Raw genomic sequence first — 72,089 nt, forward strand, 5'->3', positions numbered from 1 at the left:
TCTGGATTGAGGGCAGGAAAGATTCAGCCTCGTGAAACAAATTGAGGATCTGTCTAATACGAGAGGCAGCGGACCTTATCACGGAAACCAAGCAATGCAGGTCATCTATCTGGGCAGCAGTCGTCTTGGCAGATCAAGGGTCTCAACGGGTTTGTTTTTAATGGTTTAATGATTATACAAAAACGGAGGTGGAATAAACGGAATACGGCCAACATTTTGGTATTTCATACGTCAGAAAAACATAAATGTGAAGCTGTTTGAGGCTGTGAACAGTCACTCGCGAACTCGCCTCCTAATGATCGTGATTTGTAAGAGTTAAAATGAAGTAATTTGAAGATAATTTGGAGCGTCCAATCAACAGTAAGCACCTTGCATTACACATGTCACTTACAAAATATGACACATGTTATAAAATATCTAGGGAGCCAAAGTTCAGTGATGCGTTAGACTAACTCGTGTTTGGGTAGGTCTCCTACGACTGACTTCCTCTACATTCACTCCACTCAATTTTCTGGTACCGAACTCATTTCAAGAATCACATATTGTGATCCTATCGCTCAAACAAGCATAATAATGTGAAACACAAGAACAAAAATTACTGTCCCAATTAATTCATCATATAATAATACATCTTGAGTCATCAGCCTAATATGTTGTGACTTTGTTTTCCTAGCACTAAATTGCACTTTCACATAGGAATTCTTTGATACTGGGATGTAAAGGGCAAAGATACAGAAGAAAGTGACCATGGCCTTAACTAAGGTACAGACCAGAATTTTTCTGGTGTGATAATGGGAAACTCCAGAAAGTTATCTTCAGAGCTGCCCAATGAGGTGTTGGAACCCATCATCTCCAGAAAGAAAGCTTTCAGCTACAGGACCTGTACCTTGTCACCAGCTCGCTTACTAGCGTTGGAACGCTTAGATAGGCTGTAATAATAATAATAATAATAATAATAATAATAATAATAATAATAATAATAATAATAATAATAATAATAATAATAATAATAATAATAATATTTGTTTACAATTTACCTTACGTCGCTCCGACACAGACAGTTCTTATAGCGATGATTGGTTATGAAAGGGCTAGGAGTAGGAAGGAAGCGCCGGTGGCCTTAATTTAAGTACATCCCTATATTTGCTTGGTGTGGAAATGGGAAACCACGAAAAACCATTTTCAAGGCTGCCGACGGTCGGATATGAGTCCACCACCTCCAGAGCTCAAGCGCAGAGTTACCGCATGACTAAACTATCTCTCGAGTGCCAGATGAAAGCTAGGTGACCCAAACCGCGTAGCCACTCGGTCGGTATCATGATGACGATGGTAATAATAGTAATGATGCCAGACTGAGTGACTCAGACGGTTGAGTCGCTGGCCTTCTGACCGCATCTTGGCAGGTTCGATCCTGGCTCAGTCCGGTCGTATTTGAAGGTGCTCAAATACGACAACCTCGTGTCGGTAGATTTACTGGCACGTAAAAGAACTCCTGCGGGACTCAATTCTGACACCTCGGCGTCTCCGAAAACCGTTCAAAATTGTGTTAGTGGGATGTAAAGCAAATAATATTATTTATTATTATTATTATTATTATTATTATTATTATTATTATTATTATTGTTGTTGTTATTGTCAACCCAACAATCTTAAATACTCTGATCTTGAGAGAAGTTGGTGTACTGAAATGTGTCACTGACATGAAATTCCCTTTTGGCACAGATTCTTCGCATTTACAGTAAATACCCGAAAACACGCTTTGTACAGGGATTCGACTTGATCAAGGAAAACGAGCGCCTAACCAATCACGCTACTCAGTCTGTTTTTATGGAATCCATAATAAAGTCAGCTACTATAATTGGGTAAAACTAGAGTTAGGAACGATGTCCAGAAAATCGCAATAAGGTACCATAATAGGTAACATTGCAAGGGCCGAAAAAGGAGGTTTTACGTATAAGTTAAGATGTTTCTAAACGATTACGTGAAACAGTTTCGCCTGTGTAACATACAATATTTTATTTCATATTACGTTGACTTTCTTTACTTTTATTTAAATAGTATTAAGACTTTATACTCACTTCTAGAATCAGTCGATAGCGTTATCGACTCACCCACTGCAGACATCTGGCACGGTATCTAAATAACTCTTTTAAATGAAGTGCAAAACGCTTCTGACGGCATGTTTTTATGTTGGTAGAAGTTGAATACGGTAACTACAGTATGATAAAGCTACACTTTCCACATTATTATGAAGATCGCGAACATATTACGAAATTTTACAAAGCATACTATAAAACATTTACCAAGAGCAAATAGTGGAGGAAACCTAGATGCGGGATAACCGCAATGAAAACGGAATTCGAGCGATTTCTAACGAATAAAGTCCTGCTGAGGAGTGGTAAGGGAAGAAAGTTGTGTGAATTCGCCCCTTTGAGGAACTTGTTTATCTATTTGAAGATTCATGAACTCGCTCCCGCGCGAAAGCTGTAGACTTGCTTGAGTAACGCCTCTGTACAGTATACAGCAGTTATGCCGAGTGAGTGAGGGTCTGGTATAAACAGAAGAATGACTATCCACTACAATATTACATAAATGAAAACTTCACTTTTCCTCCTGAAATGTGAGAAAATTAGACAAAATGCTCCTTCTAGATTACAAATAAACTAAATGGATCGTTCTATTTCACCCACATATAACTGAACTAATTGAAGTTGTAAAGATCATTGAGCGTTAGGGTCGAATTCATGTATGATAAGAGCACCACTTAGGACCGAAATCGTGAGACCCCATTCGAACATTAGTAGGTTTCTGACGAATTAGGTCCCACTGGGGGGGGTGGTAAGGAACAGAAGTTGTATGAATTCGCTCCTGTGAGAAACTTGTTTATCAGTGTGAGGCTATATGAACTCACTCCCGCCGAAAGTTGTTGACCTGCTGAGTCACACCACGGAACAGTACAGAGCGCTAATTCCGAGTGAGTGAGGTGTGGTATCAACAGAAGAAGGAATCCTGGGTAATTGAAAGTATAATGGATTGCATGCATTCCCTTTTATATGAATTAATTTAAAATGCATGTCAAATTATCCCACTCGGTGAATTACCTTTTATTAATTGCTGTATATTCCTCGTAACAATCATCACAACACTTGGTACGTCATGGCACCAAACAATTATAATCATTCCAGCAATATCAGTGCTGAAAGTCTCAGGTCTGTCCGAAACGGGAAGAGAAATTTCTTTTATTGGACGGCTGGGGGCGAATTTATGTGTTAAAATACGAATGCGATGGTAATCCTGGCAGCGAATTCATGTATGATAAAGAGTCCTTGGTACTGAATTCATGAGAACCCCTTTAGTGATCATACTGAGTATGTTAAAAGGAGATAAACAAACAACGTTTGACGGAGAGTTACCTCTTTTATTCTGAAAGCCTCAACATCTCCCAGCTGTCAGAAACCTTCAGTTATAGTATTTCACAGTTAATAACGTCCGACTCGTTGGCTGAATGGTCAGCGTACTAGCCTTCGGTTCAGAGGGTCCCGGGTTCGATTCCCGGCCGGATCGGGGATTTTAACCTTCATTGGTTATTTCCATTGGCCCGGGGGCTGGGTGTTTGTACTGTCCCCAACATCCCTGCAACTCACACACCACACATAACACTATCCTCCACCACAACAACACGCAGTTACCTACACATGGCAGATGCCGCCCACCCTCATCGGAGGGTCTGCCTTACAAGGGCTGCACTCGGCTAGAAATAGCCACACGAATTAAAAAAAAGTTAATAACAAAAGGAATGTAAATTAGTTACAAAAAGAACTATGTTTCCAGCAGAGAACTTTATGCAAGTAACAGTAATGTAATGACGAACAGAACGCAATTGTTGTTCCCACACTAACTATTCTAAAATAAACGCAAATAGAACATCCTAAATAAAGCCAACAGTAAACAAAACGTAATGTGCATTACTGACGAATTAATCTTCCATTAATGCTATTTACCACACTGAAATCAGCAAACGAAAATAGACGAAGCGTGGAAATTGTAAACAGTTAAACAAATTCTATTTCTATTTTATCTACCTCGAATTCGCGGATAAATAACTGCCACAAGCAGAAAAAACACCATTACAGGATTACAGTAGCTATTTGTTTTAATCAAAAGGTCAAGATCAACACTAGGGATATTTGTGGTCAAATATTAGGAACAGTGTCGTCTAACTATTCTGATACTGAAATGATGCAAATCGATATACTTATGTTCATTCTGGGTCTAGGGAATAGATGTTCTTATTTGTTAAGTCACAAACCTGAGGCAGGAGGGGGTCCTATTATTGTCTGCTATTAGTTTTAAGCCGCACCGACATAGACAGGCCTTATGGCGACGATGGAATACGACACGAGTAAACTGGGAAGGAAGCGGCCGTGCCTCCCTGAATTAAGGTACAGCAGATGCAGCCCCAGCATTCGCTTGGTGTGAAAATGTACATCAACGAAAAACTATCTTCAGGGCTGCCGACAGTGGGATTCGAACCGCCCACCTCCCAAATGCAATCTCACAATTATGCGACTAAATCGCGTGAACAACTCGCTTGGATGGTTTCTGATCTCACTAATTACGCTGTTTTCTGAAATTGTACGTGTTTGTTTGTCAATATCAGTGACTTACAGAGAATTTCTACTAGACATATTATTAAAACAGAAAACAACAGGTATTATTTTAGTCTCTAAGGATAATAATTTAACACGCCATGAAATTACTTAGCTGACGTTATAACAGAACGCAACCAGCCACAACAGGCTCTTTCACAGCATTGTTCTCTAATTTCGCCTGCCAGCCAGGTAATAAATATAGTAACAGACAGTACACCAACAAAAGGAATAAGGGATTTCAATCAACATCCCACATCGCCTGACACATGGAAATATCAAAATCCTGTAAACAGCGCAATAAACACAATAGCTGCCATGGTAACAAATACATATTTAGGCCATTCCCTGAAAATAATATATCAATAAATACTGCCTATATGGAATATTTATGACGGATAGAAGACGAAAATTTTACAAATAGGAGATGTTATATCAAAGTCTAAATGAAACATTTAAGGTAGAAAATAATGAATCTAAAACATGCAGAATATTTGTTAATATCCTTAATCTCTAAGTTTCAAAATCCTTAGAGATAAGCAACTTCAGCCGAGGGCATAGAATGGGGAGAGAGTCATACTATTTGCAGCATTACTTTATGCAATATCACTATATTTACAGAGAACAGAACATTGAGTTTAATCACTTTGATGAGCCACCCCTTAGCAAGAAAAAAAAAAAAAAGGAAATGCATATTTTTAACTCGAGCAAAGTCATCATCAGCTACCTGCCTTTTGCTTTTATTGGACCCCCATATTACGCAATCGACTATCTATCTTCTATCAATAATAATACAAGGAAGTGTTTGTTTTGGGTATGTTTGTGCGATGTCCAGCCAAAGCCACGACATGGAGAGATCTGAAATTTCCAACATAGGTGGATGGAAGGTGGACCAAATGCACCTCGATGCCGGATTTTTCATATTCGCGTTCGTTGGAAGTTATTAACGAAAAACCGACGGAGAACATGTGTTGGGATATGACAATTCAACGTTTTGTCACCAGGATTAAATGTATAAGATTCACTGTCTCTAGTCAACGTACAAACAAGCCAAGGAGCCATTTCATGTCCATGGCGGATGATGCCACATTCGGTCCCTGGCCAGAGGAACCATATTCAGGCCGTAATATCCGGCACGCAGATCTCTGACATTGGCGTATTCTTAGACGAATCTTTATACATTAATGATTTATTTTACTTTTAATAGTTTTAATTATTTATTTCATACTTACCCCATACACATTTCATTCATTTATTATTATCTTTTAATTGCAACGAGACCACAAACAAACATTTCGAACTGGATGTAGAGGTAAGGTTCTATATTTACCATGTGTCAAAGAGGGAGGTCTAGGTCCCAAGTTGAGAGCCCCTGGGGGTACTCTACCCACAGAGCTTCAGAACTGCATCAGTGATGACCTTGACTACCGGAAAGTGTGTGCTCATTGAGAAAGTGCGAGACCTACGTGTACTGAATGCAAATCATATTTATTGCTAGCAGTTTAGCGTCGCACTTTCCTAGGTAGGTTTTTGGCGATGTGATAGGACAGCCAAGGAATGGAAAGGAAGCACACAATTTTCCTTAAGTCGCACCGACACAGATAGGTCTTATGGCGACATTGGAATAGGAAAGGGCTAGGAATTGGAAGGAAGCGGCCGTGGACTTAATTTCGGTACAGCCCCGAATTTGCCTGGTATGAAAATGGGAAAACAAGGAAAACTATCTTCAGGGATGTCTAGAGTGGGGTTCGAACCCACTATCTCCCGAATGCAAGCGCACAGCTGCGCGACCCTACCCGCACGACCAACTCGCTCGGTGGAAAGAAGCGACCGCTGTCTCACTTAAGTTACATCTCCAGCATTTGCCTGTTATGAAAATGGGAACCCACTCAAAATCATCTTCAGTAGCTGCCGACAGCGAGGCTCGAACCGACTATCTCTCGAATGCAAGCTAACCGTGCGAACCGCGCAGCCAAATCGCTCGGTGAACGCTAATAAATAGGTACTATACATAAACAAACAAAGACAAGAAGTAAAATTCAGTGAAATGGCTCGATTTCAACTAAATAGAAGCAACGCCAATTGGTAAGGAAAGAACAAAGTACGTGAAACATTTAATCTTCACTTTCCGTTGAAGCCATTAGAGAAATAGCCTAACTAATAATGATCGCAGTGTTGAACGAATTATTTCTGATATATCGAGAAAACTCTGCATATATTTCTTTAAAGTCAAGCTGTTACATAGTAATAATAGAGTATGGGGAGGTGCATGGCACTTTTCATCGAAAGTGATGCACGCCCCCACGAAATAAATGAGTGATTTCACAAGACTCATAACTCTAGTCTTTCTATGCTGCGTTCGCAGAACTAAGTGAAAGGAGAGATGAAATATATCACAACCCAACTTGAACTAGCTCTAAAAAGATGGGAGGGAAAAAAAGACGCGAATATGTGGAATCCTTCATGTTCGCATTACATTTGGCCCGGATTGCAGCATGATAACCTCGAGTCTCGCCACTTCCACAGAGAGCAACAAAACACTACACGAAATACATTCTGCTAGAATGATACTGAATACTGGCAAAAGAGTTTTTATTTGTAGCGAATCATATCGTAAAAACAAGTCCATCATAAAGATTTAGCCCGCATGAGGAATGGAAATACTGGCAACACCGCGCTTCACTGCAGAAGAAGACCAGTATGATTTATAGGGACAGTAAATAAATACACACCAGGTGAATAAACTTTCCTAGTCACAAGAGATATTCAATAGTGGGAGTATAAAAAGTATTTAAGGCACAATCCTAGAAATTGCCTCCAGTACCACAACTCACTACAGAACCGAGTGAAGATCATAGCCCCTGGCTCAGACAGAATGGCACATGTGCTTGCGTTTGTGATGGGCTCGGGCACTGGGAAATGGAAACGAATATGGCACATGCATTCATTGGCCTCGAATTAACCCTTTACTGCATGAATGATTTTTCGTTTTCATTTGGTGAAGAAAATTTCAAGCTTCAATGTTCAACTTACGTTCAGTGTTTTAGATTTACTAGCAATTCTTAACTGGGGCTAATAGCTTAACACTCTTTATGTGATGTGGATTGCCATAACGGGGTATATATACTATTTTTCACGATTTCACGCTAAGCTTTTAACATTAAAAGACCGAACATTACTGCCTACTGGCCATGGGTACGTACTGCAGGGCGCAAGTACCAAAAATAAACGGTGGTTGATACGCGTGGATGTTGACGGGGTGGAAGGAGTACCTTTGATTGTAGGGCTGTTTTGTTTTATGTTATGCATATTAAAAGAAAAAAACAAGGCGTCACTGGTATATGTCTTTAATTGACTGAAAGTTATATGTTGCCTGAGGGCAACAGTATGCAGTAAAGGGTTTTAACAGAAGACTTAAACTGAGATCAGCGGCGGCTGGTGGTATCTGAAGCTGGGTGTTGCGCCAGATTTTTATATGAGAAGCTTACAGAAATAACAAGAAAATATCATTGTCGTTAAGTAATGAACTATAGTTGGGCCCACGAGAGTTGGAGTCTGACATTTGAGCGGCGAAAGCAGTAACTACGAAGTATGCTGCGGTGTCATAGTTACCTCCGTCTGTGGCATATCATCCTTTCATGCAGGCTGAATATTTAATCAAATATGTAGGCCTAATGCACTTCATTACACTTTGACCCCTAAGCTCGGGCTAATAATTCCATCATTGAAGACAGAACACGTTTTTGCTGATAAATATGAGATTTCTTAATCACTAACCTGACAATAACCTCAACAAGTACACATGTTAAATAGACAATAAAACTGTATAACTAACCACGATTAACTTACAAAAGAAATGAAGTAACAAAGAAAATAATATTCAGGAAACAAACACGTAAATAATTACAAAAACCAGCAACAACTAACACAGCTAACACAGTACCACTCCGAATAATACCACAAACGCGACTGAGAGCAAGCAACACACGTGGCGATAGCTTCCTTAAATGTGGCATCTCTGTTCTCGTTGTCATAGCAACAGGCCATTTTCGAGCAGCGTTGGTCAACTTTTTCTCGCCGGTGGCGCTAAACGTCAGACTCCAACTCTCATGAGCCCAACTATACATTCCTATTACAAAACTGAGAAAAATCCGGGGATTAAAACACAGAAAATAATAGGCTAATTATACAGTATAACTGCAGTTATTCTTACCTCACTTGAATTGAAAATGTGTCCTGTTTCTTCAATGATTGTAATTTTTTTGTAATATTGTGATGGACTGGTTTGGCGTACCCTAGTTGTGTGGAGGAGAAAATGCCCTTGCGAGAGGAGAGAAATAAGGGGTAAAGTCATATCCACAGAGTGGTGCAATCTAACGGGGACATTTGGAGTTGTAAGTCGATAGGCGGTTTGTTGGTCCTGTGCAACACCCAAGAACCGATACTGGCGAGCGTGCTACCTGATGCTACGTACAGGCTTAGGCTTACCGCTTGAGAGTTGCCGTAGGAAAGCAAATCCCCTGAGTTCGATTCTTCGACGCCGGCGGCGTTTATTGCTCCACTGAATGAATAAAAACCTACAACCTGTTTTCCAGTCATTGATATGGTCGGGGATGTAATGAATGAATCATATATAAGCTATTGGTACGATGGGGTCGCCACTCTCAAAGTGATTTATTTATGACTGATAGATGCTATGAAATGAGAATGGAGAGTGTTGCTGGAATGAAAGATAACAGGGAAAACCGGAGTACCCGGAGAAAAATCTGTCCTGCCTGTCCAGAACAAATCTCACATGGAGTGGCCAGGGTTTGAACCACGGTATGCAGCGGTGAGTGGCCGACGCGCTGCCGTCTGAACCACCGTCTTTTAACGAATGAAAACCTACAAACTATTTTCCAGTCATTGACCGGGTCTGGGATGTAATGAATGAATCATATATAGGCTATTAATACGATGGGGTCGCCACTCCTAAAGTGATATTGCTCCATTACGAAACATTAGTACATCGAACGACCAGAGAGGGTTCATTTTAACATATTTTAGAATATGTGTTACGTTTATTAAACTAGAAAATTAGAAGAAAGACGACAAATGCGGTGTAAAATTGTTGGGAGTTGTGCAACACTTCACCAATACCACGCACCGCCCCTGACTGAGATACGTTAATGCTGAAAGGCTAGTGGTTAAACGTCGTACTAACATATCGAAGGTTTTCGGCGATGCAAGGAAGGGAAAGGGCTAGTACTGGCAAGGTAGTGGCCGTGGCCTTAATTAAGATACAGCCCTATCATATGCCTGGTGTGAAAATAGGCAACCACGGAAAATCATCTTCAGCGCTGCCGACGATGGGATTCGATCCCACTACCTCCCGATTGCTAGCTCACAGTTACGCGACTCTAGCCGCATGGCTAACTCGCTCGTTGGCATTACTTGTACTTATAACCCGGCCGGTGTATTCCTAGACTGAGAACATTCATCCTCCAACCCGAAGTGTTTATGGTGTTACTCTATAAGTTAGCCAATGCAAAATTGTGTAAATTAGGTCAAACGTTTTTGAATATAAACAATGGTTACTGATGAAAATAATTATTTAACATTAACATATTTTCAGTCACTTAATTGAAACTTACTTATTTGTCCATAACTAACCAGCTACATGACAGCAGTTGGTTTAGCGTTCAACTAATAAGTACATGGTTGTGGGATAAAATACTGGCACAGTTGTTCGTCATTTAAGAGGGTTGAAAGGCTAGAGACCCGTGTCAGTAGATTACTTTGTAGGTTAACGAAACCCTATTCAAGGCAAAATTCTGACACTGTGGCAGCTCGTTGAGGAGTAATAGTAGTAGTATACTGTGTGGCACAAGTGGTAGAGCTCAAAATCAGCAGGTTCGATCCCGGCCCAGTCAAGAGCTATTTGAAGATGCTCGGATGCACCAGCCTCATGTCAGCAGATTTATTGACACGTAAAAGAAATTCTGTCGTACAAATTTCCAGCAAATTGGTGTCTGTGGATATCGTTAAAATAGCTTGTGGGACGGAAAATAGTAGTAGTAGTAGTAGTAGTAGTAGTAGTAGTAATAGTAGTAGTAGCAGTAATTAATACATACAAACAGACATACCAGGTGTATGCATAAGTTTTTTTCCGGTTTCACTAAGAGACGGCTACAGCGAACAGTACACAGCGTATGAATTCAACACAAACGTCAGTTTGTTTTTTCGTCTGACATTAACCTACCAACATACACAAGTTGAGTCTGGCAAACACTAGCTTCTGTGTTGTATCGTCCAGTGATCATGTCGACGTTTGTGCCTGGAAAAGAACATTTGCGGCACGCATTGCTTTCCTTATTCAATCAAAAGGAAGAGGCTGTGGAAAGTCATGGTTTGCTGGTAGAAACATATGGTGAACACGCTCCATCGATTAGAACATGTGAGACATGGTTTCGACAATTTAAACGTGGTGATTTTAATGTGGAAGACAATGGGCGCTGTGGTAGACCACAAAAAGTGCGAAGACAAGCAATGAACTCTTGAATCCCTGCGAAACCGTTAATGCACAGCGCTATCACCAACAAATGATTAATTTGAATCACATATTGATATAAAGACGACCGGAATGGGCCAGAAGACATGACAAAGTGATTTTTTTTACACGACAATGCGCCGTCTCACGCAGCAAAACCAGTGAGGGAGATCCTTCCGCACCCGCCGTACTGCCCCGACCTGGCGCCATCTGGCTATCACCTCCTCGCATCAATGGGGCACGCGCTCGCAGAGCAGCACTTCAGTAATTTCGAGGAAGTTGGAAAATGGCTCGATGAATGGTTTCCGCAAAAGACAAGCAGTTTTTCTGGCATGTTATTCATAACTTACCTGTAAGATGGGCGAAGTGTGTAGAAGCCGATGGCCAATATTTCGAATAAACAAAAAAATGAATTTCCCTTCAAAACCACGTGTTTTCTTTACCATTAAAACCGGCAAACACTTATGCATACACCTGGTACATATATATTTTACACTACTGTGCCCTTCAGCGTTCAGTCTGCAAGCCTCTCTGAATGTACTAAACGCCTCCACATTTGTAACTAGCTCAGAGACCACGTTTAGTGCCATACCTTTTATATATAAATCATCGTACACTTAGTTTGACCATTTTCTCCGTTGTCTACCACTAAATCTCTTACCCTCCATGGCCGACTCCATTCTTCTCCTAGGTAGCCTATTCTCCTCCATTTATCGTGCATAAGCCCACCGCTGGAGCCGACTTATGCGTACCGCTTCATCCGGTGAGTTCATTCCCAACTTATACTTCATCTCCTCATTCCGAATACCCTTCTGCCATTGTTTCCCCTTCCATGTACCAGCGATTATTCTCGCTAACTTTTATGTCTGTTACTTCTTGCTTATGAGTATACCGGGCGAGTTGGCCGTACGGTTAGGGGAGCACAGCTATGAGCTCGCATCCAGGAGATAGTGGGTGCGAATCCCACTGTCGGCAGCCCTGAAGATGGTTTTCCATGGTTTCCCATTTTCACACCAGGCAAACGCTGGGGCTGTACCTTAATTACGGCCACGGCCGTTTCTTTCCCATTCCTAGGCCTTTCCTGTCCCATCGTCGCCATAAGACCTATCTGTGTCGGTGGGACGTAAAGCAAATAGAGAGAGAAAGAAAGGGAAAAGCTTATGAGTAAGATATCCTGAGTCCACCCAGCTTTCACTCCCGTAAAGCGAAGTTGGTCTGAAAACAGACCGGTGCAAAGATAGTTTCGTCCGTGATTAATTTTTATTTATTTTGCTTTACGTCGCACCGACACATATAAGTCTTACGGTGACGATGGGATAGGAAAGGGGCTAGGAGCGGCAAGGAAGCGACCGTGGACTTAATTTAGGTATAGCCCCAGCATTTGCCTGATGTGAACATGGAAAACCACGGAAAACCATCTTCAGGGCTGACGACAGTGGGGTTCGAACCCACTATCTCCTTAATACAAACCGATAGCTACAAGACCCAAACCGCGCGTTCATTTGCTCGGTCATCTGGAAAATGGCTGCTTTCTTACAGAATACTGTTAATCGCAACTGCGGGCTCATTGCATTAGCTTTGCTGCACCTTCATTCAGTCTCACTACCATCCTGAAAGAATGCACATCATAAATACTTGAAATGATTTACCTTTGCCAGTTTTGTATTCGCAACATGACATCAATTCTCTTAGAATGTTTTCCCTATTGGCATTACTTTATTCTCAAAGCAAAGCAAAGCAAAGTCACCTCCGGACAGACCATGAAGGCCCTTGGAGGAGTGGAAGGTAAAGGCTTCCACCATTGTTAACCGTGGCACGTGATGGGGTAGAATGGTTAGCTCTACGCCCGGCCGCCTTTGACCCCAGGAATTAACCTGGTACTCATTTTTGGTGTAGGCTGAGTGAACCTCAGGGCCATATGCACCTCCGGAAGTGGAAATCTCGTTTCTTAAATTTTACGACTTTCTGACGGGGATTCGAACCCACATCCTTCCGGGCGAACCGAGCACACCTTTACTGCCTCGGCCAGGCAGCCCCTTCTTTATTCTCGCAAAGGCTAATTTTCATATCAAACTCACTGCACCTACTTTCAAGTTCCAAGGCTTTCAGCACAGCCTGCTTTTAAGACTAACTTGGTAGAATAGGCCAAACTGCTTACTGCATTTCCGCCTAATTCAATCCCTTCCTGCCATTTTATACCTTTCAGCAGATGATCCTTATCAACTATGAAAAACGAAGGTAAAATATTACAGCCTTGTCTAACTCCTGTAAGTACCTTAAACCAAGAACTCATTCTACGATCAACTATAGTTGCAGCCCAATTGTCAACGTACCAGCCGTTGAATGCTTTTAATAATCTACCCTTAATCCCAGAATTCCCCAGCACGACCACAGCATATTTTCCCTCACACCCTCGTTACTCTGTCATACGCCTTCTCTAGATATACGAAACATAAACATAACTGCATATTCCTCTCGTAGCATTTTTCAGTTACCTGGTGCGTACTGAAAATCTGATTCTGACAGCCCCCATGTAGTTGGAAACCACACTGGCTTTCATCCAACTTGCTCTCAACCACTGATTGCACCCTCCCTTCCAAAATGCCAGTGAACACATTGCCTGGTATACTGATCAATGAAATATCGCGATACTAGTTGCAATCCTTCCTGTTCTCTTGCTTATAGATGGATGTAACTACTGCTTTCGTTTAATAAGGAGGTACCTTACCAGCATTCCCCGTTAATCGTATTACTCTATTAAGCCATTTCATCCCTGCCTTCCCGCTATCTTCCACCATTTTAGGTCTAATCCCATCTATTCCTGCTGCTTTATGACAATGGAGTTTATTTACCATCCTTACCATTTCTTCAAGCATAAAATCACTAATATCATTATATATATATATAATTTTACGTTGAGAAGATTTTCCAAATATTCCTTCCAGCTATTCAGTGATTACATTAAAAGATGAATAAGAAATATAATAATTATTAAGAAATTATGAATCTACAGTATACAAATAAAGTTGTAGGGGGTCCGCTGTCTGTAACTTCGTTTGCTTTGCCAATTTTTCAGATATTTATCTGCTTTACGTTAACTCAAGACCGTATCAGTGGTTTTTAGCTTTCGTGTCTGTCTGTTCCACCATCACGGCGGAAACGACTGGATAGATCTCAACCAAACTTCATATTTAGAATATACTCATTCAAGGAAAATTTCAGATTTGCATATCATGTAAAAATCACTGAATATACTGCAGGTTTATAGAAAAACGAGACCAGTTAAATTCCATTTTATCTTATACCATTGATTTTCTGTGAAATCTGTGGACTATATGTGAAGCGTCCCTTCATTTTAAACATTTTTAATGTACCGGTACATAATTTCGCTTACTCACTAAATGACGGAGAAAATTACTATTTTCTGCGGGTTTCATGCTCTGCATTGAGTGACCGACAGACCGACAACGAATCTATCGGTTACCATGGCAACGTCTCTGGCTCTTTGCCAGCACGAAAGTAAGGTAATGCTATTTTCGTCATCATTCCTGTAAAATCGTGGTTGCTCCTTGGGTAGTAGACAAGATAAACGTCCAGCTACCATTCTTCGGGATATTTAAGGAATACCATTGGAGGTTACAATCGTCTTCGAATAGCACTAAGGGGGGTTGTTAATATTTGAACAGTACCGCGGAGTATAACCCATTATTTCACACCGTAAGGTGTTCCCGTCGTTTGCTATAATTTTTACTGTATTTCTCTTCTACTTCCGTTTTCTGCTTTAAGTTCTTGCCTCTGCCTTGGCTCCTTACGCTTAAGTAATAAAACCATACGTCATCTTCGTATCTGTTTAGTAAGGAATCCCTGCGCCTTCTTTATTAAATTCGTAACTCATATCATCACAATTTAGTGAGGGAGATTTCATTGTCTAATACATCCACTTGGTATTTACATATTTGCTCTATCCGGTTGTCCTCAGTTATCCCATTTTAAATTAATGCTGATTTTCTTAACTGTATTCTTTTCCTCCTTGATTTCTCCGTATGTATGTGAGTGCTAATCCCGAGGCCTGGACACTCTTTCCTTTGTAGAAAAACTCCACGCTGTTCAAATGTGTAACATTTTGGCCCCGAAAAATATTGAAATATGGAGGCAGCTTTAATGACGGTGCATACCTTCGTTTCGGAGTAATTGGTGGCTAAACGGTGATTCATATCACAAAACAGATAACAAAATCGCTGATCAATTGAGAGAGACCTACGACTTTGATCCTATGATTTTTTGTCCTTATACGTTAGATAGAGCTGCATTTCTCGATTATAATCAAATCTCTCCAACTCGATTGTGACTGACATTAGGAAATGTGGCCTGTCTTTGTAATGAAAACTCCCCAACACGCTCCTTACATCGGAAACAACGTATTGGTTCCTCCCCGTTGTGTTTCTCCGATAGCGCTAAGAGACATGCAATTTAACTCACTGCGTATACAGTAATTTACGTAGAAATCCGTATACAAGGTAGAATACCATAGCGAAGCACGGGTACATTTGCTAGTTATTATATATATGAATAAGCCCATTAGGACTACGCAAAGTACTTAGAGGTGAACATTTGCCTTCCTTTGTGCCCATATTTCATTTATACTTTTACTGTGAGCTTCCTCTTTGTATTAAGACCAGGTGGTTCCAGTCTTTAGCCTTTCCTCTTGGTCAACTTGCCATTTGTAAATTTTGGATCCGAGGATTACCTGGTTTTGAACATCTGCTAGTATAATTCCTGCCTGTTACAGATCGGTTTTGATTTCAGCAATCCATTTCATTGTATCTGTTTTGACTTTACTCTTATTTTCATAGAATTCGACTATTTGTTTTGTAAGTCTGTCTGGGTGTATTTTTAAGATGTCCATACAATCTTAATGTGCGTTTTCTAGTGTCACTGTGAATATTTGTGTATTATGTGACTTCTTGTCTGCCTCTGAATCGGTATTGTCCGCTGGCGAGTTTTGAGCCTAGAATTTTTCTTACGATTTTGCATTCCTTTCTCTCAACATTTTCAATGTCCACTATTCTGTTCAAAATTAACGATTCTGATCATGAAGACATTTTGATTTAATGCCTGTAATGTAATATCTTAGATTTGTGCGTTTGGAGACAAAATGTTCTTGTAGGTATTTTAGGTCAGTTGATATGTAGTTTCCATCTTTACGCATCTAATTTCATCGGCTTATTATTATTATTATTATTATTATTATTATTATTATTATTATTATATCCAAAGCCGAAATTTAGTGAAAATAAAATTTATCAATACATTTACGGTGGCCAGATAAATTCTGAACTAATCTCGGGTTAGAGACCCAGGATTTTGGAAACAACATTCGTAATGTTCATGCAGTACAACTTGTATTAAAATGTTTTAGCAAACTTAGGTCAAGCGCAGTTAGAAACGGTGCAACAATTTTTAGGAACAATAGTGAGGAAAACCTTTCTGAAGTTATAATAAGATTCATTTGGGACGACCAAATTTCACACTTACGTACTGGAAGAAATAGCTACTGTATTCAGAGCGCGCTGGATCTACGTACTGGACATTACCTCTGTGAATTTCAGATTATCTCTGAAGTCTCTTACATTGAGCTGAAAGCTTCTTGCCATTGGGCGTATTTCTTCTTCCCACAAGGCACACAAACCGATGCAGAACGTTCTGTTCCGAGAATCAAAACAACAGTGTCGATATGGGATATACCAAAGGTTAAGCATTTCCTATTACTGTACTTCAGCCAGTTTCAAAACAGATGGAATGAATGATACAATAGCGCGAATACATTATATTTTTCACTTCATTAACCTGAAAAGTATTTTAATGAATCTATAAATTTCAACAGTTTCCGGAATGCCGTTCCAGTGCGAACCGTTAGAACAAAAACTCTGCTCATTTTGCATTTATACTCTGTATACCTATGTAAGTATTCTCAACCATAATATGGAATATAATGATGTAGGTATCATTTAGGCATGTATGTAGGTTCCGAAAATGGACGTTGAGAGAAACTACAATCAATGCCAATCTACAGTTCAAACCCGTAAGAACATGATGATGTTTGTTGTTTAAAGGTTCCTAACATCGAAGGTAATCGCCCCCCCCCCCCCCCGTAAGAACAACTACGCCCTTGAAATACAATATGACCTCGAACAAAGGGTATTCGTCCGTGGTACGCGGTTGTTCATTTCAACCAGATAAATGTTCGCTTTAAGAATCTGTGGATTCATTAATATCTTGGTTGATACTACTAGTGTATTTCACTTGCCGGGCTCAGTAACTATGACGATAGAGCGCTGGTCTTCTGAGCTCAAGTTGGCGGGTTCGATCCCGAAGGTTCTCAAATACATCAGCCTCATGTCGGTAGATTTAATGACACGCAAAAGAAATCCTGTGATACAAAATTACAACACCTGGGCATCTTCGAAAACCGTAAAAGTAGTTAGTGGAAAATAAAACCAATAACATTACGAATATTAGGCTATATCTTGTACTTTACTTAACATAATGGATCACATTGGGGCGTATAGCCGAGTGACATGTTTGTTAAATTTTCACCAAGGCGTTCGCAGTTCGAATCACGGATAATGAACGTGGAATTTTTTTAACAAGTCTGTCACGTGCTTGTGATTAGGATTCTGCGTAAAAATGGAGGCTCCCTGGCTATGATCACGATAACAACAGTCAAGAAAAAGTAGTCTACATGTTAGTGTTTAAGTCTAGTAGTGTACAATGCACACAGTGTTAACCAGTATCGAATAAACTCAAGGGAAAATGAACTTGATCCTCGTATCACCTTTTCTTTTCCAAGCTTCATACACATGTTTAGAATTAACTTAAGCTTCTTGCTAGTGATTTGTCAGTCTGTTTGGTCATCAGCCCAAAGACTGATTGGATCCTCAGACAGCAATCACTAAATGTAATGCGGTTATAGGCAAAATGCAAAAACTAACAGCGGCACCAAAATGACGCATACTGGGCACAGTGAGGAGTGGTAGTTTGCAAGTGCTTTCCTCACTGAAGTAGTACGACGGTCCCTATGAGTAGCGCCTTCAGTAACATACAGACGACCAAGCAAGTGGCCGCGATGTTTGGGTAACGTAGCTATCAGCTTGCATTCTGGAGATAGTGGGTTCGAATACCACTGTCGGCAGCCCTGAAGATAGTTTTCCGTGGTTTCCCATTTTAATAATGTTATTGTTTTACTACCCACTAACTATATTTTGACGGTTTTTGAAGAAGCCGAGATGCCGGAATTTTTCCCGCTAGTAAATCTACGGGCCAGTAAATCACCCGACACGAGGCTGACGTACTTGTGCACCTTCAAATGCCAAATTGGGGTCAGAAGGGCAGCAGCGCCTCAACCGTCTGAGCCACTCATCCCAGCTGTTTCCCATTTCCACAACAGGCAAATGCTGGAGCTGTACCTTAATTAAGGCCACGGTCGCTTCCTTACCACTTCTAGCACTTTCCTGTCCCACTGTCGCCATAAGACCTACTTGTGTTCGTGCATCGTAAGGCATTTATTTTTTTTTTAATCCGAACGCACTAACCGTGCTCTGAATGCCATTATTAAGCACTACCCGTACACCTCAGCAGCTTCCATATCATTCCAGCCATGGATGCGAGTAGGACTTCTGTGGAAGCGCTGCATATTGAAATGAAATGGCGTATGGCTTTTGGTGCCGGGAGTGTCCCAAACATGTTCGGCTCGCCAGATGCAGGTCTTTTGATTTGACTCCCGTAGGTGACCTGCGCGTCGTGATGAGGATAAAATGATGATGAAGACAACACATACACCCAGCCCTCGTGCCACCGAAGTTAACCAATGATGCTTAAAATTCCCGACTCTACCGAGAATCGAACCCGGGACCCCTGTGACCAAAGGCCAGCACGCTTTAGCTATTGAGCCAGACAGCTGCATTTCGTTTATTTATTTATTTATTTATTGATTGATTGATTGATTGATTGATTTATTTATTTATTTATTTATTGATTTATTGATTGATTGATTGATTGATTGATTTATTTATTTATTTATTTATTTATTTATTTATTTATTTATTTATTTATTTATTTATTTATTTATTTATTTATTTATTTATTTATTTATTTATTTATTTATTTATTTATTTATTTATTTATTTATTTATTTATTTATTTATTTATTTATTTATTTATTTATTTATTTATTTATTTATTTATTTATTTATTTATTTATTTATTTATTTATTTATTTATTTATTTATTTATTTATTTATTTATTTATTTATTTATTTATTTATTTATTTATTTATTTATTTATTTATTTATTTATTTATTTATTTATTTATTTATTTATTTATTTATTTATTTATTTATTTATTTATTTATTTATTTATTTATTTATTTATTTATTTATTTATTTATTTATTTATTTATTTATTTATTTATTTATTTATTTATTTATTTATTTATTTATTTATTTATTTATTTATTTATTTATTTATTTATTTATTTATTTATTTATTTATTTATTTATTTATTTATTTATTTATTTATTTATTTATTTATTTATTTATTTATTTATTTATTTATTTATTTATTTATTTATTTATTTATTTATTTATTTATTTATTTATTTATTTATTTATTTATTTATTTATTTATTTATTTATTTATTTATTTATTTATTTATTTATTTATTTATTTATTTATTTATTTATTTATTTATTTATTTATTTATTTATTTATTTATTTATTTATTTATTTATTTATTTATTTATTTATTTATACAAATTGCTTTATGCCGCGGAGCTGTATTTTGCTCTGGCCTGAGTCAGGACAGACACAAAAGTACTGTATCCATCAAGAAATGGCAACAGGCAGTGCTTTGGATTTAACTTAACATTAAAGCATAACACTTTTTAGACGATGCTGGGATGAGAAAGGGCCAGGCCTTAGAAGGCCATGACCATGGCCTTATTTAAGTTGTATCTCCGATATTTGGTTGGTCTTAAAATAGAAAACCACTAAAAGACATATTCAGGACTGAGGGAGGTGGAGTTCGAACCCATTATCTCACACATGTAAGCTTACAGCTACATAAAACGTTCCGCGAAGCCAACTTGCCCGGTATTACCTTAAGTCATGTGTCCGTTGTAACGACAAAGGCCTAAGTCACAGTGTCCTAACGATCCAATTAGGCTTTAAACTACTGTAAAACACACATGAACACCCACAATAAGATTCCATTTCTGGTCAGGACAGAGTTAGAAATGTTGGGGTATAACGAAGGGTTATGTACAAGTAAGATTAGTGCCTGTCACGAATTTTCCAGTGAAAGAACACAAAAGTAGGACGAACAAAATAGACTGAAGGAGAGTACGTGAATGTACTACTGGGAAATCCAAGAGAATATAATAAAGTTATAATACTGAACAAAACGAGAAGAGTCTGCAGTTTGGGAAATAAATTAGATGGTTCACTGACCGGGAGTGAAGTGATGAGGTAACAATGTTAAAACAGGAGAATACAGTTAACTGTTGGGTCGGTACGCCGAAAGTTTTAACGAAGTCGGATTATAGAAAATGTTGAGAGCAATTATCTCCCAACGCAAGCATTAAAGCTCTCATTTCAGCACTCCCATACACTATCGGCTTCATAAACTGAATGAATACTCTTCCTGTTTTCAAGCAATTGATTTTGCGTAAATCATATTTGATTACGAGATTTTATAATATAATCTAGCTTGAAAGCCAAGAGCTCCAAATGCTGCAAGAAAATCAGATGATATTTCCGACTTCATCATATATTCAGACTAACTTTTTATCCATTAAAATTATACATCATTTGGTAAAACTAGCCATATGTTGGGCGTGAGGCAGTAGCAACAATTTAAAAAAGATATAACAGCTCAACAGGAAACACCGGCTCCATGGATGAGTGATCATCATCTTGTCTTCTGTGCTCGGGGCTTGGGTTCGTTTCCCGGCTGGGTTGAGAGATTCTTATCGTAAACGGATAGTTCCTTTGTTTAGAGGTCTGGGTGTTTGTCTTGTGCAATTCGCGTACGACGCACAACACTGTACATTACAGACGCTGCTTACCATCACCAGAAGACCTGCCTGACAAGGTGTGCACCAGGCTACCAATAGCCGAACGAAAATAAAAATTATTATTGGAGGTAACAATGACGGTGAGAGAAATAATTACAGCTAAGAGGAGTAGCTCATATTGTAAAGCGCTGGGGCCTTCTGAACTCAAGATGGCGGGTTCGATCCTGGCTCAGTCTGATGGTATTTCAAAGTGTTCACATACACCAGCATCGGGTCCGGAGATTTACTAGCATGTAAAATAACTCCGGCCGGCACATTTGCGTCTCTGAAAACAGTTAAAAAAGTTTTTGGGAAGTAACAACCAGTGTTATTATTATTATTATTATTGTTGTTGTTGTTGTTGTTGTTGTTGTTGTTGTTGTTGTTGTTGTTGAGCCTCTGTGACTCAGGCGGCAGCGTGCCGGCCTCTCATCACTGGGTTCCGTGGTTCGAATCCCGGTCACTCCATGTGAGATTTGTGCTGGACAAAGCGGAGGCGGGACAGGTTTTTCTCCGGGTACTCCGATTTTCCCTGTCATGTTCCATTCCAGCAACACTCTCCAATATCATTTCATTTCATCTGTCAGTCATTAATCATTGCCCCAGGGGAGTGAGACAGGCTTCGGCAGTCAGCACAATTCCTATTCTCGCCGCTAGATGGGGTTTTTATTTATTCCATTCCTGACCAGGTCCAACGACTGGAAACAGGCTGTGGATTTTTATTATTATTATTATTATTATTATTATTATTATTATTATTATTATTATTATTATTATTTCGCTTACAATTTGTTTTACGTCACACCGACACAGGTAGTTCTTATGGCGACGATGGGAAAAGAAAGAGCTAGGAGTGGGAAGGAAGCGACCGTGACCTTAATTTGGCATGTGTGAAAATAGGAAACCACGGAAAATCATGTTAAGGGCTGTCGGCAATAGGGTTTGAGCCCACTATCTCCAGAATGCAAGCTGATAGCTACGTGACCCAAACCGCGTGGCCACTTGCTCGGTAACAATTATAACACTTGCGAAAACCTACTAACAACAATTACCGGTACTAATAATGATGTCGGAATACCGTAACGTATTCGAAACGTCAGAAAACTTGTACATCGTCTTTGTGCCTGTCAAAAACCGCTATGTGAAATATTTCCGCTTAGAACTTTGGCCGGTAAGGTTCTGTTCTCCAAGGTTCATGATGATTCATGTGTTGCGGGTCAGTTTTCGGTTTTTACAGGCGCAACGACGATATAATGCGCATAAAGGCAGGGTCCAAATCGGAAGAAGAACGTTGAACTGCAGTAAGAAATACTTTTTACAAAAGAGCATAGTAGGGGACAAGGAAACATATTACAAAAGACCATCACAGGGGACAAAAAACACTTTAACGCTGATTCCTCCATATACAAGAGTCCGTTCAGTTTTTGTGTTGAGAAGTGTACAGGTTGCAGCCGGCCCCATGGCGTAGGGGTAGTATGCCTGCCTCTAACCCGGAGGCCCTGGGTTCGATTCCCGGCCAGGTCAGGGATTTTTACCTGGACCTGAGGGCTGGTTCGAGGTCCACTCAGCCTACGTGATTAGAATTGAGGAGCTATCTGACGGTGAAATAGCGGCTCCGGTCTAGAAAGCCAAGAATAACGGCCGAGAGGATCCGTAGTGCTGACCACACGACACCTCGCAATCTGCAGGCCTTCGGGCTGAGCAACGGTTGCTTGGTAGGCCAAGGCCCTTCAAGGGCTGTAGTGTCATGGGGTTAGTTACAGGTTGCAACACCAGCAATCGCCTAATGCAGCGAACTTTTGCCAAAGCCAAATTTAAATTTGATGTGAAATTCTGTCCGATTAACTATTTTGTTCACATAGGCCATCAAATACCTACATTTAAAAATTCATTTATAAATAAGGTGACAAATAACTATACTCAAACATGAAAATTAAATCGAGAACCCTCCACATGTGTACAAGTCAGATGAATGACTGGCTCGAGGGGAGCGCCGTAATAAAATAATGAGATACTGTAAGTGGCTGTTGAGAGGTGCGTGTGAATCACAAGTAGTCCACCATTTCCTCCGCCAAGTGCGTAGCTTAAACGATTAGCTCGTGAAAGAAGGGGGAAATATGGGTGGTTTGTAAATCATTGAATTAAAGGGTGAATGTGAAAGAGTTCAGTGCAGCCATCCCATGAATATAACAAAGATGCAACATAACTCCACTTTAAAAAGAGCAAAGTAAGAATGCTTGCAGTTTACGTGACTAAACGTTATGATCGTAAGCTTCGAGAACCGCAGCGTTACGTGGGATCTATACAGATGAACATTTCCAGCAGTATCATATGCATGGCTAGAATTTGAAACGTGGCCACGCTGATGAGAACCTGAAGTCGAAGGATTGAAATATCATGCATGCAATCTGTGATCGGTTTATTAAACACACATACTGTATAACATATGCTACCAGAATGTTGGTTGGTGAGTTTAGGGTTCGGATTTCTGTGACGGCATATTTATATGAAGTTACGTTTTTAACTTTTGTACACGATAAGGCAGGGGGAGGGCTTTTGAAGCAATTACAGCTTTGCGAGAGCAATCGCGACTTTTTGATTTGCAGAAAGAAAACGGTGTCGTAATGAGACGTTAACAGGACAGGAATCGTAATGATACTAACGAGGTGATGAGATCTAAAGAAAAAATAGACAGTGTGAATAATAGTTTACCAAATCGAAGGTTGGATCCAATTGAACTGGAAAGTGTGTAGTGCCCGTTAAACAACTGAAGTCTTACTAGAAAGATACTTTACCGAGCTCGATAGCTGCAGTCGCTTAAGTGCGGCCAGTATCCAGTATTCGGGAGATAGTAGGTTCGAATCCCACTGTCGGCAGCCCTGAAGATGGTTTTCCGTGGTTTCCCATTTTTATACCAGGCAAATGCTGGGGCTGTACCTTAATTAAGGCCACGGCCACTTCCTTCCCACTCCTAGCCCTTCCCTATCCCATCGTCGCCATAAGACCTATCTGTGTCGGTGCGACGTATAGCAAGTAGCAGAAAGATACTTTATCTCGAACATCCGTTCTTCATTAAAAATCCTGTACTTGCGTTCCATATCTCTTACTTTCCTTGGTCCAGCGAAACAGTATGTAGCAACTCACAAAAACACCGTAAATTGCGATTGCTTCTTTTAATGAATTTCCCAATGAACAGCACACTGGTGGCCACTGGGATCTATATCAGGTTCTAAAAGCATGAAAATACTCTTTCATAAATCCTCTCAACGTTTACAAAGTAGAGACATACTTTTACTCATTAACTCTCAGAATTTCTAGAGTGTAAGTCGCTTTTTGTTGCTACACCATTAAAGGGCGAGATAGAGGACATCAGCCCAGCATTGCATTAGGCATTCTTGTATACTGACTTGTAATATAGCAGTGAAGGTACGTGATAAAACCTTACTTCTCACCAGGGCGAGTGCGGTTCGAATCGCGGCCAAAGTTCGTATGTGGGTATTTTTGAAGCCTGATGTTAATTCTCAGCGGTTCTAACTCAACGTAAACTATAGCAGATTATTTGTACCTACTATCACGATATCAAATGTCACGTAAAATCGCAAGCTACAAATTTACCTCAATAAAGTTCATTTTTCAGATAACATTTTCGGGACATAACAGTCATCTCATTTCTATAAATAATTCATTATTTCGTGTAATTTCTGGATATCATCACAATCACTTCCCCTTCTTCCACGACATCTTAGTAAATTCAGAAAAGGTACCAAGTCAAATTTTGTGTCCGTCGTTATATCGTTTCTTCTTCTCTCATTCCATTTCGATTCATAAAGTCATTCTGGAGACGCTGAAGTTCATTACTTTCGATGCATTTTTCCTCGAAATCGGCTAGGCATATCGAATAGGTTATGGTAATGAAAGAGACTCTCAAAGAATCCGGTATTTAATTTTGAAAGAGACGTGTAATTTTTCATTTTATTTCATTCCTGCCCAAATTGCATAATGAAAAACAATAATAGTAGCCTACCTACATAAATTAACTTTTAGGTCAAACCACTCGATCGAACTTATTGCCGAGGTTATGGATAGTAGAAACCCATAATGAAATGGTCCACAGTATATCTAATCACTCTACAGCGTGATAAACGGTCATTCCCATATACATCCTTCATACAACGGTAAATGTCCGCTCCGCTAACACTATAACTATAAACCATAAACCGACAAGGGGGAATTCTAGATGAATTCACAGCAAAACCGCTACAAGCTACTTTTCTTCCGCACGTACAAACAGCACACTAACACATTCCGAAGATACAATATTTCTGTCTAATACATGTAGCCATCCACTGACGCAGGCGCAATGTTCTCCTTTTTCAAATAACGACACTCGTACTAAAGGCTCAGTTTCATTTGGGTGACCCTTATACTAAGATTCGGTTATGGTTCCCGTCTCTTGTAACACTCTCAATCCTGAAATCGCGTTGAAATGTGCTCCACCGGGCGAGTTGGCCGTGCGCGTAGAGGCGCGCGGCTGTGAGCTTGCATCCGGCAGATAGTAGGTTCGAATCCCACTATCGGCAGCCCTGAAAATGGTTTTCCGTGGTTTCCCATTTTCACACCAGGCAAATGCTGAGGCTGTACCTTAATTAAGGCCACGGCCGCTTCCTTCCAACTCCTAAGCCTTTCCTATCCCATCGTTGCCATAAGACCTATCTGTGTCGGTGCGACGTAAAGCCCCTAGCAAAAAAAAAAAATGTGCTCCGTTGTAAGATGTACGTTATAGAAAAGCCAGATTGCAGAATGAATTGACAGATTTAGACAACTATAGGATCATGGTCTTCCTTTTATTCCTGCGTGCATACAAATACAGTACAGGGTGATATTTGCACACGTACTAAGGTCTCGCGCACGATAACACGTCACCACACGCTCCCGCGGCAGTTTGCTGCGTTTGAACAATAATGCTAATATCTTCCTTTGTTGCCTCCAACAATGAGCGGGCAGTCGGGTATAACGCAAGTGCTGCGGTCAACACCCACTGAGCGCCTTCCTGTAGTCAAATCATCAACTGCTATGAAAAATGGCATTTAAAATATGATGACAAAATTTCTAACCACATTATAGGAAATGCTGGAAATTGGCCTGCAGGCTTATATTTTAGCGTGAATTGAAATTCCTGTTCATCCTCAGCAAATCAACCGTAGTAATTTTTAGAATTTCATTACGGATTGCGTATTTTAGTTCTGTTGTGTGTGCATTACTTTTATATATCTTAGCATTTAAATTACTCCATAGATCGAAGTCGCAGAGCGTTAAATCAGGACTGCGAGCTGGTCTGTGTTCATTACACTTTTCCCGATAACATCACGGAGTATGGTCATTAAATTACGTGCCATATGATTTGTAGCTTCATCTTGTTGAAAGTACCTAAGTGCCCTTTGCTCTTCAATCCGTTGAGAAGAAAAAAACATTCAGGATCAACTCATTATAACGATAATAATGTATGGTCCCTTCTATTCTCGTTGCATTAATGACACACCGAATCGCAATTTTGGAGGCGTGAAGGGGAGTTTCATGAATTAGTCCTAGATTTTCAAGGGACCATTACCTGTTATTTTGTACATTTACCCCCGTTCAAATAAAATCACGCCTCATCAGATAACAGTAACAATACTGTAACAATAAGCCGCCATTGTTCAACCAATTGCAGTAATGTATTCTAGCGACAGGATCCCTTCGAATTAAACTTTGCTCTTCCGCTACTTTGTGATACTACATATATCACAACCTCGCACTGTGTTTATAAGTGAGAGAGATTATGGTCAGTATTCGATTTATTATTTTGATTATTTCATTTGCATATTTATTCTTAATATTTTAACCTAGAAGGTCTCCATACGTGGTATGAGTAATTTGTTTTGTAAAACGGCTGGGAAAATCATTGCTATCTTTACTTGGCAACTTTGCATGAGTCATTTCGAACTAACGAGAGTCTGACGAGGAGGACTTGTTGTAGTCGGAAAGTTCCGATGAAATGTCGTATGGCTTTTAGTGCTGGGATATCCCAGGACGGGTTCGGCTCGCCAGGTGCAGGTCTTTCTAATTGACTCCTGTAGGCGACCTGCGCGTCGTGATGAGGATGAAATGATGATGAAGACAACACATACACCCAGCCCCCGTGCCATTGGAATTAACCAATTAAGGTTAAAATCCCCGACCTGGCCGACAATCGAACCCGGAACCCTCTGAACCGAAGGCCAGTACGCTGACCGTTCAGCCAACGAGTGGAAAGTTCCGATGACTCATGTGAAACACCTCAGAGTCCGTTTATGGTGTTATTGTCTTGGGGCCAGGAAGAGGTTCAGGGCGTGGTCTTGACAAGAGGATCTACTCGTGATTGGCTGGCCAGGATCAATCAATCAATCAATCAATCAATCAATCAATCAATCAATCAAGCAAGCAATCAATCAATCAGTCGATCAATCAATCAATCAATACTGATCTGCATTTAGGGCAGTCGCCCAGGTGGCCGATTCACTATCCGTTGTTTTCCTAGCCTTTTCTTAAATGATTTCAAAGAAGTTGGAAATTTGTTGAATATCTCCCTTGGTAAGTTATTCCAATCCCTAACTCCCCTTCCTATAAATGAATATTTGCCCCAGTTTGTCCTCTTGAATTCCAACTTTACCTTCATATTGTGATCTTTCCTACTTTTAAAGACGCCCCTCAAACTTATTCGTCTACTAATGTCATTCCACGCCATCTCTCCACTTACAGCTCGGAACATACTTAGTCGAGCAGCTCGTCTTCTTTCTTCCAGTTCTTTCCAGCCCAAACTTTGCAACATTTCTGTAACGCTACTAGGCGTATCATGTGAGAGGAAGGGGGAAGCTGATGTCTATATATGCATGTGATCATACGGCGAGGAGACACTGGGAGACTTACAACTTCTGATACTGGTACACTGGACGGTACTGGACTGGACTTCAAACGTTTGTGCAACGGAGTATTTTACGTTTGTAGAACGTGGCTGACCTACAAACTGTGGAGTGCTTAGGCAATGGGTAGGGTATTTTATCACTTGTGGCGGCCTGGTATTATTAGTAAAAGCTATCTCAGACTTTCCATAATTTATGTTCAGGAATGACAAGCATGTGTTGCTCAAGTGAATGTATCCTTAAAAGAAGTGTTAGAGTCAGTGAACACAGTATTATGAAGTACAGTATCTGTGTGATATATAAGTGCCAATTATGAGAATCTGCAAGTCGTGTTGATACAGAGACAGTGAAGGGTACTTATCTACATGTATGGGTTCTGTAGTTTTTGAGTCTATTCGTTACAAACACGAATAAACTCAAAAACTACAGAACCGATTTTAAAAACTTCTTCACCTATAGAAAGCTACATTGCGAGTGAGTAACATGGGCTGTATTTTATTTTCAAAACAATTCGAAGTGGGGGTCACGGGGGGTGATATATAAAAATAATAGGCTAATATAGGCAAAATATCAAATTTGTCGTATAAGGACGAGACAAAGTTCAATTTAATCCTCTTGACGCAAAGAACAAAACTCGGTAAGCCTTTCGGGCCCGAAAATAGGAATCGGATAAAGTAATGAACTGCCGTAACCATGGTAACGTCAGCTCCGGGATTATACAGCAACGAAATTATCAACAATAAATCACAAAAACTTAACATGTTACAGACATTAAAATTGATGTTTGGAATCCTCTTTAAAAATAAAAGAACACAAATATTCGTTTTCAGAAAATCCACTTAAGATAGGGGGGGGGGGGTGAAAGGAAGTGAGGAAGGGGTTGAATTATTTGTATGAGGATACATATATCTCAAAAAAGAAGATGTCACAGACTTTAAAATTTGTACTTGGAATCTCCTTTAAAAATGAACACACTCTTTTTTGGAAAATCCACTTAAGGGGGTAAAAATAAAAAAGCGGGTGAATTTTTTAAAAAATGAGTATCTTCTTCTTCTATCGCTTTACCCACACCTGTGAGGTTGCGGGTGAGAACTATTACGCACATGTGGATTAAACCCTGTTTTACGGCTGGATGCCCTTCCTGACGGCAACCGTATGTGTGTAGGGACGTAACTTATACTTCTATACTAATATTATAAAGAGGAAAAGTTCGTATACTTGTTTGTAACGTATAGACTCAAACACTACTGAACCGATTTTAAAAATTACTTCACCTGTAGAAAGCTACATTGCTAGTGAGTAATATGGGCTGTAATTTATTTTCAAAACAATTTGAAGGGGGGGGGGGACGAGGGAAGATATAACAATATTAAAATAATAGCCTAATATAGGCGAAATCGAATTTGTCGTACAAGGACGAGACAAAGCTCATTGTAAGCCCCTTGACGCAAAGAACAAAACTCGGTAAACCCTTCGGGTTCGAAAACCATGTTTGAAGGCCCTCAACTAACCGTTATGGAGATATTGGAACCGCACTACCCCTGCTCTAGGAATCGGATAAAGAAACGAACACCGAGCTCGATGGCTGCATCGCTTAAGTGCGGCCAGTATCCAGTATTCAGGAGATAGTAGGTTCGAACCCCACTGTCGGCAGCCCTGAAAATGGTTTTCCGTGGTTTCCCATTTTCACACCAGACAAATGCTGGGGCTGTACCTTAACTAAGGCCACGGCCACTTCCTTCCCACTCCTAGCCCTTTCCTGTCCCATCGTCGCCATAAGACCTATCTGTGTCGGTGCGACGTAAAGCAAATAGCAAAAAAAAAAAAGAAACGAACGGCCGTAACCATGACAACGTCAGCTTCAGTATTCTACAGCAGCGAGATTATGCATGTATGTTTGGGCATAGCTGCCAACCAAAATTGATACACATATGACTTACTATCTGGAAAAAATAAACTGTTGTGTAAGACGCTCATAGCACTCCTTTGGGCGGGGATGGAAAGGGAATGAAGTATAAATGTAATAGCCCCGGAGATCTACGTAGTACAGCGACCAGCGGTTGCCGACGGGCCTCCGTTTTTACGTACTGGCTTAGGTTTCAGCATTTTGCGGAGTCTGTTACCTACAGTTGAAACTATTTTCTATCAAATCATGGAGTAGTAGGATCACTGATGTTATTAGTGCCGATATTTTGGTCAAGTTTTACGATCACTGTAACCATGAAAACATCCTAAACATGCTAAAAAAATGTCCTCAACATTTATACTCAGATTCATTATATGATGTGCGGCATGAGTGACAAGCCCTGAGAATTATAATTTTCGATAATTATAGTAGTTTCTTTTATGCATCGCGTATCTCCTTGATCATTTGTAATAGTTACGAAATGTCGGATCAAACAAATTCATTCAATAATATTTATATTTGTGGTACTATCTAACGGAAGTATACTTACACTAAACCTGCAGCTTTGTGAAGGGAGCAGGTATATCGAGGTGGGAATGAAGGAAAAACATCGTAGCAAAAGACCTTAGAGGTCAACGCTAAATATAAACTAATATTTAGAGCCCCCATGAAGAAAATAAGAATAAGATACACTATAATTCCAAACATGACAAATAATTTCTACGTACTTAAGTAAATACACCAGTGATATAAATATCTAATGAAGTCAGTCACACCGATAGCATGAGTAAGTAAAGCCAGTTTCTGATAACCCGTACGAAGAACGGGTACTTCTGCTAGTTGAGAATATAGTTAGTTAGTTTAGAATCAGTGGAGTTCCTGATAAACCTAGGTGCAGTTCCTACCTATTTAGTCGTTTTCAGAAGGTTAGGTAAAGCCTGACGCAGATGTACCACTACGCAGCATTATGTACACTCCCTGAGGAGAAAGATTTATCATGCTCTATCTAAATTCGATGGATCCATACTGGTGAACTCTGGCGCCCATACTACGGACATTTCGATTCATTATTTTTATTAATTTAATTTATTTCAATTGTTTTGTTAAGTTCTGGAGTAATTTTTTTATTATTCACATATAGTTACAACTTTACATAGTCTAAACTTCAGTTTTCTCGTTGCTTTCTGTGTTTTAAAATACGGTACATCAGCTATTCGCGCAAGTTTCCGAATTTCATCAGGAATTGCTCTAATCTTTCTTGAATTCCCTGAAGCTTTTCATCCGTACTGTTGGTTTCGTAACAGCTTTCTGATTTAACACTGATTCTGCACGTTTGAATTCATTCACAAGTTGGAATTCGCGCACCGAGAATCTCATCACGAAATTCCCCTCTTACGTAGTACTCTATTAGCAGATTCCTGCTTTAAGAATACATAAAAAAAGCCGATACGGGAACACTATCATTATTCCTTATATTAGCTCAGACTGCTGGCATGCAAGCTGGGCCAGTTATCGCCGTGAGTCATCGGGGAGACCTCATTCATCTTTCGGCAACAGGCTGCGGGAATCTACGGATACGAACAGATCACCCTGTACAAGCTCCGGTAATTTTTAAATCAACATACATGCCCCTAACAACACACAGTTGAGAGTCTGACATGGAACAAACTCCAGAAAAAAAAACAAAGATAAGTTACCGAATCCTAGAAAGTGGTGCAGGTTAAGGACACTGACGATAGTGGCAGTTGGGCCCTTAATATAGAGTGCATCACACTAAATCCTGTTACACGCAAGACAGTTGATGGTCAATAAGTAGAGGCATGATTTTTTCGCATTAACAATAATATTTTGAAGCGGTTTTGAAATATCTTAACGAATCATATGATTCTGGTTAAGAAATGAGCGATTTTATTTTCGCGAAGCGACAAGGCCAGTTTAAAGCGAAATTTACTTATTTTGCAATTAAGTGCGAAAATGCAGCGAAATTCTGGGAAAATAACGATCTTGAAATTGTATTCCAATATAATGTTGTGAAAGGAAACAGAATACAGAATAAGGATTTTTTCATTTGGACAGAAGTATCTCTCCATATTAATATTCTAAAAAATCCCTTAATAGTATGGCGATATAGGGTGAAAGCTATAGCCATGTAGGGTGAAAGAGTAATTTGTTACGAAATCTTGATTAGAAATATATTTTAGTTCTAATCAAGATTACATAAGGAATGATGAATGATTGTCAATATTGCCTCTCTTTATTTATCTATTTTTCACATAAATAAACCACAAATCTCGCGAATTAAACTTGTTATGGATAAATTTAGGAAAGGATTAAAGCGAAGTTAAAGCGATGAGGTCAGCCCTATTTCACGAAATCATGTGAAAAATTGTTTCCTTTTCGCGAAATCGAACACAAATTAATGCGAAAAAAATATATATATTTTTTTGCTACTTGCTTTACGTCGCACCGACACAGATAAGTCTTATGGCGACGATGGGACGGGGAAGGCCTAGGAGTGGGAAGGAAGCGGCCGTGGCCTTAATTAAGGTACAGCCCCAGCATTTGCCTGGTGTGAAAATGGGAAACCACGGAAAACCATTTTTAGGGCTGCCGACAGTGGGGTTCGAACCTACTATCTCCCGAATACTGGATACTGGTCGCACTTAATCGACTGCAGCTATCGAGCTCGGTGCGAAAAAAAAAATCATGCCTCTATCAATAAGGTAGTTCAAGACTCTGCAGATCTCTAGCTATGGTCATGTATATCGATCCTTCTTTCCCCCACAGTAGCGGCGATTGAGAATTAAAAGTGCGGGGACAAAGGAAATAATATACAGACAAGAAACAAAACAGTACCCGGGTTTGTGAGATGTAGCGGCCGGAGGGGGGGGGGGGGGGAGATACACATCAGAAATGAAAGAGGAAAGGTACAGAAAGGTAAGATTTTTTATGCTCTCTGAGCGAATTTCGTCAGAGAAGTAAAGGTTGACAGTTTACCAAGTTACTGTAAGTGCGGTAATAATAGTTTTTTGAGATTTTGATTCAATATAAAGCCTGCTGTCATTTCTTGATGGATACAGTACTTTTGCATCCATCTCTTGGCACAGGCCAGAGTAAAGTGTAGCTTCCACCGAAGTCCCAGTCAATATCCATGGCTGTGACAATATGGAAGTTGCTGGGGTATGGGTAGTGCTGAGTAATGACATTCAGAGCATGACTAGTGCATCTGAGTGTTATGAAAGGTGCTGCTCATAGGGTCAGTCGTGCTGCAGTAGTACTTTATGACCCAGTGAGGAAAGCAATGGCAAACTACCTCGCTCCTCATCTTGCCTAGTACGCCTCATTTTGGTGCTGCCATTGGTTTTGGGGGTTTCCTTATAACCGCATAACCTTGCTGGTGCTATTTGAGGATCCAACCAGCCTCTGGGCTGATGACCTAACAGACAGACTATACAATAAAACTTTCACCAAAGGAACAATATTACACATTTATAACAATTAAAAAGACTACAGACTAAGAAACTAACAGACACTAAAGAGATCGCCAGACTGACAAATGCGCGCGGCAAGCGGTTGAACCATACCTCAGTGACCATGACCTTGGCAAATATACATAGAGGCCTACACCCCTGCTAATCTTCCTTGCAGCACAAGCAAAGTCACCACTACTTGCTGTGGCGCTATGCAAATCGGTTAGCCGGGACGAACAACATTTTATGCGTATTTCAACTATTAATTTTGTTAATAATTAAAGAAAATAAAGGAAAGTATTAGCTGATAAGACAACAGGGTTTGTACAAATTGTTTTTTTTTTATAATTCCTAGTTTCAGCTGGCCAAAACGAAATAAAAAATTAATATTGTCTCCAGAAAGTGTCGTGTCTCCCCCCCCCCCCCTCGCACCCCTTAATCGCCGCTACTGTTCCCTCATCTCAAACTTTGTATGTTTTTTAGTCTACCTTCAATATTATATTGTGCGTTGAACGTACTTAACGGTTTCTCATTCAAAAGAAATTATACAGGCTACATAAGAAGTACATATAACTGTGTCCTAACAATAAAGAAAGCAATATCACCATCCTCGGCAGAAAAGGAGATTTGCAAACATTTTCATTTCAAAGCTTTATATTCTAATGGCAGGAATGGCCGTGTGAATGAATCCACATTTAACAAAGTTATTTAATACGTCAAACGCGAACATGAAAGTGGCTTATGACTGCATAATTAGAGGCAACATTTATACCGTGTCTAAATCCTACAAAGCTTGTGTGTTCCCACTCCGTGGTGTCGAATATGCGCAGGACGTATCAAAGAGATAAAGGGGAACTTCAATTGTCCAAGAAGAAAATAACAATATCACTTATGTCAAGGAACTCCTGCAACAAAGGTATATCATTACTACTTCTGTAATGTGTGGCCTTTTACTACCTGCAAATTGTTTCGATGACTAGATATAACAGTCCACCTCTGCGGTGTAGTGGTTAGTGTAATTAGCTGCCACCCCCGGAGGCCCAGGTTCGATTCCCGGCTCTGCCACGAAATTTGAAAAGTGGTACGAGGACTGGAACGGGGTACACTCATCCTCGGAAGGCCAACTGAGTACAGGAGGATTCGATTCCCTCCTCAGCCATCCTCGAAGTGGTTTTCCGTGGTTTCCCACTTCTCCTCCAGGCAAATGCCGGGATAGTACCTAACTTAAGGCCACGGCCGCTTCCTTCTCTCTTCCTTGTCTATCCCTTTCAATTTTCCCATCCCTCGCCAAGGCCCCTGTTCAGCATAGCAGGTAAAGCCGCCTGGGCGAGGTACTGGTCATTCTGCCTAGTTGTATCCCCCGACCCGTTGTCTGACGCTCCAGGACACTGGCCATGAGGCGGTAGAGGTGGGATCCCTCGGTGAGTCGGAGGGGAATACGTCATGTTCAGTCAATGTGGGCGATATTTGAACAGTGAGCTGTGTATGCGAACATAAACTCGAAACTCAGTAACAGACTCTGCACACCAGTCCACTCAGTGGTTCAGTGATCAGTTGCGAGTTATCGCAGTGCACAGCTTTAGTATATACGTAACCACGTTGAAAGGGATACCGCATCTAAGTAACATCCAACATACACGCCCACCAAACCAATCTTAAATTCTTAGGGCAGCCACGAATTACACTCGTAGTAATACAGCAATGAACTCACTACTAGATGACGACTTTTTCGGCAACGGTTTACCGATACATAAAAGTTTTCGGGGACACTGAAATGAGAAAGGGCGAGACATGGGACAGTACAAGTCGTATCAACTGAAATTAAGGCACAGTCCTGGCATTTTTTTCCTGGTTTTAAATGGAAAACCATGGAAAAACGTATTCAGGGTTACCGATGAATGGGTTCGATGATGATGATGATGATGATTGTTGTTTCGGCCCCTAAAGGTACGAAATTAGACGAAACGGTATGACAATTTAAAAATCAATAATCCTCCACTGACCAGAATTCGGAAACGTGAGGACGAAGAATGAATGGATGGATATGAAGTTAAAACAATCAGTGGAGCCGACCCGCAACGCCCCACATTCCCAGAAACTTAGTGTTAAACTATAGTATTACTGACCAAGGGACAGCTTCTAAAGCACAATACTGACTCGATGATGCTTGTAGTCGAAACGGGTCCAAAATCCAGGTCATCAGCCCCTCATAATGGTACTTATCGCCAGGAAAATAGAATCATGCTATGTGTCATGTTGCGGTACTAATCAACAGTAGCGTAGACTCGCGGTATTCCACACAGTATGGTACTATGCACAGGTAATGAAATTCACACATGTAATACAGACCTATGGTGTTTCGCACACTGCGGCGCTACTTACAGGCAACGCAAACCTATGGCGTTCCTCACATAAGTGGACTAAACACAAGGACCCGCACTATCCCGTGGTGTTCCTCACAAAGTGGGTACTAAGCATAGGCAAGGCAGAACCATGGTGACGCTAATCCCATGGTGTTGCTCATATAGGGGTAAGAATCACAGGAACTGTAAAAAGCCGCCAACGCTCTCTATTGCTACTAATCACAAACCTATTTGGTACCTAACATAGTGGTACTACGCGCAAGTATAAGCGACCCATTGTGTTCCCCGCGTGGTGGTACTAATTACAAGTAGTATCATGGTTCTAATTTTATTATCCCTTGTCGCCCCTTTTAGTCACCTCTTACGACAGCCAGGGGATACTGTGGACGTATTCTTCGTCTGCGTCCCCCACCCACAAGGGGTTGTGTGTTTGGTCCGCGAGAGGTGTTTTATTTCTCTCAAGTCCGCCTGCAAACCGGTTAGGACCCCCTATCCGCCACCTTCGACGCGCCACGTGGGAGTATCAACTCTCCCTCCGCTGCGCCAGCGTAGTAAGTTCGTGGGAATGCAAGCTCACGGTTACACGAGCTACATAGTTCAGCCAACAGGTAGGCTACGATGATTAATGAAATAGCCTATATGGTTCTAAGATGTACAAGCGAGGGAAAATCAAAGTCCATAAGAACTACATATTCACCTAATGAGACAGCCATTTTAAAAATGGTTTGTTTCAGTGACATACTAATGACCTGAGGATTTAGAATATACCAGACTTGACATTTCCAACACTCTAGGCAACAACTAGGTAACAGCCAAGTTAGTTGTCCAGCTTCTTTTGGGAATAATTCTGAATTCTGAGATACATTTAATGTAATAAGTCAACATTTACCAACGCTCGGGGAAGAGAAATGCACCAGCCACCCTCGTCAGCAGAAATGTCTCATGAGAGTCGTTAGAAAGCTCCCTCGCGTTCCCTCCTCTTGCACGCCAAAGTGGAAGGATTTGTCTCAAAGTTATTATTCGTTTCAACTGAAAGCTTCACAAACTTTTCTGCACCTATAATAAAATTATACTTCCAAATCTGTGGACTTCAAAAAGCCCGACTACACTTAGCTCCTGCAACAGAAGCGCCATACAAGACAGAAAATAAAACAACACAGTATACCACCATCGGTTGGGTTACACAAAGCGCAAGTACTGAGAAAGACAATACAATTTATCAATATCACGCAAATAAAACAAAATTTCGCTTTGTGAAATACTCGCTTGATAAGCAAATTTTACCCGTTATGTTAAATTATTTATTCTCAAGTGGTCCTTGGCCTACCAAGCGACCGCTGCTCAGTACGACAGCCTCCAGCGTAGACAGCGCCACGAATCATCTCGCCCAGTATTCTTGGCTTTCTACACCGGGATCGTCAGATAGCTCTTCAATCGTTTCCATGCAGGCTGAGTAGACCTCGAAACAGCCCTCATGTGCAAGTAAAAATTCCTGACCTGACAGGGCATTGAACCCGGGGCCTCTGGGTAAGAGGCAAGCTTGCTACCTGTAGACCATGGGGCCGGGTACACATAAATACTGTTTAGTATAACATCTAGCTTGACCAATAAATACGTTAATAACAAAATTACAATCAACATTAAACGTTTGTCCCAACCATACCGAATGTATTATTTTGGATACGAAGTAGGAAAATTCATAAATAATGGTGAGACTACTATTGATCAGAGAAACTGGGATAAACAATGGACCAATATTGTATGATAACACAGCGTAAAAAGGAGGAACAGACAGGTATAGATAGCATCGATGAAAAAATTAAAAACTCAAAAAAATTAAATTATATGATAAAATATCACACATAGAAACATACTTCCTATAACAAAAACACCAAAATCGCTGACTTATTTCACTTATACTGTTTAAAATCCGATCGCTGATCTCATTGCCAGTGGCGCAGTCAGCGAGTCACTGTCCTTTCCTACTCAAGATAGCGAGTTCGATCTTCACTGTATTCAGTGGCATTTGAAATTATATTTAGCTTCAGTAATGTTAAAGAACACTTGTGGGACAAAATTCCGTCATACAAGTGACGCTTAACCATAGCAACTGAATAAATGATAAATCACATATTATTATTATTATTATTATTATTATTATTATTTGCTATGGGCTTTACGTGGCACCGACACAGATAGGTCTTATGGCGACGATGGGATAGGAAAGGCCTAGGAGTTGGAAGGAAGCGGCCGTGGCGTTAATAAAGGTACAGCCCCAGCATTTGCCTGGTGTGAAAATGGGAAACCACGGAAAACCATTTTCAGGGCTGCCGATAGTGGGATTCGAACCTACTATCTCCCGGATGCAAGCTCACAGCCGCGCGCCTCTACGCGCACGGCCAACTCGCCCGGTATTATTATTATTATTATTATTATTATTATTATTATTATTATTATTATTATTATTATTATTATTATTATTATTATTATTATTATTATTATTATTATTATTAATGGTTCATGGTGTCGGTTACTTTAGTCACATCCTAGTTCGTGAAACATGGACGACGACTGCGCGGCCTAATAAAAGGCCCTGACAGTCGGGACCTAGGACATATTCTGAGCCATGGCCCTGCTTGTTCTCGGGCGGCTAGAACTGCACAAGCCACTGGTGGTCCCTAATCCATTTTCTGACGTAAATATGTCTTAATGGCTGAGGGTCATCTGAAAAATTACCGTCAAAAAATGTGTTACATAACAACCGTGCACGTTGTGATGTGAAGTATGGATGGAAGGCAAGGCAATGTTACCTAGCAACCTGACATACACAGATGACCGATGCATTTTGCTGTAAAGTACTGATGATACTGAAAGGCATATTTATGATCATTTGATTTTCCCAAAGAAAATTTGACATCATTTTTGTTAGTGGTTTAACGTCGCACTTACACACTGAAGATTTTCGGCGATGCAAGGATGGGAAAGAACTAAGACTGAGAAGGAAGTGGCCGTGGCCTTAAATAAGATATAGCCCCAGCATTTACCTGGTCTGAAAAATGGGAAACCACGAAAAAACATATTTAGGACAGCCGTCAGTGGGATACGAATCCACCATCTCCGGAATTCGAGCTCACAGCTACGCGACCCTAACTGCACGACCAACTCGCTTGGTGGCGAAGTTGTTGCACTTAAACATCTCTGATACCACTAACCTCAGAGGGTATCAACCTCAGTGTCATGGGAAAAGAAGGACAACGTAATAACCCGTAAAAGGAGAGATTCTCACTGGGACTATGTTTAAGTGGGGTAGCATCTTGCTTCACAGACTTTACAGAGCTCAGAATATTTTAAGCAAGCCTCGGACTTATGGTAGTAACGGAGTACCGCTTCCATTTGACAGACGAGGGACTCCTTGGAAACAACTTGGTGAACGAAATGGAATTCGATGGGGAGCTGTCTATTGTGATGGGGCCTATGACATAAATAAAACAGAACTGTCTGAGTCTCAGCAAAGAGGATGCGTCTGGATGCGTTAGGCGTTATAATATTCGGTAAAGGGAAGGTTACGAGGAAAAGACGGGAGATTCAAAGTGTTCTTAACAGGGATGGGCAGAGTGTGGGATAGGGCGGTTCACCAAGAATACTATTGCACGCAACATAGTTTCACTTAGGCACGTAATTGAGCGAATGATGTGGATAGATTTAACAGTTGGAGGAATAAGGACGAGAACTATCTCAGTCAATTCACCATGTAAGGGCGCAAATGAGGGTAAATTTGACAAGATTTCTAAGTATTATTATTATTATTATTATTATTATTATTATTATTATTATTATTATTATTATTATTATTATTTCCTGCCCGTTTGGCTCTGGTTTGATTCCCGGCTCTGACATGAATTTAGGAAGTTTCAGTGCTTGTGGTAAACGTACTTAGCCACTAGAGGAAGAACAGAGAAGATAAATATCACTTGCACGATGACTCTAGGCTACACGACGCCGAACACACACGTAAATTGCTACGGCGCTACAACTGGCAGTTACTGGACCAACCTGCTCTAACCTGACACCAAATACTATTCATCTTTCTGGACCAATGAAGAAGCGTATAGGTTGAGAGGGAGTATACCTCCATACTTGCATACGTCCTGGAACTTATTAAAACTTCATTTGTTTGGAAACAAGTTAAGTAGATAAACGTACACCATCAAAACTGTGCCGTACGTATAAACAACTGGACTAGAAATCCTACATGCAGCTAACATCTTTGGGAAGCATACGGTAGCCTACTTGAAAAGAACTGCACCACCTCACGTGAGAGCGAGGATACGAAACTTGCATTCCATAATTCAAAACACAATATAACCACCTTCAGATATACTGTGGACATTCGACTGATTTGTTTTATAATAACATCATCTGAATAACGACCATTCAATGTTGACGGAGCTTAAAAGACGCCTGGATATCGAAGTAATGTCTTGCATGAGTCCTGGTACCGAAGACCAACGACAATAGCAAAGCTTTTAGCTTTACGTGACTACTGATACCATAATCATAGCCACGGCACATTCAGTTTTACATGGAATCCGAACCACAGGGATGTGACTTTTCACTTCAAACAACCCATATGCATTGACCTGGTCTAGAACCGCGGCCGTCTTGGTGAGAAGCTGATGACAGTCACTGGACTATTAGGCATGGCGAAGTAATTTTAGAATTTTGCTTTACGTCGGAGGGACACAGGTCTTAAAGGCGACGATGGGATAGGGAAGGACTAGGAGTGGGAAGAAAGTGGCCGTAGACTTAATTAAGGTACAGCTCAGCATTTGTCTGTTGGGAAAATGGGAAACCACGGAACATCTTCAAGGCTGCTGACAGTGAGGTTCGAACCCACTATCTCCCGAATGCAAGCTCACAGCTGCGCACCCCTGACCGCATGGCCAACTCGCTCGGTGGTGAAGTTGTTGCACTTAAACATCTCTGATACCACTAACCTCAGAGAGTATCAATCCCAGTGTCAAGGAAACAGAAGGACAACGTTTGAATAACAATTTTTGATATCGACATGTTGAGTATCGTCTTCTTCTTTTCTTCTCCTCCCCCTAGCCCGTACCGAATTACCTGAGGTCGGCACTAGATATGGATTAATCCAAATTTCATGGCCAGATGCCCTTTCCGACATCAAGCGTATGCCAGGGGATGCATTCACTATAGCGCATTTCTGTGGTGGTAGGTAGTGTGTTGTGTTGTGTTGTGTTGTGTTGTGTTGTGTTGTGTTGTGTTGTGTTGTGTTGTGTTGTGTTGTGTTGTGTTGTGTTGTGTTGTGTTGTGTTGTGTTGTGTTGTGTTGTGTTGTGTTCAGACGAACACAAACACGTAGCCTCCGAGCTAGAAGAATTAACTATACGCAGTTATACTCCCCAGCCCGTCTTGGAATCAAACCTGCGGCCCTCTGAGCCGAGGGCCATTACGCTGACCATCAAGCCAAAGAGCCAGACACCCTACCTGGAACTGAAATCCGAGCTGAGTGGGTGAAGTATTTTCCATTCGGAAGGATGGAACTCTTTCATTTCTCTAAATCCTCTCTACTCTTATCCACGCCCGGGATCCCAGTTAACTTCAGTTCGCCAACTGTAACGGCAACGCTGGCCGAAAGGGAGGAACGAGTTTTGCCTGAGTGATGACGAGGCGAGACATTTGGCCGTCGTTGCAATGAACGCATGTTGGCTTTGGTCCACACTACAGCTTCCACTGTTGCCAAATATGCTACACTACTCCTGTCCAAATCTATTGTATAACTTTCCCTCACAAAGCGCGTGCAAGCATGTAATATCCACCCAGAACGAAGCATAAGTATGAAAATACAAGACTTAGTAGTTCCGCGTAGGTCTAAACCGACAATTCCCTACGTCTTTGCTGCTATCTTTACTCCGGAAATGTTCTTCAGTAATGAATACGTTGGGCACTCTACGGCTAGATCAGGCCATTTCCACACATTTTCGAAAAAGCCACCAGTGGCATTTTGGCAACCTTCTTTTACTAACTTGGCCATTTCTAGCCATATTTAATTTTGGACGTCTTTATAATGATTTTCAATGTAATTACAGATTTTAATATTGCAAGTCTGGGCATTTTGTAAAATAATTCTCATGTTAATGATTTAAAGAACTGAACATACCTGTTCAATAAATAACAACCAAATATTCCGATTGAATTTCTCTCACATGTTCACCTCTCTTGTCTGCATATCACATCTTGATTATTCAACTGAGAAAGAGATTAACGATACCAATTATCCTATCACATGACACACAGCGAATTTAAGAGTGTGTGAACCTTACAAAAATGTTTAAGAAATCCAAAATAGGACACTTGACAACATCGAAATCCTCCGAAAAGTCACATCTAAATGTGAATGATGTCTTAAAAACACGTTAAAAGCCTGTCACCTATTTAACTTTAGGATTTCAAAGTAGTATTGACGAAATTGAAAATCAGAGGAGGAATATAGGTTTTCAGAAGTGGCTAAATAGATCCTTCATGACTGAATTTTGGTTAGAATTTAATCTGTATAAAGGTGCTGCAGTAGACAATTATAGAATTTGTCTCTTTAGCTCTTTGGGCTCTAACTTTGCTTCATTCAAATGCCGAAGTCAAACGTGCGATCATTCAGGTTCATATCGTTAAAAATCAAACAAGAAATAAGAACAGAAGCTTTTAATTAAGCCGTATGAAAAAAGAATCACATGGAATCCCATCATAAGTTCTTCGATTTTCTGTAATAAGTAGAGCAGCTTACACATTTTCATAAAAATCAACGGACACCCTAAGTGCTTCGGGAAGGATGCTGTAGAGGATGGATGAGGATGATGATGTAGGCTATATATATATTTTTAGGAGAGTTCAATATCATTTAAAACAAATTGTTAGTTTAATTTATCTCCTTCTACCTCGGTGTTATACTAATAAAACGTCGCGGGCGCGTGAGAACCTGCACCATGATTTACTCGTATACATACAGCGACTATCTGCAAGTTACTGTATAAATTTTGCCTTTGGTCATTGTTGGCAATAGGTTTTAGCTACGTTTTGTCATCGCGTGTTCGCAAAACTATACATTGGTACGGCACAAGAAATGTATACAATTTCTCTTACCTCGGACACCATACTGTAATACAGTTTTAGTTATGCTAGGGTATTTAAAATAAAATTTGAGCGGTGATTAACGTAATTTGATTCGCCTCTCAGCAACACGATTCAGCATTTCTTCATTTTTGATCCGAAATACCCCTCTCATCTTCAGCATTCTTCTGTAACACCTTCAAAGGTTTATATATATTTTCTTTCATGCTGCATAAGCTATTGTCCATGTTTCATACAATACCACGCTTAACACTAAAGTCTTCAGAGCCATCTTCCTAATATGCGTATCTGTGTTTGAAGTGAGCGTATTTCTTTTCTTAAGAAGCGCTTTTCTGGCTTGTGCTAGTGCGAATTTTATGACCTCTTTATTCCTGTCAACATGATTCACTCTACTACCCAACATACAATATTAATCTACTTTCTTTAAAACTGAATTCCCTAACCTATTATTTTCTGCATCACCTGACTTCCTTAGACTCCATTCCATTACATTGGTTTTGAATTTATTTATTTTCATTTTGCACTCCAAGACTTTTCCCATACCATTCAGTAATTTCTCCAGATCTGAGGACTCAGATTTTTAAAAATATCATCGGAAAATTTGAGATGTTTTTTTTTATTTCCTGTCCTTGAATTGTGATTCCTTCTGATGATACAGTAGATTTACCCCTAATGCTGTTGTGGAGAGATGACGTGGGATGACATTAGTAGACGATTAAGTGAGTGGTGTCTTTAAAAGTAGAGAAGATCAGAATATGAAGATAAAGTTGGAATTCAAGAGGACAAACTGCGGCAAGTACTCGTTTATAGGAAGGGGAGTTAGGGATTGGAATAATTTACCAACTGAGATGTTCCATAAATTTCCAATTTATTTCCAAATCATTTAAGAAAAGACCAGGAAAACAACAGATGGGGAATCTGTCACGTGGGCGTCTGCCCTAAATGCAAATCAGTAGTGACCAATTTAATCGCGTACCAAAACACTTCCTTTCATGTATACACAACACACCAAACTACATACCACAACCAAAAAACGTAATAGTAAATTCCACATAGGGTTGGTGCCAGGAAGGATACCCCGCCTTAAGAAAAAGGCTACGTCCACATATGTGACACAGTTCACTACCCCCCACCCCTCCCCCCGCGATCCCGCAGGGTGATGCAAACTCGGAAGCAGAAGAAGAAGAAGAAGAAGAAGAAGAAGAAGAATACCTAAATATCTTTAAAAATTGCAATCTCTCAGCAGTATAATTCTTTAAAGCTTAGGCTATCATTTCCCATCTCTGAACTAATCATACTGGAGAACATAATTACAAGAGGCGTCAGATCCTTTCAAATGGGCCTTCAGTGAAGCAATCCATTTAGTTTCCTCTTCGAAGAAGAGTTTATTCCAAACATCTAAGTAATTAAGACATTCAGTGTTTTATTAACTTGCTCACTGTTGCTAGGAAAATTAGAAGTAGTCACTATGTGTCGACATTGCGTTAATGAGCTGCCCAGAGGGACTGTGTGCCTTCCCACTTGCAATTACGACAATGCTCTCCAGCTTCTTATTTTCTGAATTAGATGGTAAGAGTGCGGTTGTAAGACGTTCTTCGTGTCTCTCACAATACAAGCAAAAGTTTGAAGTTGCTGAGATAAGGGAGTTCGCAACCATTACACCTTTCCTTACAGTTTAATTATTCCGAAACTACAGTACTTGTATCAGTGTAGTTTGGTTCAAGGACGCTCTTTAGATCAACGGTACTAGTTAGTTCATTGTTTTGATTACGCTACTAGCTAGATAAAACGCAGCGATTAATTTACTGATGAGATGACGGAAGCTGATTTGTCCGACTCATTGGTTGAATGGTCAACGTTGAGGCCTTCCATTCAGAGGGTCCCGGGTTCGATTCCCGGCCGGGTCGGGGATTTTAAAGGCGTCTGATTAATTCTTCTGGCCTGGGGACTGGGTGTTTGTGTTTGTCCCGACACTTTCCTTTCAGACAACACACCACACTACCAACCACCAAATAAACACGCAATAGTAATGACATCCCTTCATAGAGGGTTGGCGTCAGGAAGGGCATCCGGCCGTAAAACAGGACCAAGTCCATATGTTCGACACAGTTCGTACCCGCGACCACACACGTGTGGGAAAAGCGGTGGAAGAAGAAGAAATACGGAAGCTGATTTGGTAGAGCCAAAAAGCCTTGACTAAGTCAAGAGTTACGGACGTTGCATCATACATGCATCTTAAAATAGACTGAAGTGACTTTGGACGTTCATCCTGCAAGCCCCGTCAATTAACTAAACACCTCCAGAATCTCTGTGGCCTCGTTTAGTTCCACACCTCTTATCTCTGAATTGTACCCATCACCGCCTTGGTGCCCCCTGCTTCTCTTAGCGTCTCTTAGATGAACTATCCTCCTCAGTTCGTCTCCCATGACCCCACCACCGAAGCCGATTCATATGCACAGCTTCATCCACTGATTTCATTCATGTCCTCATTCCGAGTGCCCTACTACTATTGCTCCCACCTAATTGAACCAGTAAACATTCTCGCTACTATTATGTATTTTACTTCCAACTTTTGAATAAAATATCCTGAGCCCAGCCAGCTTTCGCTACTGTACAGCAGAGTAGGTCTAATATACAGACTTTCATCAGAAAGCTCGCTTCTTTCTTACAGAACAAGGCTGATCGCAACTGCGAACTCACTGCATTAGCCTAGCCATACCTCGATTCTACTCCTTTATTTTTCAAAATTGAATCTATAAAAATTATTATTGTGAATCATCTATTGCAGATAGATGCATGATTCCTCTTACATTTTTGCAAACCTAAAAATCATCCCCGTACCGTTCTTGCTCTATCTTCAATCGATGGGAATACCGTAATGTGTAAGGGTCAAAATCAACGATTTACTGCTGACCCACTCATATTGTTTAATTTTCTACGCCTAATTTGAGTCATCATTATATAATACAGCCTACTAAAGTTAAGAAGGCACCTAAATACTCAGTCGGTAAAAAAAACGCATTCATGGTATTGTTCCTCGCAGGTACAATTTTCTCAGAAACATTTGAACCAATAGATATGTCTGCTGTTGGCACCCATAGAGTTTGTATCTAGGAGGTGAATTATATTGTGATAACAATTGCAATTAAGTCTGATAAAATAATGAGCAAGTGGCTGATCGGTTTGGGTCACGTAGCTATCAATTCTGGGGCTGTACAATAATTAAGGCCACGGCCGCTTCCTTCTCAACCCTAGCCTTTCCTATCCCATCGTCGCCATAAGACCTATTTGTGTCGGTCCGACGTAAAGCAAATTCTAATATATATAATGAACCAGCAAAGTTGGTATGAAATGTCGTATGCCTTTTCGTGCCGGGATATCCCAGGAAAGGTTCGGCTCGCCAGGTGCAGGTCTTTCTATTTGACTCCCATAGGCGACCTGCGCGTCGTGATGAGGATGAAATGATGATGAAGACAACACATACACCCAGCCCCCGTGCCATTGGAATTAACCAATTAAGGTTAAAATCCCCGACCCGGCCGGGAATCGAACCCGGGACCCTCTGAACCGAAGGCCAGTACGCTGACCGTTCAGCCAACGAGTCAGACCAGCAAAGTTGATACAATGCCCCGCTGCGCGCGAGATTAGCCGACCGCAGCTGGAGAACGAGGCGCGAGCTCGGTCCTGGTCGGTCAAGGACAGGCTACGTCATATAGAATGATCCATAGAGTTCCATGCCTGATAACTCCATAAATATAATTAGCATTACATCACCGTGTGCCCAATGCTAAATTATGCATAATTCCAAGTCTCAAGCAAATCCATGGAAAATTGACGAAGTTATGGTAAGTTGAAGTTATAGGGAAATCCCATGACGCGATCAGCTGATTTCGTATACATTGAGGACCAGGATACACGATAAACATTGTGTGATTCCACAGCCTAGCCGTGCTGACTGACTGTCTACGACGGAATTCCACAAGTGTGCTACTGTGAAGTTCGACAGAAATCCAGCGTATAAAGGTGACTGAATATTTTCTATCAATTCATATTCCGAGTAGTGTATGTCAGGCTTGCATTTTTCAAGTTATATTATAACTGTGCAATTTAAATCAGATTTCAAACTTAGTTGAATGTCGAGTGCTAATCATAGGACTTGTATTTCTAAGTTTAATTCAAATTCTTTCCTTCTTCGAGTGGAGATGTTGATTCAGTCTTTAAGACAGTGAATAAGACTAGGAGTTCGTAAATACAGATCGAAAACTGATTGACATTTATTCTACATTAGAGTTGAGTAGACTTAACCAAATGGCTTCAGTAAAGAGAAATTACTTTCTCGTACAAGTGGTTGAAAGCTGAAGGTCATGACAATACTGTCTGTATTATTAGACATAACAAAGTGGTCTCAGTGAACAAAACGTTATTTATCTTATTTACCTCCGAAAATAAGTACCCCATTTTATTACGTTTGAACGGAACTAAATTTACATTCTGTAAATATCAAGTGGCATGTTACAATAGCGTGTGAACGGAACTAAATTCATACGTCTGTACTTAACATGTAGTCTCACCGACTTGTAAATAATTCTGACAATAGGAGGACGTAACGAAATTTCTTATGCATTTGTGACCTCTTACTTCATGTAATGTGAAACGCACAAGTGAGTCATTACTTTGAATTTATTTAAAACTGTGTTCAGTGAAATTTTCATTTCGAAACTGTGCCAAGTGAAATGTTTCTTTTAAAAATCTTTAAAAACTATTGCCAAATGAATTTTGCTTTTGAGTGTGCGTTCGATCCCATTAACATTCGAACCGCAGAATAGTCTCTTTATTTTCAAACGTGTAGTTATAGTAAAGAAAAGTTCCTGATAGATTCTATTGACATTCTACACGGTATAACCATATTTCCTTACTCCCTTCATGGAAACCATTCAGTTTAACTTAAAACTGCACCAATAATCAGTCGAGTATGCACGATCGTACCGAATGAGTGAACCCTGGAACTTGGACTCCCAGACCGTCTGCGATCTGCTAGAACTTCCAGAACTTCTAGTCGTCGTGGGAATTCACGTGGTCTCATGGTACAGAGACCTGACCTGTTGTGTGGGGAAGGAGTACCAGTAGCGAGACACATCGCCTGCCACAACACAAAGGACATTCACTCCTCTTTTCCTACTCCCGCTGTATTAAAGGTGATACGCAACTTGTCTTCTTTGAATAAACAAACAGTTCAATTCAAAAAGTTGATTTCGAAAACCTCTCTCTCTCTCTCTCTCTCTCTCTCTGTACGCATTCCAAGCATGGACCGTACACGCCTTGCGTAAATCCATGCTCTCCAAGATAGCTACCGGGCGTTCCTGGTACTATATACGAGTATATAATAAGTGCGAGGAACATGCAATACCGTGCGCTCATTTATTTGTGAGTGACTATACATTAAATGTCATGGAAATATCTTCATTCGTTTCCGAATTATGGCACAACAAACTCACAGATTAATTTAAGCTAGCATTGAGAAGGAAGGAGCCGTAACTTATACTAGCAGGAACTATCCCGCCATTTACAAGGAGCTGAGATGGGAAGTCACGGAAGAAGAGTACTTCTGGGGTTCCCAGAAACTGGATTTCATCACGCTTCTCTTCTCAAATCTATTACTTGAGGCTGAGTGTACACTGTTACATTCGCGTAATCAAAGTCGGAAATGGTACCCAGGCCAATTGCGCAGGAAGTTATTATGGTAAACCCCAGACCACGGGGACCACACTGATTCGAATAAGGGAACACAGTACATTAGTTCACCGAACAGGGGCTGCCTGAACGACACCGTAAGTATGTACAGGGCTGAAGCGGAAGATCATGGGTTACATTCCCCATCATGAAATCGATATATTTATCAACGAGATTTCCACTTCTGAACAGGCACAGTAGCCTACAATATAAATACAGTCAGTACCAGATTAATTATAGTGGTAAAGACGGCCGGGCATAGAGGTAACCATTCCATCTCACTTAATGCCGAGGTTATAGTGGATGCATTTCCTTCCTCTTCTCCAGGGACGTCAATGAAGATGGAGGTTAGTTTGGAGTTTTCCAGTTAGTCAGTCGGTCGGTCATTTTGCTAGCAAAATGACACAGATATACAGGTCTTCGGCGAAGATGGAATGGGAAGGGAACAGGAATAGTAAAGTAGCCCCGGTACAGCCTAGGAATTTTCCTGGTGTGAAAATGAGAAACCACGGGAAACCATCTTCAGGACTGCCAACGATGGGGCTCGAGCCAACCATCTTGAATGCAAACGTAAAGCTATATGACCCGCATCGCGTAGCTGTTTCACCCAGGTGATGTATTACCGAGTGACATAGTGGCTGGCTTCTCTCCAAGGCGACCGCTGTTAGAATCCCAGCCGATGCATGTGGGATTTCTGAACTTAAACCTCGTGTACCTGTTATTCGGATTCCACGTAAACCAGGACGTCTCGTGGCTGCGATTATGATAGTAAAAGTCACACAAAACTATACGCTTGCTTTCAAGATGCTCGGTAAATTAAAAGTGCAGATTTCACAAATATTTCTATAAACTCAAACTGAAACCAATTTTCACACACTCAGCAGATTTCACTTATTCACTAATTTCCTGAAGATATAAATAGAGGGTTATTCACCTAACGTGTTACACGGAAATAATGTCTAAACCATTAAATATATCGGTATTCTGTTTTAGTATTCGTAAATGATACCCGGGGACTTGAAAACTAATGTGCTATTTATTCACATGGAGTGATTAATAACCAAGATATTAATACTAACTCCATATGTTTAAATGGAACGGCAAATTCGTGCAGCTGGCCTAAAAGTGCAACTGCATACAAATTCAAATATGTAAGTATTTTCTAAATCGGATAGTTACTTTCTGAGATATCAATAAGAACAACATGCGTGGTTTTGCATGCCGCATTAGACGGTGTGCAGTCGGGCAAGGACATATTGACACGCAAGTAGCTTCCTGGCTGTGATTGCAGCCACAGAATGGATACCGGGCATGTAAGCATATCGTACACATGTGACGGGATTGCAAAGTGTGTATGACAGGCGAAATCGTGACAGGACAGGTAGGGTTATGTTTTTAAAAGGAATAAAATATTTACTTTGACTTGGTACCTTTGATATAGGCCACGGCCGACGTACTTTCCAAATCCTTCCCGTTTCCATCCGTGGGAAAAGTGGCCAAACTGAGCGCAACCTGTTACACATGGATTTCAAAACAAAACAAACAACTTTAATCTTCCTTCCCCGTTGTGTGTTCGCCACTCACACAATAACGTTGCACACCCAGGGTATTACGGACGTTAAGGTACATCACATTGTGTGTACGATAGTTGACAGTACATGCCTGGTATCCGTTCTGTGGCTGGAGTCAATGTCAGTAAACAGCTTGCGTGCCAATACGTCCTCGGCCGAACGTACGCTGCCGGATGCGGCACGCAAAAGCCCAAAGGTTTTTTTATTGATATCTCAAAAAGTAACTGTCCGATTTTGAAAACAAATACATATTTGAACTCGTACGCAGTTGCACTTTTAGGGGAACAGTATGTATTTGTGCCTTTCCATTTTAAAATATGGAGTTAGCATTAATATCTCGGATATTAATCACCCCATGAGAATAAGTAGCGCGTTATTTTACATGACCCTGGGTATCATTTACGAATATGAAAACAGAATACCGATATCTTTAATGGTGTGGACATTATTTCCGTGTAACATCTTAGGTGAATAACCCTATACACTAGTATAAACAATTGAAGCATAAGTTACGAGTAAGCAGGTCAATAGGAAATAGACCGCAAATCGCACGACATATGCACCTACCAACCTTATGTGTTCACTCTGTATAGGAAAGGCGTGTTCCCTGCTTTTGACTAGCGCCGTAACCGCAAGGAAAACACAGCCAGTGCCTGCGCCCCGTATTCCCTCAGTCGCATTTGCTCTGTTATAGTGTGCGGAGTGTAGCCTCGTGGTGAACGTGCAACATAATAGCACAACGACGCCATTTGGACCTCGGTTTGCAGGATAGAATACTCGGCTACCTGGAAGCAGGTCAGACACAGACCGAAGTAGCCGTATCCTTGAATGTACCACAAAGTGTCATTTCCAGGCGTTGGAGACGATTTCGAGACACAGGAGATGTTAGTCGTAGGCCAGTACCAGGTAGATCAAGGGTAACCACCCCACAGCAGGACGAATATCTGGCATTAACCGCCCGATGAAATCGGAGTGCACCTGCAAGACAATTGTCGGCGGAGCTTGGAGCCGTCTCAGGGGTTGCCATTTCTCGGCAAACTGTGTACCGGAGGCTCAGAACAGCAGGGCTGTTTGCCCAACGTCCAGCAGTGTGCGTCCCGCTCACTCCAGCACAGAGAGGGGCCCGTTTACTGTGGAGCCGTCAACATCGAAACTGGACCATGAACGAATGGAGGCATGTGCTCTTCACAGATGAATCCCGTTTCAGTTTGCAGAACGATTACCGTCGCACATTAATCTGGAGAGAACCAGGTAGCCAATACAACCACAGTAACATCGTGGAACGGGACCAGTATGGTGGTGGTGGCATCATGGTGTGGAGCGGCATCTTGTTGAATGGCTGTACGGACCTGCACATCTTCATGGGTGGTCCGAGGAACACTGTTAACGCCCGGAGATACAGGGATGAGGTACTGAGACCACATGTTCGACTCTTGAGAGGTGCGTTTGGTCCAGACTTCCTCTTAATGGACGACAATGCCCGACCGCACCGGGCTGTTATGGTGGCTGAATTTCTGGCTGGGGAAGGCATTCATCGCATGGACTGCCCACCGAGGTCTGCGGATCTGTATCCTATAGAACATGTCTGGAATGCATTGGGGAGGCGAATTGCATCCCGTCAGCCTCCGCGAAGGACCCTCGAAGACCTTCGCATTGCCCTTTCGGAGGAATGGGATCGACTGCCACAAGATCTCTTGGACCATCAGACAGACAGCATGCCACGTCGCTGGGAAGCATGTGCGGCCGTTAGGGGTAATTATACACCCTATACACAGCATATTTTGATGTGGAAGACATTGCCAAGTTTTGTTAATTGTTGTCAAAATGTACCTTAGCTATCACAACCTTTCTGACACTGGTTCTTTTTTTGGGGACAAATTGTGTGATTTATGGTGTGTGAGTCAGCTTCCGTTTGTACAGCAATCCGTCTCACATTGTTATTAGGCGGTATGTCCTCGTTTAGTGATTATGCTTAACTTTTGGACACTAGTGTATTTACATTTGGCTTTATGTCACACCAGCACAGGTAGGTCTTAAGGCGACAATGGGGTAGGAAAGGACTAGGAGTGGGAAGGAAGCGGTCGTAACCTTAATTATAGTACAGACCCAGAATTTGCCTAGTGTGGAAATGGTAAACCAGGGGAAACACTTTCAGGGCTGCCGAGTGCCGACAGTGGAGTTCGAACCCACTATCTCCGGAACGCAAGCTCACAGCCACGCGCCCCGAACGGCACGGCCAACTCGCTCGGTGAAGAATAACGTTACTTTAATGATACTTTAACTTTAATGTTACTTTAACGTTACTTTACATCAGTTACGGTACTGTATTAATATATTGCAAACACATTTCCCTTCGTTAAGTGGAATCATATTTTAGACACTTTTTACTCTGAGAACAGCTTTCATATGTACGATAAACAGTTGTACTGAAAACACGCAAGCACCTGTCCAGTGAACTGACTTCCGCTGCATGTGGGCTGCTATGTGGTGTCACGATCCTAGTCACAGGCTGTATTTCTATGGGCTTGAACCATTCTTGGCCAGTATATACAGCAAATCTGACGGGCATGAATTTATCCCTGTGATTGGGATCAGAGTAGGGTTGCCATATGTCGGATTTTACCGATAATGTACGAAATTTTACAGTAAGAAGAATGTTCGAACCATGATCGTTAAGGCGTCAAGTCTATATGATCTGACTCTATAGTCAGCCGGTTCAAGTCCGTTTGGTCGAGAAAGAATTCGCCATCAGAACGTTCGCCGGCAGGGTAGGAGAAGTGGTGGTATACAATATTCCTAATCACTAGATTGCGCGCCAAAAGCCTGGATTCAGTTCCAAACCTCTCCGCAGTGCTCAGATGGAGTGAGGGCATATGGCGCTGTTGTTGTTGATTCGTCCGTCGCATGGAGACCTAAAGTCTTGAGCCGCACTTGGTGCTATTCGGAGTTGGCTATGTGCCGGCACCAGGTTTCCCGCGGTTGAACATACAGTATGTACCTTTTCTATTCGTACAGGCTGTTTGCGTTAGTACCTCAACGCACTGCCAGAGAATAATAAACTCAAAAGGATCTTATTCGCTGAACATATATTCAACAAAGCCTTCAAAAAACATATATCTACTATATCTGTTTACAACCATGTTCACAAAACATACAGCTTCCAATAAAGAAAAGCGCGTCCATAATCTTGTATAATTCATATTCGTACCAGCAAATTTAACACTTGAAGTAAACAAAAAATAAAGTGCTCCTGGAACATGTTAGTATCTAGTGGAATGTCCCCTAGCCTTTATAACTGTCTGACATTGTCACTGCATAGAATACACTAATTTCTTGCACATATCCGGGCTGATTCTTTGCCATTCCTGAAGAATTACACTTTTAAGTTCTTCCTTCGTACGCACACGTCCGCTACGGATATTCCTCTTCAACATAGCTCAAAGTTGTTCGATGGGATTTAAATCCGGAGACTGGGGAGGTGTTCTAAGCTGCTCAGGAATGTTCCAGATAAACCATGACTTATTAATGTCAGAAGTGTGTTTTGGGTCATTATCATGCTGGAACATATAAACAGGTGGCATCCCCATTTTCTCGGCACTCTGGTTCACGTTTGCCCTCAGGATTGCATTATAGCCCTCCTTGTTCATTATTCCGTCAATTAAATGTATATTACCCCCACTGCTACTTGGGTAGTAAAATAACCAACGATGGCAGAAGTAAGGAGGACATAAAATGCAGACTAGCACAAGCAAGGAAGAGCTTTATTAAGAAAAGAAATTTGCTCATTTCAAACATTGATATCGGAATTAGAAAGATGTTTTTGAAGACTTTTGTGTGGAGCGTGGCATTGTATGGAAGTGAAACATGGACGATAACTAGCTCAGAAAGAAAGAGAATAGAAGCTTTTGAAATGTGGTGTTACAGAAGAATGCTGAAGGTGAGATGGATAGACCGAATCACGAATGAAGAGATACTGAATCGAATTGGTGAGAGGAGATCGATTTGGCTAAATTTGACGAGAAGAAGAGATAGAATGATAGGACACATCTTAAGACACCCAGGACTTGTTCAGTTGGTTTTTGAAGGAAGTGTAGATGGCAAGAACGGTAGGGGTAGACCAAGGTATGAATATGACAAACAGATTAGAGCAGATGTAGGATGCAATAGTTACGTAGAAATGAAAAGGTTAGCACAGGATAGGGTGGCATGGAGAGCTGCATCAAACCAGTCTATGGACTGATGACTCAAACACACCCACACCTCTGGCTGACATACAGCCCAAAAGCATTAGAGACCCCACCACGGTATTTTACAGTTGGGAGTATTTGCCACATCACTGTCCGTACCAATTTTTACTCCTTATTCTGTGGATGCCATCTGACCCGGAAGCGAAAAATCAGCAATATCTCATTTTCATTACTTACACATTTTGAAAGTCAACTTCGGACGATTTAAATTTATCGCCAAATATCTAAAAGTGATCATGAACAAAGGTAGACCTATATCTTTGGTCCTGAAGGTAAACATTACTTTTTGTGATCACTGCAACAATATAGCAATGATTATGTTTCTCTATGACATTTCTCTGTTCCTGGGCAAAATGGGAATGCAGAGAGAGAGAGAGAGTTTTATCTTACGTCTGCCCAATGGACAGAAGACAGTAACAAGTTAACAGTATCATATGTAAAAACAATGCTGTAAGTACAATGCAGTATGAAACATGTACGTTGGGGTGAGTTCCATTGAGTCATTCGAAATCAAACCAAGTTCCTTTCTTCTAATTTTGGATGTGAGAAGTATGAGTCGTATAAGAATGCTTAGTGCAATGTAAGTACACATTTTTGTATCAATACATCTTCTCGTCTTTAAATGAAGTAGGCAAGCATAGAGTTCTAATGTTATTTCTTACTAGCAAATGTGCCCGCGCTTCGCTACGGTATTCTACACTGTATACGGATATCAAAGTAATTTACTGTACATAAAAAAATTGCATGTCTCCTAGCGTTATCCAGAGACAGAAGATTGTGCCGGGTTGAGTGGCTCAGACGGTTGAGGCGCTGGCCTTCTGACCCCAACGTGGCATGTTCGATCCTGGCTCAGTCCGGTGGTATTTGAAGGTGCTCAAATACGTCAGCCTCGTGTCGGTAGATTTGCTGGCACGTAAAAGAACTCCCGCGGGACTAAATTCCGGCACCTCGGCGTCTCCTAAAACCGAAAAAGTAGTTAGTGGGACGTAAAGCAAATAACATTATTAGGCTATTATTACAGAAGAGTGAGGTTCTCATACGTTATTTCCAATGTAAAGAGCGAGTTGCGGATTTGTGACGATTACGGCATGCTCACTTGCCTACTGCCATTCACAATCGAGTAGTGAAGTTTTATTTATAATGGGAGGCACCATTACCGACTGCGCGGTCATGATCGATTTGTGGAGTTTTCGTTACAATGGCAGTCACCCTTTCCTACTTCCAGACAGTTTACAGTTGACGAGTTTTTATTATAATAGCAGGCACCTTCCCTACTGCCAGTCAAAATCGAGTTGTGCTGTTATCATTATAATGATAAGTCCCTTTCCTTAATGACAGTAGCACCGAGTTATTGAGCTTCCATTATAATAGCAAGGCCACTATGCCTAATGCCAGTCACATTTTACATGGGTAAATTTGCTTATAATGGAGGGCAAAATTGCCTACTCCCAAACACAATCGGTTAGGGGAATTTTGAACAAAAATGCATGCTCCCTTGACTTCTGCCAGTTAAATCGAGAAGGGAATTATTAATTACAATGGTAGTCCCTCCTTACTAATGCTAGTTACAAAGGAGTTGGAGAAAGATACCATTCCTACTGCCAGTCAAAGTCGATGTGGAGAGTAATGATTACAATAGCAGACGCCACAAATTGACTTCAATGAATATAATTATATAGATCGACATACGAAGTATATGCATGTTTACAATATTGCAAACCTTCATTTACAGATTAACTGCTGCTAAACGATACATCATATCAACAAACGGATTGTACCTTAAGACGCCTCATTTAGCGGTCTAAATGACTAGTCTTAAAATATTTATGGGTAAAATTCAGTTGTAAACGATGAAGATGGTGAAATTTGGGTAAGGTTTTCTCAAGTGCATTTACTTTTGGGTACTAATGTGACAGCTACAAACATAGAATTTGGCTCACGTATGAACACTGGGTGGGCCAATGTTCATGTAGAATTAGAATATTCTATCTTTCGTATAAGTGATTCGAATTACGAATTATACGTGTACAAAGAGCAAAATGTTAAGTATAATCGAGAAATAGAGACAAATATAGCATATAACGAATAGAGATACTACTAAACGTCATAGGACCAAAGTTGTAGATCACTCCCAAGTGAACTGAGATTGTGACATCAGTTTTTTGATACGACTTACCGTTTAGTCTAGAAATACCTCGAAACGAAGGTCTGCAGCGTCATTAAAATTGCCTCCATCTATATAAATAGAATCGTAACGACCGTGTGTCTGTGCATTGACTATTTTAGCGAAATTTCCCCACAGTCATTCGTTTCAGGTGTAATGATGACCACCTGCATACATTTTAGCTTTGGTGTCTGTCGGTTTGTAAGCGTGTGTTTTTGTTTGAGTTCTTATAACTAGAAAACTACTGGCTATATAACTACCAAACTTGATATTTAGAATCTACCTGTAACTGGGTAGGTTTTAAGGCCAATATTATTTCTGAATACCTACTGGGGGTTTATCCGAAACCGAAACCATGATTTTGCACTCCCGCAAAATATTCACATCCAAAATTAATGGAAATCTACGACCCTTAATGGAAATCAATTTCTAAAATTTTTTCTCATGTGCATCATTTCGATAGGACGATTAAAATAAGGGGGATATCATGAACGGTCGGTTTTTCAGGCTAAGTCAAGCGGACACAGCCCAAAAGGTGTTGAACGTCGAGCAGATTCCTAATCTATCTATATAAGTAAGATCGTAACGACCGTGTGTCTACACTGACTATTTTGGCAGAAATAAATTAAAATATGTAGTTCTAGTAAAAACACACCAAATTCTCCTCCTGAACCTCAGTGGAATGTGGCCTAACCTGTTCTAAATTGAAGGTAGGTATATTATTGACAATAAATCCAATTTGCCCTCGTATTATATTGATAATAATACTAGAGACCCGCTTAGTCTTGGCACGGGAACAATTTTGATTTTTTGGTAATAGACCTTGTAAGATATCATTGTAGACGGCGTTAGTTGTTTCTTCTAATGCATGTACCGGTATGCAGCACAGTTCCGCGCGTTTCTTAAGCCCTTCCGGCTGCCCATTCCTACCTGCTCCTGCCTGCAACTTTCTCCCCATGCGGAAAACCATTCTCGCTCTGTCACTGAAACGACGGTAACTCCTACACCACACACAAAAATTACAAAGGGGCTTTAAAAAATAAACAAAAGCTCTCACAGGTGATCAATTCCCCCTAGAGTTCGAATTTTCCGCTAGAGCCAAGGCAGAAGACCACACCTTTATCACGCAGCAGTAGGATGGTGTATATCATGCGTCAGACCCTCGCAATAACAGTTAAAAGACAGCTTCACGCATGAAAACGTGGTCAAACATTTGAAGTGTGTAGTGTAATCCGGTTTCTTTTCGTATGAAGGGCACCTCATCAGCATAAAACGACCTAACATATCTCAATAGGCATCGAGTTGCTGTACGACAATGCCAGTTCACACGCAGCCGTGAATTATTATGCTTCCAGTTGGAGATACTGGACCTTTCTCCCTTAATCCCCTACCTGGCACCCAGTGATTTCCAACTCTTCCGATCTGGTTGATAAGCAATTCAGTGACGATACGGACGTTCAGAATCCCGTCATGACATGGCTTCAGTGACTGGACGCAAATTTCTTTCATGTCAGCATCGATGCCTTGGTGTACCGTTGAAATAAATGCTTGAACAAGAATGGTGACTATGTTGAACAGTAATGCGTATCAGTGCCCTACTGCTGAGTATTCTTATATATGTCTGTAAAATAGCGTTTGGACGTAAAAGCTCTTATTACCTTATTACTTGAAGTTATCTTGTTCATACTGTAAAGGGTATTTTATCTCAATATGGATATTGACAAGAATAAACTAATTTTCTTAGAAATTAATCTCAAAATACAGAATGTTTCGCAAATCAGTACAAATATTCTTTTCAGACGGGACTTGGTATGGTCTTCAATACATATGGCGTCAGAATAATGTTCTATTTCAAATATTAAACTTAGAAGTTGAAAATTTGATGTTTGTAGCTAAGGCAGAATTTAATTATGAATGACACTTTGGGCTTTGCTATAATACATTACAATATTTTCCAGTGTGAAAACGTTCGCTTCTTGCACGTGGAACGTTTTTATACAACTTATGCATGCATACTACTTGACGCTGCGATGTACTCAGAATTGTTCCTTGCACATAACGCAAGCAGAATACGTCCTGAAGCCACAGTGAAGTGATGTGTACCGTATGCGCACCTTTTAGCGATACATGGACACCCTAATGCTGAATAGGTCGACCTCGAGATTCGTATTGGCAACCTTTGAAACACGAACTATGAATCGCTTATGAATCGCTGTGTGACATCTGGCGTACACTTTACGTACTAGTACTGTTGTTGTTTACACAGCAAAGCCTAACTATAGAATTCATGCTGGGAACAAGATTCGCATCGCGAAATGTTATATAACGTTATATAAAGTGTGTATGACATAGTTTTTGGCTTAAGACAATAAAGGTTTAGAAAATTCATATCGATCGATCACATTATCCATTCAATTCAGATTTCATTTTCATTCAGTTGGCAGTATTACCGGAACCGTGAGAGCTCCCTCCGTACTCCACCCCCCCCCCCCCCTCCCGTACAAAGAAATATCGCTAAAAGGTGCACGGACTATACAGTTACAGTGCAGCGATATACTTAGAATTGCATGTTTACTGCTAGAAGCACGGTATGGCGGGTGGTATAAGTCGAGGGGTGAACGAAGCTACTACCTACCTCGCAAACATCACACACTATTCAAGCTCCTCTCTCGGACAAAGCATTCGCTGTTTCTTAACATCATATATTACAAACTGTGGATATTCATCCCTACTTTATGTAAGGTTATTTGTACTTATCTCCAAATATCCTGTATAGTTAATCATTTTAAACTCGATTTTCTTAGTGCAAACTATAACACGAAAACGTACTGAGGGCTGTTTTAGAGGCAGGGATATACCACCACGGACTTTTTCTTTCGGAGTTTCTTATGCTCAAAAATTCTTACTCATACAGTTACGGTCTATCGTGATGGTTTAGGCAGCGAAAGCTAAGAAAGTGCTCGGATGGCCATTTTTTCCTTTGACTTTCTTCACTAAAATTACCACGGCATGATTCCCGGTTGTTACAGGTTTATGTTTTATACACCTAAAACTTCAACAACAAATCCCCTATAAAACGGCGGAAACCATTTCAAAATCCTTTCGGTGGTTCTCGAGATTAACTCGCAGAAACATATACAGATATTTACCGGGGACTTTATGTTATAATAATACACAAGTGGAGAAATATTAAAGTACTTCGACGACTGAATTTAACCCAACTTGTAAGATAAACCAGCCTTCTCCGGGAGAGTTGACAGGCTGGAACTGGCCAATCGACAGACTCAAGACACCTACAATACAACAAGCGATGCCTGTCACGAAATCTGATGTCGAAACACTACACAGCAGTCATCCACCCGGAAGCTATGTATGCTTAAGTTTGATTGGTAAATTGGAAATCCGAAAGAGAGAAATTCTCAAAAAGGTTTTAAGTATTGAAAAATGGGGACTATTTGAGACGTCTCAATTCACAGAGGCTCTCTGACTGCACCTGAAAAAGGAGGGTAGCTCGTATGGTCGTATGGCGAGATTGTCTCAACTGCTTGGTCACTTTCTGGCGAACAAGAACGTTCGTACCATCTGGCTGACGAAGAAGGGACGTGAAACAACTAAGGCTGACAGACTTGCAAAAGAGACAGTCTGTGAGACAGATCCTGAAGAAAGTTCTGGGAAAAGATCAGATCCCAACGTTTGACAAGTGCGATCCCAAGTTGGACAATTCGAAAGAAAATAAAAGTATGTACATAGTTTATACATTACGGGTACTCACTAACAATCATACGACCAGTAACAACTGCAGTTGGACACTCAGACCAAACATGCTAGTATCACAGGATTTATAGTAGAAGTACTTGGAAAAAATGTTCCTCGTCCTTAAGTAAAAGTAAAGAAGTACGTCGTCTCTACATCGTGAACAAGCATTGAGGTAGCATTTCTTACACGTTAATGGTGTTCACGTTTGCCATGTTTTTTACTTAATGAAGGAGGAAGAGATAAAACTGAAGTTGTTCGAGGGTGTGCTAATACATGTAATTACCGGTTTGTGTCGTGCAGTAAAATATTTACATAGGCTTCCCCGTTGTTTTTATGTTAGCATTTGTGTGACGGTTTGGACGGTCAATGTTGACAAAACGATGGCGCTGAATCGTTTAGTTCCTGCAGCGAGCACTCTTTAAGCCCTCATCTAACATCATCACAAGTTAGATATGAGAAAAGCGAAAACCTGAAGCAATGTAGCTCCCCACGGCAGTTCTCCTAACGAGCGAATAACGGTTGATGTTCTATGGCGATATGGGGGTCCATTTTCATCCACAGTAGAACTCTTTGGCTATTAAACTCTGTTTTGTTCCAAATGCAGCAAGAAAATGCACCCGTTCTGGAGCTCATATACTTCTCTTGCAAAAGGACGTCGTATAACTCAAGTGGATCATGCCATATCAGAGAAAAAGCAATATCCAAGCAGAAAGTGTAGAAGACACAAGTACATAATTCATAGAAAGACATGAGTCGGCTAGATTACTTTTTTTCTCTCCCTTTACACGGTTGGCGCCAAAATACAAGTACCTAAGATCTTTCTGAGAATTTCTCTCTCTCGGATTTCCAGTTTTCTAGGCCAAAATTATGAACCTGGAGTAACCCGAAAATGACCATGGGTATTTTCTTCTTGTACATTTAAAGGAAAATCCTGTGTTAGTAGATTATATCGATTCAAGTGTTTTGGGTACTTATTCGTTACACATCTCTGCTGACTTCAAATATCTGTACACGTTTTTCCCTCGTTTTACAGAAGGTTCGTATCATAGACAGAAGATGCAACATCTTTCCAATCATATTCGAGACACATACACAATATTTTTCTTCTACCACTTTTTCCACATGCCAGTGGGGTCGCGGGTGCAATATGTGTCGCACGTGCGTAATTGGCCCTGTTTTACGGCCGACTGCCCTTTCTGACCCAATCCTCCTTGGAGGGATGTGTTTCTGTGGGAGATAGTGGTGTAGTGTCCTTTGTGTACATGGACATGAGTGTGCTGGGACAAACAAAAACACCCAGACCCCAGGTGAGACGAATTACCCAGACGACCGAGCTCGATAGCTGCAGTCGCTTAAGCGCAGCCAGTATCCAGTATTCGGAAGATAGTGGGTTCGAACCCCACTGTCGGCAGCCCTGAAGATGGTTTTCCGTAGTTTCCCATTTTCACACCAGGCAAATGCTGGGGCTGTACCTTAATTAAGGCCACGGCCGCTTTCTTCCCACTCCTAGCCCTTTCCTGTCCCATCGTCGCCATAAGACCTATCTGTGTCGGTGCGACGTAAAGCAACTTAAAAAATTAACCAGACGCGATAAAATCCCCGATCCGACCGGGAATCGAACCACACAATGATCCTGAATGTTTTTTCTTCTTGTGTATTTGAAAACCCTGGAACCCTCAGAACCGAAGGCCTCGACGCTGATCATTCAGCCAAGGAGTCGGACGAGAGACATACACAATAATATAGCATGATTAATATTAGATTTATTTTAGAAAACAAGTTCTAGTACTTTTCTTTCTTCATTTGCCTAGTTAAGCAATTTTTAAATGTTACAAACTACCAAATTGGCACTTATTTCTTTTTTCTTGCCCTGAAAGGAAAATATGACACCGAATTTATTTTTCGAATTGTTCCCACGAACAATCTGAATTACTTCAGCCCGGTGAGAGCCGTTCTAAGAGATCAGATACGATGACTGTTCATTTAATGGGCCTAAACCTCTTCGTCATCGGCCTCCCACATACTGAAATAGGTAGTCAAACTTCAGCAAATGTTTACAATATCAAAAAAGGTTTTGACACATTTAACTGAACAGTGCTAATTACAGAGATTAATTAATTCACAATCCAAGTATTTACTTAGTATGAACATGAGGAAAGCATGGAAAACCATTTTCAGTGGGGGCAGTGGGGAACGAAACCACCATCTCCCGAATGTAAGCTTACAGTTACACTACCCAGTATCGCGTAGCCATTTCGCTCAGTGGTTTATTAAATATAATAATAATAATAATAATAATAATAATAATAATAATAATAATAATAATAATAATAATAATAATAAGGCATTACATCACTGTAGTAAAATCAGAATGCCTGTATTCGAGCGAATGCCTCTCGATGAATTACAAATTGGAGAAGTTGGAAATCCTAAAAAGAAGAATACTACGGAAAATCTTGGGCCAAATCCAGACTCAAACCGGCTGGGAACTTTGGAGCAACAATAAAGTCCACAAAAATATGGAGAAAATTTCAGAGATCATGAAAAAGAGGAGGTTATCATTTCTCAGACATTTGTACAGAATGGACAAAACCAGACTAACCTAAAAGTTATTCGACTACCTGTGGAACAAAAAAGACAGTTAAGGAAGTTCGTAAAGATCTAGAGAAGTCCAACATCCAGGAAGTTCAGATGTTAGACAGGAAAATATTTCGGACCATGATTCAAAATTTGGAAGGATTTCAAGTCGAAAGAACTGCACAGACAGGAAAAGCCAGGATGGATGAACAGAAAAAATATCATAGCGCCCATATGAAGCAGAACTGGAGGAAGAGTAAACTTCAAACAAAGAAAAAATGAAATTGTAGCGTGATGGTGATCCTAAGTGTTCAATTTGCAAATAAAAAACTAATATCATCATCAAAGACATCGCAGTATCTTAATGTAACTTAAGCCAATAGTGCTGTTAGTGGTAATGCAATCTAATTCTCAATTACAGATGTGATTAAAAATCAAAACCTCTCAGGTAATCCCACATGAAGTATCTCCTGTTCGACCAATAGATACTTCCAGGTTTACACTGTACCAGCATAGCCTAACTTCCCAAGCGATAATGACTGAGAGAGCTAAGAATCCTCGGGGGAGAGGATTCTTGTGGCTAGCAACATGGCTCCATGTGTATAGGCGCAGGGAGAGCACTGTAAAGAGGATGGATTCATCGTGGCATATCTCCTTTAATTCGTCTGAGAGGCACAGTTCTAGTTCATGAGTTCTCGACATCAATACTCTCCATTGGAAATGAACGACAAAGTCACGTTTTACTCAGACATGGCCCCTATCAAAGCCAACCAAGTATTACACTGTAGCAAATGGCTAATTTGCATCCCTTGTAACGACAATATATAAAACAACAATATGAAACCCAAAATGAAACAACTGCGTTACCAGTAATGACAAACAATTCGAAAAAAGTCTGGGAAGGAATAAGTGTGAACTGTACATTATGTTGTATCAAAAGACGAATATATTATCCGAATTTCCCCATCTTCGGGTTGAGAAATATAGAATGGGAGCATAAGCAACAGAAATTTCCAATCATGGATTCATTCTGAATCAGTACAGAGACAACATTAATGCAGAGATAAAATGTTATATCATATGTAGTGGTAAATCGTGACAGGCTAACCTAGCTCCACGTGTTATCGGAATTAGACTAAATAACTACGTGAGGTCGAATTCTAGATCTAGAAGCAAACTGGGGCTATACTGGCCACCCTCGGACCGATCGTCATAAATATTTTTGGACGGTAAGCATCTCCCTTTCTCTCCTATGCAAAACAGCAGTCAATCCCACGGGAAGCAATTCACAGAATCACACACATGGCACATGGGACTTTTCCAACAATACTTCAAGAAAATACTCCAATATCCTATAATTATGAGTAAATATCTACGTGGTAATGATGATGTAAACACAACGTACTGCACTGTACCGTTCAACCTACTTTAACTCGCAATGGCAAGGTAATATAAATATTTAAGATCTGTGAATTTTTATGCGATTGCGTAGTAAATGTTATTCTACACTGCGTGTAATGGGATATTTTTATATTCTGTAAGTATTGAGTTGCAATTACAGTGCTCAAAATCTGTTTGACAGGTTCCATCCTGGCTCAGTCCGGTAGTATTTGAAGGCGCTCAATACGTCAGTCTCGTGTCGGTAGATTTACTGGCACGTAAAAGAACTCCTGCGGGACTAAATTCCGGTACCTCGCCGTTTCCGAAAACCGAAAAAAGTATTCAGAAGGACGTAAACCCAATAACATTATTATTATTATTATTATTATTATTATTATTATTATTATTATTATTATTATTATTATTATTATTATTATTATATGTGTATGTAATGTACCTACATTATACAGTACACAACGAAGGGTATAAACAAAGAAGAACAGCATGCAGTCGGCTACCCAAAAGCAACAGAAACGCAGCAAAGGCACAAAGTTTGAACACAATATTGTCGCTCAATGTGTGGCAAGTCAATACCGTGCATTGCCACGTTGGGACCTAAGGCATTCTTAAACACGATGAGACATACTCAGCACCAAAGAAACCAACTTGTTTTGGAACAGATAATATCACTCTTCGATAGACGATTCAATCAGGTGCATAACGTTAGCAGGAGAATTACTCTATCTAGTTCACATCCTACATGTTCTACGCAGTTCACGTACGCTAATACGCCGGGCACACCATCTGCTGTACAAGGAATTTATTGACCACTCTCACAAGGAATTTAATGACCACTCTGACTCGATGAGCACGAGCATTATCATCCACTAGTCTGTACAATGTGCTAAATTATACCAGCAGTTGTCGAAAATCGACCATGCTAGTGCATTCATTATTGAGATCAAAATTTCGGCAGAGTCCTGGGGATTGTTGAGCCGTGTTCAAAGCGAAAATTTTATGAATCAAAATCACGATGCGATCTTTCCAATCTATCTTCGAGAAAGAACCTCCAACCCTCATTGAAATGAAAAATGCAGGAACCGTATGTAGACTACACCAATCTTCACTTATAATTGATCCGTATCCATCCAGACATTCAGAAATTGTGTGCAGAACAGAATATAGAGTTTAATATATTTTAAGGAATAAACTATTCTTTCCTCGCTTTGTATTTCACTTTCATTTCATATACCGTAATAATGCTTTATTCCAAACTCATATTATTCTGGAGTGGACACAGAATTAATGTGCATTGTAATAATTATTTTTTATTAACGTAAAACCTTCAAAATAAATTCTGATGCATACTTTACTTGGTACTGTTCTACTATGTGGTAAGCGTTTCGCTCAAATAAAATGGTGAAAAAAGTTGCTACATCGTGTCTGAGTATGCCACTCTCTTCACGATTCACCCTAGAGGTAATATAATTTTATGATATTACGTGATGAACAATACAGACTTAACAAACAATAGACGACAAGTACTCAAGGTGCTTAGCATCACATCACTATGCAAAGTACTTCCCTCGAGCAGCCACATAGACCTTGATTCTCGCATGTTGACTATCATACAGGTGACAAATATCATCCTGTGGTATAGTGTTGCAAGCCTCTTGCACTGTTGACAGAATTTTGCAAGATTAGGATCTGGACCGTATAGATAGGGTCAGACGTAGTCCCATCATGTCCCAAACATGTTCACTGGGAGAAAGGTAACCACGTCACGTTGTAGCAACAGTATGTGGATGATCATTATCCTGCTGAAACAGTATATCATCTTCCTGTTGCAGGAATGATGGGAGGACGGGTCGAGCAATGTCATGGATGTAGCTGGCACTGTTTAACTGACCCTTTACAAACGCCAAAGGTGAACGGAAATTGTAGCTTAGTGCGCCCCACGCCATGATGCCAGGAGTTGGACCCTTATTCTGGGGTCGAATAAACTCTGGAAGACCGAGCGAATTGGCGGCGCGGCTCGGCAACGTGGTTGTGAGCTTGCATTCTGGAGATGGTTGGTTCGAACCTCACTGTCGGCAACCCTGAAGATGTTTTTCTGTGGTTACCTGTTTTCACACCAGAAAAATGCTGAGGCTGTACCTTAATTAAGGTCGTGGTAGCTTTCATCCCAGACCTAGCCCTGGCATATCCCATCGTTGCCGAAAGACCTGCCGAGTCGGTGTGGCGTAAAAGTAGTCGGGGTTTGGCTGTATCGGATATAGCCACAATCGCCTTAAACGTGAATACATCTATGTGGTTGTTGAAATGTCACGGTCTCGTTTTGATACTCATCACATCAGTATGCAAAGTACTTTCCTCGGGCAGCCACATAGGCCTTGATTCTCGCAAGTTGACTATCATACAGGTGATATTGCAGTAATATTTTGCACAAATATAAGATCGAGGTAAGTTCAAGAGCGGTTGCGCATTTGACCACCGAATCTAAATTGATGCGATTCTTAATAATGTAAACAACTCCTTCGTTTTGTTGGAATCGAAATTGAAATCTCAACACAGAATGATAGACATACTAGAGTCGATTCCGTCCACGAAGTCGGTCAAATCGACTGCTCACGGCAGAAGTGCTTGTGTCAGAAATATTCTGGCATTCTTGAAGGAGGCTCCCAGATGAGTGCCTTGTATTCTCTACAACGTTGTGCATTTAATTTCAGGTATACGAATCGCACCGTCAGGTTGCTCGTCTACTTCACAACACCTTTTAAAGTCAGACACAACAGATGCAGAAACACTCCACTCTGCCATGTGCGTCTTGTCCGTTCTGACGCTGGGATTCAAGACGTGCCCAATGTTGTCCACAACGTTGAGGATGGGGCGTACCAATCTATCAGTCTTGATGTCCTCTATCATCCTGACGCCTTTTCATCAATTTCTTCATTCCCTTTAGAATGACGTCTCGATCATCAAAATCCTTATTCTCAGTCTGAAGTTACAGCTGATACTAAAACAAAACGGCGCCCAAATCGGCGCCATTTTGCTTCCCCTCGCTGCGTTGGGATGAAGTCACCAGCGGATAAGATTGATATGTTACCTAGTGCATAACTATGTCCTTTACACGTTCTATATTCCACTTAGGTCCAGGTTGTATAGTTTTTGAGATACAAGCATTGGCCACAACGTGCCGAAAACTGTCGCGTGTTGTTTTCGTGCTGTCAACCACACCCCGGACCGAAAAAACATCCGTATTCAGATCAAAGCAGAGGACGCTTCTAGGTTTAGCACATGTAAACAGCGATCACTTGCGGAACATGCTCTCATCGCTAAATACAACTGAGCGCCATTCCATTCTCCAGGCGATCCTTGCCCGACGCTACAATAAACGTGATCGATGATGTGACAGAAGAGGAAGCCGGGCCAAAGGCACACGTATTTACATGTTCGTAGCAAGCGGTTCCTAGTGGCAAGCCATTCCAATGGGTAGCTGAGAGCGAGCGTCGAAGGAGCAGGACGGGCGAGCGCTGTCTCATATCACATGACGTCACGCAGAAGGCGGCCAGGGAGAGAAACAAGTGAGCGCGTTGCGGGAAGAGACCCCCCCTGGGAGATAGATAGCGAGATAGTGAGAAAAAGAGGGAGGAGTGAGGTGTATGGACGTTACATTTTACGGGGCATAGAAATAGTTCAAGACTTACAAAAATCAGCCTTTAAAAATAATACAAATATACACACCTCACAAAAAGTATCAAATATTTGGTCAACTGTAATACTTTGTGTGCCTTTATTTTGAAGACGTAGATTATACATAACCTAAACATGTTCTTTTATTTGCACAGAAACCAAATATGAACAAAAAATGCACACACATTTACGCTTGATTGTCCCGAACAGACACAGTCGCCCAAACCGAGAGTAACGGCACTTGACTGCAACAGAAAACAAACTGAAACTTACACTTAACACTTCTCAGTACTCTGTGTTCGCACCTCTGGCTCGTAGCAAAGCAGCACACCGGCGTGGCATGTTTCTGATAAGCCTCCGGATTGCACCCTGGGGGATGGCTCCCCATTCTTCCAATAATGCTTCTGTCAACTCCTGAGGTGTATGGGGTAGCTGTGGACGATTCTGGATACACCTACCAAGATGATCCCACAGATGTTCGATACAATTGAGGTCGAGGCTACATGCGGGCCAGTCCATTATTTGAATTCCAGCAGCTGCAAGGAAGCCCTTGGTGACCCTAGCACAGGGCCTCTCAAACGCCCAAAATCTCACGCGTGCAGATAGCGGGGCAGAGTTCCTGTGCACAGTGCATCGGTCCGGCTCGGTTCGGCTCGGCTTGACTCGGACCAACGCTTCGTCTCTGGGCTACTCGGCTAAGCTCGGCTCAACTCGGCTCGGATTTGGAGCGCTACGGAGCAAGTGATGAAGAGGGATACAGGGGGAGCGAGCGGGACAGGCAAGGGGAAAGAGAGAGACAGCGCTATTGCTCCAAATCGAGGAGTGGGGGTCTGCACTGTGGTCAACCAAGCGAAGTCGTCTTTTTCACCGTGCACAGTGCATGCATCGGGCGCATGCATCCTGAGAGGCCCTGCCCTAGCAGAATGTGCAGTGGCTCCACCATGTACTATTGTGACATGATGCCCAATATTTTCTGTGATGAGTAGTACATGGTTCTGCAGAACATCCTCAATGTAGCGCACTGCTGTCAATCGCCCCTGTATGACTATGAGGTCACTTTTATGGTTCAAAAATATTCCTCCCAAAACCATCACTGATCCGCCACTGTAAGCGATTGCTTCCTGCACGTTGCAAGGCAAGTTTCATTCTCCTCTGCGTCGCTAGACCCGAATACGACCGTCTGACCCAGAAAGCCGAAATCTGGATTCATCGTCAAAGAATACTAGAGTCCAGTGTCGGAGCTGCCAGTTGACATGCTGTTGTGCAAACTGCAGACGGCGTCAACCGTGGCACTTTTATTCCGTCTCCGAGAATTGAGCTGACCTTCTCTTAATCTATTGTGGACTGTCTGTGTACTGACGACAGTCCCATGTGCATATATTAGCTGACCTCGTAGGTACCTGGCTGGATCTCGGCGATTTCGGAGGGCCTGTAAACGAAGAAATCGGTCCTCAGCTGGCGTTGTTTTCCGGTTTCATCCTGAACCTGGTCGGTGTTCGATAGTGTGTAGCTCTTGATATCGCTGCTACAACCTGCGTATGACTGGTGGAGACACTTCTAGATGCTCTGCCACGTAACGCTGAGTGCGTCCTTCCTGCAAGAGTGTTACTGCACGCATGACTTGTTCTGATGTTAAATGCCTTCCCATGTCTTGTGCTCTAACCTGCCTGTACTGCTTACCAATACGACAGCTCACACAGCACTGACAGACCATGCCGTACGCCACGAACCACTCCTGTCTGGGGTGCGGTCACAAAGATAACTGCTACGACTGGAGAGTTATGTCATTGACATAAATATTCCACCATTTAATGTCAACAAGGGATAAATAAACAACCCTGCGAACAGCCCATGGATGTAAAACAGCCAGTGTGTGCGCTAGTTAATACCAAATTTGTGATACGTTTTTGTGTGTGAGCAGTGTATATTTAGGACGACACCGAACATTTCTTGATTTCACCAACTTAGTGATGTCAGAGGAAAATCATACAGCAGAATAAATACGTAACCCTTCTTCCATCGCAACATACGACAGAGTTGACATGGTTTTACTCTTATTCAGGTTCGTCCCTGAAACTGTGTGTTCGTAAAGGTATGAGTCAACATACCCATAACGTTTTTGCTCTACGAAATGCAAGAAGGTCGTCTGGAATATCGTTTTTAGAACAGTGACGGTTCAGTCCTAAAAGCACGAATTCTGTCCCACGTAGCACATTTCACTCATCACGCATGGCTGTGTCAAAGAGCAAGAAATGAAGCTGTCAGCGTGATCAACAAGCAACTTTTACAAGAATTGCCCGGTGTTCTACAAACTTACAAGTCTATAGACGCGACATGTAGGTAATACAGATGAGGCTCTCAGCTACACGACAGAGCTTTTGAATTTGTATCCCTATCAGGAATATGAATCCTCCTTCCCTCTGCAACTATACACAACTCTCAGTCAAGAAACACATGTCGAATATTATTGAAGCCACCATCATGACTGGATATACCGCGGGCGAAGTAGTATTCATTCCCCGAATTCAAATCATCCCTTCGGATATACCGTTTCAATTTAGACATCTGCAGTTCCCCGTTTGTTTGAGTTTCACTATGTGCATAAACAAAGCACAATTATAGCCGTTTAAAGCTTCAGGACTCGATCTTCGGGAACGGTGTTTCTCTTATAGTCAAATGTTCGTGTTCAAAGAGTTGGAAAGGCAAACACACTATACAGGATGTACGTAGGTCGAGTCATAAGTCATGACAACTATTTTTTCTCGTGAACAGGACACAACACGGAAAATCTAAGCTACGCATTTGGAAAGGTATGGTATGTACTTGCGTATGATGCCACTAGATGGTGTATGTAAACAACAGTGTGGGTCTAAGCATGCCCCCAAGTGCAGTGTGTGAGTTAGAGCGTCACAAAATGGAAGTCAACAAGCAGGAGCAACGACTGTATTTTATGATAGCAGTTCTCAGCGGCATAAATGTACGCCAATGCCACACAGAGCTGCGGGAAGCATTAGGTGTGCATGCCATGCCCTATAGAACAGTGGCGAGATAGGTGGACGTTAGCGATACACATGCAGCGAATGGTATTCAGCGCCTTCCCCACCGCTGGCAACGCACAGTGAAAACCTTGGGTGATTATTTCGAAGGCCTGTAACCAGTGGAGACCTGTCTTTTGTACGTAGTCTTGTGTATTTGCTGTCTATACCATAATAAAACAATGTTTACCAATGGCCTGTGTTCTGTCACTTTCCTACGAGAATCTCCTGAAGTCAGAATTTGTCTTCAGGCACTATGCATAAGTACATGTCCTATATTTCTAAATGCATATCTTAGATTTTCCGTGTTGTCTTCTGTTCGCGAGAAAAATAAATAGTTGCCATGACTTATGACTCGACCCTCGTATCAGAGCTATACCGACAAAAAATCAGGAATGCTCTTCATATTATGTTAAGGACACTGGTGCAATCGCATTGGCGGAGAAAATGTTTCTTTTCGAGAAAACGAGGTTACTTTGTTACTTCCGGGCGCGCGATTCAAATTGACGAACTCGACGTATTTACTGTGCCAGAGAGCCTGTTGCTGTGCGTCAGAGGAGGGGCGGGAAGGGAACTGGGAAGTGGGAGACTGAGGTAATGTGCGACAAACGAAATTACAGACAGCGGACCCCTACAACTTTATTTATATAGATAAGCATGGACACGTCTAGCAATGCAGACATTTATTTCGAGAGTTACTGCTTTGAAACTGTACGACATATCTACAAACGGACTTCACCATCAGACGCATCGTACAGCGTTCTACATGGCTGGTCCCAGGACATCTTCTCGTATCTCCTATATTTATGGTTTGATTGAGT

The sequence above is a fragment of the Anabrus simplex genome, chromosome 1 (genome assembly GCF_040414725.1).
Source record: "Anabrus simplex isolate iqAnaSimp1 chromosome 1, ASM4041472v1, whole genome shotgun sequence".
Lineage (NCBI taxonomy): Eukaryota > Metazoa > Arthropoda > Insecta > Orthoptera > Tettigoniidae > Anabrus > Anabrus simplex.